A 55,094-nucleotide genomic window follows, 5' to 3' on the forward strand; every position below is an offset into this window, starting at 1 on the left:
TTCCTTCCACAACCCTGGTTGAGAAAAGGTTGATTTGAGTGACATTTTTTATAAAAAATTTTTTTATCAAAGAAACTTTTAAACAGAAGTGTTTAGAAAGCCACATCTGCAAAAGCCAGAGGGGACTTTATTTTGTATTCATTATTTATTAAGCGCGGAGCCAGGTCTAATAAACACCGAGATGTTATTCAGACGCCTCAAAATTAATAGACGTTGTGAACTTTATAACTCTCCACTGTCGTGTTGTTGTGTAAGTCAGAGTAGATGTTCAGTGCGGAATAAGAATCATATGCATTTATGCAAGTGAACAAACATGAGGCTGGAAGTGTGTTTTGTGAATTTGTTTAAAGGCCAATATTAGCATATAGCCACAGAGCCCTGACTTCAATTCAAAATCCCCAGTCCGCGCCGGGCTCTCCGGTGCCAGTCAATCACCCCGCACCTCTGAAATGAACCAAGGCAGACATGAAGCGGACCTTTCCAACCTGGGTGAAAGGTTACAACCTTTCAGATACAAGTTCTTCCTGTATTGTGGCAGTGGAGCTTTGTGAGCAAAAAACAAAACAAAAAAAGGCAAATAAGAAGATAAAAAAAAAGTTAAAGAGTTTATATTCAGAGCAAGTTTTCCTGTCTCTATACGCCTAACCTTTAAGCCGAGTGCCCCCCCCCCCCCCCCCCCCCACCCGACTCCTGGATTCCTGATTAGTTTACAGTATACTCCCAAATCAGCATAATAAAGCGTGTGTGATGAGGCTGATGAGATCTAACAGCCTGCTCTTGTTTACCCCGCCGCGGCACCAGCTCCTTCTCCGCACGTGTGTGTGTGTGTGTGTGTGTGTGTGTGTGTGTGTGTGTGTGTGTGTGTGTGTGTGTGTGTGTGTGTGTGTGTGTGTGTGTGTGTGTGTGTGTGTGTGTGTGTGTGACCCCGAGGCACCGAGTCACTTGATGCGTCTTGCATCTCTCTAACAAACATTTACGCGCACGCGCACGTGCACATTCACACGCCCACGCCCACACCCACAGCCCCCCTCCCCTCTCCTCCTCCTCCTTCCCCCCCCCCCCCCACTGGTAGAAATCCTAGTAGTGCTGCTGTATCTCAGTGGAGGCCGGGAATCCACATCCCCTTTAGGCTAGTCCTGGGGTGCATTTACTGCACACACACACACACACACACACATACGCGCAGAAACAAACACAAGCCCATAAATACATGCATGTGCACACACACACACACACACACACACACACACACACACACACACACACACACACACACACATGCAGTATCTTAATGAGAGAAGGAGATGGTACTATGAAGGCGACAGCAGAATGAAACCTACTCACCAAGGACTGACCTGCGGTTCAGGGGCGGCAGCAGCTCGGTGGGGAGCTCCTCTCCCAGCACTGATCAGAGGGCTGCACCGCCGAGGCTGCTCGCGCTGACGGCGCTAGAAAAACCAACTGATTAAACGCCACCGTCGCCTCAGCTCAGCTGCTATATGGAAAGAAAGCTTCCTCGCTTTTATTTTTTTTATTTTTTTTTCACTCGCTGTTTGTTTGTCAGTCTCCTTTGTTTTCTTTGTCCTCTGTGAGACAGCGGTGCCGGTGGATTGGAGCTGTGAGCGTGAGGGATTTGTGCGTAATTAGCTGAAACGCTCACCCAAGCAAGCACAAAAAGTTTAAATTTTAAACTTTTTGAACTGTACTCCTTTTTAACGGTATTTCACTGACACTCTGCTTCACTTCCAAGATCAAAACCTTGCTTCGTGGTAGAAATATATTTCATATGAGTCTTTGGAGTATGTGGACAGCAAAACAGCGCTGCCAACTTGCAAGTCCTATTAACAACTTGTGCAAAGTTGAAATTGTGCCATGTGTGTGTGTGTGTGTGCGCATGAAAAAAAGTAATGACTGTGAGAATACATGAATATGTTGATGAAATGTTAACAGAGTGACAGACAGAGTAATTGGATCCACTGACCACTGTTTTAAAATCATGTAATCCCTCCCTGCCCATTATTTACTGCCTCAGAAGCTATTTTGACTCAACCATAACAATATGTTCAAATGAGCTGTATTTGTGAAGAGCTGGGGACACATGAAGGCTTTCGGGGTATTGTGTCACTTAGCTAAGCGTCAAAAGTAAATTTGCGAAGCAATAATTTGTTTAAAAAAAAAGAAGGAAAAAAAAAGAAAAGAAAAGAAATGTTAAGACAGAAATTTAACCAATAAAATAGAACTAGTTTATGATTAAAACTCAAATTAAAAGCGAGGGATGAGAGTTCATCCACAGCAGACACAGAAGATAATGGAGCTCTGGGTCAGAGGTTGAGGGCGGCCTGGGTCCGGCCTGTCCGCCACAACCCTCCGTCAGCAGCCAATTCATGGTTTTCTGGACCACAGAGTAGTGATTCTCTGTCCGTGTCTGACCTTATAAGGTGTGGATGTGACATTGTTGAATGTGGAGACATTCTGGCACAAACAAAGGGTTAGAAGACTCTGCCCATTATCTGTGCCCTCTGGCCTTGTTGGGCAAGTCATCCAAGGATGGGCAGGGACTCTGCCAGCCCGGGGCCAGACTTCACTGACTGCCAGCCCCCTCGTGCCACATGGTTTCAGCAAGCCATTGTTGGTTGGTCTCAACAAAGCTGTGCGACAGAGCGCAATACAGTTGAGCTTTTTTTTTTTTTCTTGTTGCGATAGACGCATCGAATTACATTATTATTAATTCATTTGAAGAAAAGTTTTAAAACTGTGGAATATGGTGCTAATAATTGTGTAAAACTGTGTGCTGAGGCCAGTGTTCACTCGGATGCCCTCCACCTAACAGTACTGTACCTCTCGCCCTTGACTGCCACAGTTTGGCCGGGGGCGTCTCTGGCCAGAGTTGACAGATCATGGAAGGGCTGGAAGAAAGACAGGACGGGGGCAAACAAAGGAGGAAGCTCACTGCCATGCCCTTGAATCTATGAAAGCGAACAGACAATAGCCACCTTGCACATGCAGCCAAGTCAACTTTTCATTTATCTCCCCCAGTTTTGTCCATTTTTTTTTTTTTTCTATAATTTGAAAGTTAGCCCTTCTCATTTCACAGTCACCGTCCACCCTTTGCCCCCACGGTGACAGCCAGGAGAGAAGTGCATAACTCTAGGCAGGAAAGAAACAGAGACAGAGCATTGTCTCATCTCTGCCCACCAGCAGCACAAGGAAGGAAAGGAAGAATAAGGAAGGAAAAGGCAAGGTAAAAAAAAAAAAAAAGAAAGAAAAGGGGGCGACCGAGCAGGGGCAGCTTCAGCAGCGTAGAGAAGGAATGGCTGGCAGCACAAAGGATGGTTGTCCTTCTGTTTTTCAGCTCCATTAATATCTGAGCTCCAGCCTGCATATATCCTCATTCATTATTCATGAACCGACCAGGAAAGAACGCAAGCGGGGAGGAAGGTGGGAAAGCAAAGGCCAGAGATAGTTCCAATCAGTCCTGGTTTAAATGACACTGACTGACAGAGCCCGGGGTTTTATGGCTCGCTGTTCAAATGAGACACTGTACCGTGGCAAAAGAGCCCACCGTTAATGACCAGCAGGACGTATTAGAGGCTGCACCACTCGTAAAAGCGAGCTACCACACAGAGAGGCAAATTTGCACAAACTAACTTATCATGGCTCTACGCAGGAACACTGTGTGAACACTACCGCACACTGTACTAACCTGCGCCTGACCTGAGCTAAAGAGCAACTGGATACATACCGAAGGCTTGCAAACACCCCGAGAGCCCCAAATTCATGTTGAAGTTCTTCACTTGGCAGACCATTATGGTGATCAGAAAATGTGTTTGCATGCATTTTTGCCAAGTCTAACCATACATTACTGTCATTGAAGCTTTAGAGTGAAATAAGCCATGTCAGGAACCAGGATGCACAAAAGCAGGGCCTCCCCTAAGTGAGCTTTCCCTACTGCTACTATCTATCTATCTATCTATCTATCTATCTATCTATCTATCTATCTATCTATCTATCTATCTATCTGTCTGTCTGTCTGTCTGTCTGTCTGTCTGTCTGTCTGTCTGTCTGTCTGTCCATCCATCCACTTATGTAAATAAAAATATACAAATATGTTTACACATATATATATATATATATATATATATATATATACATACACACACCTTCAATTATAGATATAATCTACATAAACTAATTTGCAAAATTATGCACCTGCTGCTGAATGATGTACAGCATGTGTGGTGTATTTGTTGATATGTCTGTCTGCCTATCACGTTTGTTTTGTGGCTATTCCTACAGATAAATCAGGCTGTGAGTTTATGCAATGTTTTGTTAAAACTACAGTGGAGAGCTGTTTGGGAAAATTCTTTAGCCTCCAAAAAATATGTGTATATTTTTGTGTATATATTGGATTGTATATTCATGGGATTTGTTGACAAGTAGAAATATATAGAACATCTTTTAAACACTAACAGGCTCATCAGTAAAACACTGCTACCAGAACACACGCCACAACATTCATGCAGCTCTGTAGATGCCCCACCTATCATAATTATATCAATAGGACAACCTGTAAATGATACAGAATGTATTATTTTTACTCTAATGAAGCAAAACACACCACCAGTATTCTATAATAAACCTTAAACCTCTTTAATGATTATGTATATCCTGCAGATAATATTAATGCAATTCCCTTTTGTATCTGTGTGCTTAAACATTCCTAAGTCGAACAGGATTTGGTGCTTAGTCAGATCACTGATACCCCCGTCCCTCAGGCACTGATGTCACTTTAAAAATGCCACACGCCTACCAGGATCATTGTTCAGAGATTAGTGAACAAAAATGAAAACAAGCCTTCAATGAATGTGTTACAGTAAAGGGAATTTTTAAACAGAATGTACAGTAAGCATTTTGCAAAAGACTCAAAAATATTTTATCATCTCATGGGGCATCTGGTGAGTATGCCTTCACGGTCTGTATGTGTGTGTCTTTGTCTCTGTGTGTGTGTGTGTGTGTGTGTGTGTGTGTGTGTGTGTGTGTGTGTGTGTGTGTGTGTGTGTGTGTGTGTGTGTGTGTGTGTGTGTGTGTGTGTTTTCCTGAAGTCTCAGAAATGGTAATGCCCTTAACCCCAATGCAGGGGAGACTTAACAGTTGGTATTGACTTTGTGAACATTTACCATTGAGGATTCAGACTATTCAATTCTATTTCAACTGAGGGCTGCAGACGGAGAGGGAGGAAGTCCCTAGGCTCCATGTTGCTCACACACAAGCACACAGGCACAGACACACACACACACACACACACAGTAACACACACACACACAGTAACACGCACACACTCTTGAATGTGTTATTCTCCGGTGATATCGACTCAATCGGATTTTAACCCCTCTCTGCCGTACAGAGACAAACGCTCTCAACATAACAAAGGCTCTGTGTGTGTGTGTGTGTGTGTGTGTGTGTGTGTGTGTGTGTGTGTGTGTGTGTGTGTGTGTGTGCGTGTGCGCGCGTGCGTGTGCACGTGCGTGTGCATGCGTGCGTGTTTTTGCATGCATGTGTGTACTTTTTGGATTGTTTTTTCAGATGCGTAGCCCTTTGAGTAGTCGCCACACAGGGGAGTACAAATGCCACTTCCATCAATGCAAATCAAAATAAAACTGATTTATGTTTATACACATTTTTTTTAAGTCATTTTTTTCCACCTTGAAATCAACTCTTAATGGAACAAATATACACTTTGGGAAATATGATTTCTGGTAGAAAACATGAGAAGCATGAGCTTCTGTATCCAGTTAGCTCCGTGTTGCTTTTTGCGCATTCGTAGCTGGGAATTTGGAAAATTTCCCATTTGGGAACGTCCCGCTTCCCATTTGAGAGCATTCACATGAAGACAACAGACATGCAGGATGGCAGCCCTCAGAAAATGTGCACTATTTCTTCTGTCAGAATACAGAAAAGTGACAAACAGCCTCATCATCACCCACATAAGCCGACACAGGGATGAAATGGAACTCAGGAGGTCAATGTTATGTTTACGCTACATTTCTACGCGCTTTGAAGCCGTTTTTTTTTTTTTTTAAACTCTTAATACTGTTACTAAACTACGTAGGCTAACCAAGTCTGGCTATTTCAACGGTTTTCTACTTTTTCGGGGTAAGTGCATTTCTTCTTTTCACCACAAACGCTTCTATGTCAAGTGAAGTCAAAGCTGCTTCTCGGTTGTGTCAAAAGCCTCCCACTTTCCCGGTGGGATATTCCCAGTTCGACAGGCATTCAGGTGTTTTCTCCCACTCAGAGGTCAGAACTTTCCCATTTCCCAGTTGCTCATTAATGCACCACTATCACAAAGACTGAAACAGAAACAGACTGAAAACAGATAGCGTGACTGGTTCCAACAGCTACAACATTTGTCTGCCAGTACTTCTAAAGCCCACTGATTACCATGATGTGTCATTATTTTTTACTTTAAATTGCAAAAAAAAAAAAACAAAGTGCAAAACCACTAGTTGAAGGATCATTGGGAACTGAAAAAAAGTCCAGCGGAGAATCTAATAAAACAAAATAAAGCTGTTGTTTTTAGCATGGATTAAATAAATTGTTGGGAGGATTTGTTGCCACTGGACAAACCTGTAGGCCAGCTGTTTAGCCCTGCTGTCACTCCGTGCCAAGCCGAGCTAAGCTAACCACCTGTAGCCTTACTTTTAACAGACAGATATCTCATCGAGCTTAACTCTCACCAGAAAATGAATTCGGTTATTTCCCAAAATGTTCAACTGTGTTCCTTTAATGTCTGACTAACTCCACTGTGCAAGTATCAGATTTTTTTTTTTTTTTTTTACTCTTACACTGCTTTGTTGGCCATTCTTTGTTTATTTTATGCTCATCTCTCTTCTCTCAGTGGATTTTGTGGTTTTCTGTCTAAACCCATTTGTCAGTTTCTCGCCTGATCCCGAACGCCACCCAAGCTCTCTGAGGACTGTGTCCACAGAGCTGCACGCCCTACACCCCCGTCAACGACCCACCCACCCACATCATTTATACATGTGAGCATTAGGACTTGTCACAGCCTCTCAGTCAGGCCCTTTATCAGTCCGGGCCATAGATTCTCATTAAACGGGTGAATCTCCACTCCCTGACACTTGGGCCATCACATGTCCACTCTGCCATTTCTCCACCACTGACCATTTGTCCAATCCAACTGGACGGATAGTAGCGGCAAGACCGTGCTATTGTTTGCCTCCCCCTGTACTTGTGTGGCATTTCTGCACTGCTATCATATAATTCTGGCAACCACACACCTCTAAGCTTCTGAAAAAGATACCTCGCGTTACGCAATTAGTAAAAATAAAACGTCCCATACGGAGCCAAAAATGTGCGTTGCATGCTCATCATTGTATCTCTGCTGACTGTAACTTGACTGGACGACAGCCTAATCAGTTTAACAAGTGGTCAAACATGCTCAGGCGATAGCCAGCTCTGTGTGGTCACTAGATAAGAGGCGCTACTCCTCAAAGGGCCGGGCTAGCTGCCTTGTTAGTGCTGGGTCAGTGAACTGCCGTCCAGATTTCGAAATGGCCACTCAAAGCCCAGAACTGGATCTGAGTGAGTGTGTGTGTGTGTGTGTGTGTGTGTGTGTGTGTGTGTGTGTGTGTGTGTGTGTGTGTGTGTGTGTGTGTGTGTGTGTGTGTGTGAGACCGGTGCTCCTGCTGTCTCTCTGGACGTCCTCACCGAGGGGCGCTCTGTTTACTGCAGTTAACCACGTCCCTTCAGCATGCCTTCACAGGGGAGAAATGTTTAATAGGGATGTTTGTGTACCTGTGCAGCTGCTGACTTGCGATTAGAGTCCAACTGTGGAGTTTTTTTTTGTTTTTTTTCTCCTTCTGCTGGGGATGCACTCACAACATCCTCAGGTGCTTTGTTGCAATATTGAAGCAGGTAAATATCAGCAACATATAGTATTTAATGGGCCGGAATAGAGGAGTCCTCACACTCCCCAAGACCCCTTGACCCTTTGTCTCTCTCTCCCTGAACACGCACGCATTCACACAAACGCACACATCTCCAGCTCCTGACCCCCACAACAGAGAGGCAGTGAGGTCTGTACTGAGCTGCTGCTGCTGGATTGACTGGCAGTTCACATGTCCACAGAGAGACGCAGCCTGCGTGCGTGTGTGTGTGTGTGTGTGTGTGTGTGTGTGTGTGTGTGTGTGTGTGTGTGTGTGTGTGTGTCCGTGTCCGTGTCTGTGTGCACGCTCTATACAGGCCCAGTCTGGCAGCAGAAATCAGGATCTCCTGGGAGGGCCGGATGTTGGGTCAGGAAGAGAGGAAAACAAGAGCGGAGGAAGAGAAGAGGGGTAGCAGAGAGATATACATGGAAGACATGAATCTGTTCGTGTGTGTGTGTGTGTGTGTGTGTGTGCACGTGTGTGTGTGTATATGTGAAATGTAAAAAATTGGATACATCCTCCACCTCCCGCTGCATGAGGTGTTTGTTTGGCATATGGGAATCTCTGTCTCTCTCACCTCTACATACAAACATATAGCACATGTATGTAGGTGGGGTGAATCTGCAGTAAATTTGGATTCAAGCACTCATCTTCACGCAGTGTATACTATATATATATATATATTTTTGATATTATATATCAACATTTAATGGCGGCAGGAGGGCGGGAGCCTGCACATTTTTTCACCTCCTTTTGAATGAACCAGATCTGTCACTGCACGGGGGGTAGAGAGAATGTCATGGAGGAGGTATGTCTTTCTTCATCGTATCCATCCACATAGTATTTTAATTGGGTTTTCTCTCCTCCACAGAAAAAAAAAAAAAAACAGAGGTAAAGGAGGTGAGAGGAGGGATGAATCATGAAGAGGTGGGGGGGAAGGGGGCTGCTCTGGGTTTCAGTCTTCACCTCCCCAGCTATGCCGTCTCATCACTGTGGCCCTCACTGTTAACCACACACCAACACACACATTCATGCACATGCACTCCAGCTTGCTCTTAGCGGTATTGTGTGGTCCTGTAAGGTGTATTGAACCTTTTTGAACAATGGGGCAGCTGACATTCCTTCTGTGTTGGATAAGGCTGCTTCATAGAAACATGATAATGCCGCTAAACCTGAACGTATCCCAGTGACAGTCAACCCTTCCCCCAGCAATGGACACACTGATTGAGCCTAAGAAACGGCACAGAAAATGTCTGCAGAGAAAGAGAGTGAATCTGTGTGTGTGTGTGTGTGTGTGTGTGTGTGTGTGTGTGTGTGTGTGTGTGTGTGTGTGTGTGTGTGTGTGTGTGTGTGTGTGTGTGTGTGTGTGTGTGTGTGTGTGTGGATGATATGTTGTGTATTTTTATGGGAGTGACCGTGCATGTGCGTGAGTGCGTGTGCGTGCGTTGTATGTTGATGGTTGATGTACAGGCCTGGAGGGCAAACGCTCTAGGCTGCTCTCGTTAAGAACCTGTCAGTCATCGGCAGAGAGGAACCAAAAGCAGTCCAAATCGCAACATTGAGCGGGTGTGTATGTGTGTGTACACGTGTGTGTGTGTGTGTGTATAAAATGCATTCAGCCACTTGGCTATCCCCCCCCCCCAAAAAAAAAAAACAAGTGAGGAGAGAGATGTGCTGTGAGAAGGGAAACGGCCGTGGTGCAACGTGAAGCCACACTGCCCTCCAGTGGTTTTCAGTTGCTTCACCACCACAGACGAGATACGTTGTGAAACTCTGGAGGTGGAAGCTGACTTTGTTGATTAAGTAACTCAAACCGAGGCCCACTAGTTCACTGTGGGGGATTTGATACGTGGAAGTACTGTAAAATATTCTTCTTAAAACTGAAAGGTGTGGCCTCATGTGAATGATATACTCAGGGCAGAGGATGCAACAAAAACAATTTGTGCAATACTCGACGGTGCCACAGTGTGCAAAGACACTGGGCGCTGAAGAGCTCAGACAGGAAGGAAAAAGGGGAAGTGCAAGAGAGGTTGCTCTGACAATAATCTCAAACACTTCACGCCATCTTTCTGAAGTAGTTTGTCTCTCCATTTTATTTAACTCCCCAAGAGGTAAAAGATGTGGAGAGAAGCAGAATCTGGATGTTAATGTATTTTTCTGGATATGAACGATTTTGATGACCATATGAGGTTTACTTATAGTTTAAATTGACAACACAAGTCATTCTCTAAATTATTATTGTTGGAGCATGACTGGTAGTTTTTTAGATTGCACTTTTATGGTGCGTCTTGTTAATTGCAAGGGGTGTTTATTACTTTCCTTGAAGTCAGAAAGAGAGCAGGATATTCAGTGCTTCTGCTTGTAGTAACCGCCTACATCATGTGCACCATGTAAGATGTCACTGAGAGCCGACCAGCTTTCAACTTCTGCGGTGAAATTGGTCTCAAACGCACACACTTTGATGCAATCGAGCCCAGCTTTTATGATTTGCATCATCTTTGCCCCATCTTTATTATCAAGTGCTGAGCTCTCCCTAACTGTATCTAGGAGGAAGCTTCGTCCTGTCTGTGTGTGCTCAAGACTCGAGGCTACAACTCTTTATTTAATCTCTCTTTTTCAAGTTTAATCAAAACTTGTTTTCTTTAAAAGAAAAAGAGAAAAGAAACGGGTAGATTGCCATGAAATATTTTTGTTAATAAATTATTTTGCATTGTGGCTGCCATCTTTATAACGACCGTGAAATCATCTTTAAATCATATGGTTAAAAACAACGTGCAGGTGTTGGAAAGTGTGAATTGTAGAATGACAATGTCTGAAACTTTTAGCCCACACAAAGTGTAGGTGCAGCTTGCAAAGAGTGGAAGAAAAGTGGCATGCATGCGGATGTAGTGCACGCACAGGCAAAAACATGCGTCGCTTAAAATCCCTTTTTATCTCACCTCCGTGTGGTCACAGCTGTGACTGCACAGAGGAAGTTAGAGCGCACGTTTCAAAAGATAATCTGCGGCCTCCCTTCTGAGGAAAGGACAGGACAGGACAGGACAGGACAGGACAGGACAGGACAGGACAGGACAGGACAGGACAGGACAGGACAGGACAGAGGAGAAGACAGGAGAGTAAGCTGGATAAAACAAAATTGAGCAGCAACCAAAGATTGAAGAAATTGAAGAAAAAAAAGAAATTGGGGAAGCTGTGACAGAGTTTCTCATTCAAACCACACCCCCTTCCTCAAACACTACATATATATGCAGGGCTTAAAATAGAGGCCAGAGACACTTTTACTGTTAACATCATCAATTATGTTAATGCTTATTTCACTGTAGTTGGAAATCACTAAAGCATCTCTACCCTCACTCAGTATTTTGTGACATTTACATTAGTTACCTGACGACAGAAAAATGTCTGTTACACTGTCAGACTGATACTTATATTTTACATGCTTGTAATAGCTTGAGGGTTATCCCTAATCTAAAGTCTGATCAGTGTTTCCCTCTGACATTTTACCAAACAAAGGAAGTTCTGTGGGAGGAAAAACATTGTCTAGTTTCCCTTCACCTTGCTACCTCGCAGGTTTCTGTATGATGGATGTGAGACAGGGAGCAACTAAAAGGGGTTTTACTGAGTGAACAGGAGTTAGTTGGGGTTAAAGAAAAATTTAAATTTGAATACAATAATAGAGTGACATGGTTTAATTTAAAAGCAACATTCTCGGTGTGCCATGGTTTGAGCTTTTGAACATATTGAATTACCATAACTACGTGGGATTTAATGAACAGTTTTTGAAGGTCCTAATTAGGTTTTACATTCTCACAAACATTCTTATGCATGTACAAACGATACACAAACACATTACACACACCTTCCTATAAATCCCATGTGACATAAGCATTTTTAACATTTTGACGAAAGTAAATGTTAAATTGTTTGATGGTATTTTTAAACACTTTTTTATGATTTGTGATAAAAAAAAAACAAAAAAAAACAGATAAAACATGTTCGTCACTGAGTTTTAAAGGTGCTAGTAGGCAAATGTTTCACCTGTGAGGAGCCGAGTTTCCAGTCTTTACGCCAGAGAGCTCTTACCTGCAACTTCATTTCTAACATTCAGACGCCTCGTCTCAGGCAAAAGATTTATGTTGACTGCAAGACAGAATGTGGACTCCCTCGTCAGTAGGGATGCATTCATATCCATCAATATCTATCACACAAACAGTGAAGTCGTATATATATATATATATATCAAACACATTTTGTTTGAAATCTATAATGGGGAAGGAGTGGCTGTTATTCACAAAAGAACATTTCATATGTCTTAAAAGATGTCATGAACTTTGAGGTAAATTAGTTGTAACAGACTCAACTTGTCACTACAGCTGGGCTGTGTGAGAGTCAGCAACTAAAAAAAAAGGCAACTAAAACCACTTAAAGTTAAGAAAAGTTCACTTGGAAACCTCGACGTCTCCGTGATCACAGAAGACTGGTCAGCGTTGAATAATAGAAACGTCAAATGTGACTAATAGTATGAAACAGAATGCAAAGCGAAGGCCACAAGTCAAATGCTTAGACTTCAATGCAGAACACCAAACTCAACATCCTTATATAAACATTAAATAGCATTGGCACTGCAGGTTTTTTTTTTATAGGGTAAATCGCTCATACATGATATCTGCATACATATGAACAACTAGTAAATGGTGGAAGGAAATGTTTAAAAAATGATGGTACTGATAAAAATGTGTTTACGTGATGCTAAGAGACCACAGAGTTCTTGATTACTGGTGTCGTGTTGAGGTTCAGGCTTTTCAAAAGTAAACCTGAGTCCTGAACAACGAGCTAATTGAGGCACGTAATAGGTTGCGTCACTTTTTTGTGTGTGGGTGTGTTGATCTTCTTTTGTAATTTTGTCCAGCTTCATACAGTTCAGCCACAGTTCCAACTAGTTCTCAAGAAAAAATAATCCCAGTTTTCCTTTAAGGTCAAACCAAACAGTCTGACAGACCCACAGAGGGAAATGGTTTGCTGCCTCTGTCCAGGGACTGAGTCATTTGTCAGGCCATGTGACTTCTGTTTTCAATTTGTGGTTGGTTTGTAAAACTGCAGTGAGAAACCCCAATGGACAGCAAAACAGTGTGTCATTTCATGGTGTGATTCAGACCAAAGAAAATGTTTCATTCAGTATGACAGTGTGTGTTTGAGATAATAAGGACTAATATGCTTTAAAGTCTTGTTTTCACAACATTTCATTAATTTTTTTAAATTTTTTGTTTTGGCCTTAATAAAGCTTATAAAGCCTACTTCAGGGAATTAATCTAACAGCCAACAAAAACATTCAGTATTCAGTGAGTGTGTAAAAGGGTCATGACCACTTTCTGTTTGTCAGTGACACAATTTTGTCCAGCTGACACAGAATCACGGCGCGTTTTATTACTTTGCAAAAAAAAAAATAATTAAATTCCGATGAAACCTGGGCAGTTAAAGTCTTTTAGGTTGAATGCTTATTTGTTATGGAATAACCTGTTCCACTAAATAAAGGGGTAGCTGTATTTTGCCCCTTTATTTATAATGCTGATACAGACCATATGACCTCGACCTTAAATTAACTACACCTACACTCCTCTCACTCACACACTCACCGGCACACATTATCAGACATCGTATTGTCCCGTGACTTCGTAATAGGAACAAACTGTTGAGAATTAATGGTGTTTTTTTGGTGGTGGTCTTGCGACTGCAGTTTCTCGACAGTTGTGATGACGTAAGAAAATGTGTGACTGGTAAACAATTACTTTGGGGGAAACCCATGTTTAGTACAGTGGCACCTATCAGTGGAGGACGGGCACTCGTAGTTTAGATAACAGTAAATGTACTAGTAGGTGGCTGTAGTTTGACTCTGTTTTTTTTTTAATGTTGTTCCCTTAAAAAAACTGAAGTAATCGAGAACACTGCAAGAGAATATTAACAAATACTGTAAGCAGATGTTCACTATCTCAGTTTAGCTGGTTTGGCATGATGCTAGCATTTATTGGCACAAAACAAAAAGCACAGCCGAAGCTGATGGGAATCTCTTCAGTTTCACAGATGTTTAATATGTCGTTGGACCTAATCGGGATGCTTTTCTTTTTTCTGTACAAACTTTCATAGCAATTCATCCGACAGCTAGGCAGTGATGGACCAAAATGACAGACCAACACTGCCATCTCTAGCACCACGCCGCTGGCTTAAGGCATCCTGTGGACCCAGAAGTCACTCTTTCACAAAAAGCACTAACCTTTCCACATTTCTTTAAAGACTACAATTATGAATCCTATCTCATGGCTCGGTGGCTGTCACGGAAATGGAGAGGGGTTCATCCTCGAGGCTGCACGAATTTGGCTTTTCAAATTTTCCAATAATCTTCAGATTTTTTTTATGTTTGTTTCATGCAAATGGTACTTTTGCTCTTTTCGTGGTTAAGAAGTGAATTTTGAATTTCATCAAAATCCTCACAAAAGGTCGTAGAGCTGTCCTAAATTCATTGGTAATGTGGCTAGAAAACCCTGTTTCCATGTTGGCATGGTTAACCCGGTGTACAGATGGTCACTGACTTCTTCTTTCGCTTTGAGTGAACGACTTTCTTTTGGCAAAACATGCCAACCCCATTGTTTGAGCACAGGTTCTGTAAACATAAAAGGAACTACAAATGTTTTCAGCCTCCTATTAAGATTTTAAAAAAAAACGTTAAAATACACAAATTATATAAGATCCTTTGCAAACTTCATTTTGTTTTGACTACATATGTATTATAATTCCAACTTGCTTTGACAGAAAATGACACGGGTCTTAAGGCGGTTGTGCCAATAGCATTTTACAGCCTCAAAATACATGTAAAACTGGGCTGACTACCTTTTGAATAATCTTTTTGATTTGCATCATGCCACAATGAAACACTTTCATGTTTGTGTTCTTTATTTGGAGAGTCAAACAAAGGCATTAGCCAAAGGTGCAATCATGCTGCAATATGTGTCCCGCTTCTAAATATATACTATCCGTCTTTACAGTAAGCAGCAAGCAGGTCGGCTCGGTGGGTTCACCTGCATTAAAGAGAACACTTGGTGCTCCACTGTTGGTTGAGTGTCTGAGCAGCTAAGGAGAGTAAGACTGTAAAACTGATATGTTTGTAGCATTTAAAGACAAAGCCTGTCGTGTGACTCACGTTAACACATGAAACAAATAACAAAATGTGACTCCAGCTTCATTTTGGTTGCATGTGCATGTTTGCTTAAGAGCCACTTCCTGATTACAAGAACCTATACTGTTACAAGTGGAAATAGCCAAACACTCATGTGTTTCATTGGTCGAGGAGAAAATCCATATTTAGATTTTCAAACTAAAAATGTGATGTCTTTGTCGGAAACATGCGCTGTTCCTGTTGGGTTTAAGTTAAAAAAAAAAATAAAAAAAAGTTTCACAGAATAGATAGAAGCAATTTTCTCTTCTTCAAAATGAATCAAAACATTTTTAAAGGTGTAACATAATCTGTGTGTTCTGGGCTTTGTTTTCTAGACCACATATGTAACAGTGATTCACATCATTCTACCACACACTGCAGAGTCTTCTGTATAACACTGTAGGAATAAGTAAAAAAGCCTCTGAGCTTAGTACCAGCTGTCTAAAAAATGGGTCCACTTAGTTCCATGTAAATCACATGAAATAGCTGGCTATTTTGTATCCAGATTCACATCAGCTTACACCACCCGGTGTGTGAGCCTCACTCCTCGAAGAGGTTTTTTTTTTTTTTTTTTTTTTTTTTAACTCCTCTTCTTACTCTTTTATCCCCTATTTTCTTGTGTATGTAAACAGAAGTAAAGCTTTTTGGGCTCCGAGGCAAAGCATGATGATCAAACACCGTGCACGATCAATGACTTTGAGGAGATCTAACATCGCTTATAAATGTATTTCACTCAGAATGAGCAGCAGAAATGAAGAAATTCCCTTCTGGAGCCAATAGCCACATGTTCTCTCTTTAGAATGAAAGCGGAAATAGAAAATAAAACAAATGCAGAGAAGAAAGTTTTAGAAAGAAAGATCATCTCTTTTCTTGCACATTGCAGTGTTTGCTTCCTGTCATAGGCCTATAAGCTTATGACAGGGAGGAGTCAGCGAGGAAGAAGAGGCGCTCTACGAAGCTTCACTGCTGTATGATCTAAAATTTCTCACGAGGAGTCTGATTTTAATTTTTAAAAAATCTAACAGAAATTAGGCACAAGGCTTTAACTTGGAGGCCTCAGTGTTTGTTAACGGCACTATTTTCTTCCATTTCTCTGCCTAATGTTACAGAGTTACAGTGAATTTAAGAGTAGTCATGTATTGAGTATTTTCAAAAGCCTAATATGTCAAATACAACAATTAATTTGAAAAACTTCAAACTCTTTTCTTCATAAGTCAGAAGGTTTTCACACTTGGGCAAAACCAAGTGAAGATTAAGCGAGAGAGGGCTTCCTGTTCTTGGTTGCGTAGCTGAAATGAAGCTTCCTGTCAGCCAACATTAAGGTGCAGGCAGGCTCTCTGGGTGTGACATCACTCCAACTTGCTTGACTTGAAACCGGAGGCAAGGTTTAGGGTTTGGGGAACAAGTCCAGGAAGCTGTGTCAACCGATAACACGTATGTAGCTCAAAATAAGGCAACATTTTGACTTACTTCACTCTTAAGAATTTACGGAAAAATTGGAAATACAGCTTCAATTTGCCGTGTGAATATCTTCCTGTTGGTCCTCTCTAGGACTGTGCTGGACGGTGTGTAGCCGTACACACCCTCACTCCTGGATATGGCGGGTCTCTGTGGTCTTAAGATCCTGCTGCTCTGGGCTGGGATCATCGATCTGGCCAACTGTAAGTAACCGTCTGCGATGTTACTGGTTTCGTTTTGAAGAGATTGTGGAGAGAAAGTCGTGTTTTATGGAGTTGTTCCCCGACATCTGAAAAGAAGTCCAAAAAAGTTTGTAAATGCTGCAAAACGTGTAGACGATGAGGTCTAACGCCCTAACTCGACTGGTTTTGAAGCTGTAGCAGTTGGTTGTTGACCGTGTTTATTCGAGATGGTGAATTATTTTTCATACGTGAGATAGAGACGTATATCTGTCAGCGGAAAAGCTTGACAATTTTCTTTTTCTATGAAAACTGGAAAACATCGCTGCACAAAATGTAATCATTTAAAGTAAAAAGTGAGGGCAGAAGTGACAAGCTACAGTATGCCATGCCTTTGAGTTGCATCTGCGTTTGTGCTACTTCACGTTTCTTAAACTTTCCAAAAACCAAGAGCGGCAAACAGTACAGTGATGTACTGTGATGTGTGATGTGTGAAGCAGAAAAGTGACAGGTTTGTGAGCCCCTTTGGCAAAAGAATAAACACTTATGTTCAATCAAAGACGGCTGTTAATAAGAAGACGCTCTTTAAAACATGTTCTTTCATTTGGTACAAAGCTGTGGGAATTTTTGCAATCATGTTTCTGTTCTGCTTTGACATCGTGTGTGTGTGTGTGTGTGTGTGTGTGTGTGTGTGTGTGTGTGTGTGTGTGTGTGTGTGTGTGTGTGTGTGTGTGTGTGTGAGTGCTGTACATGTGTAAGTGTGAGTGTGTGCATGTGGGAGGGGGGGGGGTTATGTCTGTCAGAGATGAGAGAATATTTCGGGTGTGTCCCTGCAAGCTCTACACTCAACCCTAGTGGCTGTGGGTGTCGTATGATAAACATCTGTGTGTGTGCGTGTGCGTGTGCGCGGGTGTGCCTGCTAAGTCAGGCTCACCTTACTGCCTCTAGCATCACTCAGAGTTCTGCTACTGCTCAACATATCAAACATATTTTTTTATGTTTCTCTCTATTTTCAGCCAGACGTCTGCACACACGAGCAGAAATAAATCCATCACTCTATTTATTTCACTGTCATCTTTATCCTCAGTCAGGGTCAGCATTTGACATTTGATTCTAACATACAGTATTTCTCAGATAGTGTGTGAGGTGACTCATCATGGTTCACTGCATCAACAGTTTATTATTTTATATACATCTTGACTTTTCCATTGATCAACCATTATTTTACATATTAAAAGATTGACTAGTTACACAATAATCTAACACATTTCGTAAGTTAATTTACCAAAGTACTGTACTTAATTTTTATTGTACTATATACTTGCCATTCATTATATTACAGGTTGAAATACTGTTCTTTTTACTCTTCTACATTTTATGAGACGCAGTTAAAACTACAACGAGCCTACAAACACACACACATACAAACATGATGTTATGAATCAAATCTACCCAACAAATTATTTTTAATACTTAAATACTAGTGTACTTTAACTTAGATACACTTTTTGAGTATTTTTACATAGGGTTATTGCTACTCCCAGCGGAAGGATCTGAATATCTGACATATTAACATATAATAAAGGGCAGCTATGGCTATAATTAATGTTTATTGAATCTGTAAATATAAATCAAGTGTATATATGAATACCAATTCAGTTTCATTTGATTTTCTTTTATAATTTAACCAGGTAAACGTCTCTTTGAGTTTAAAACCTCTTTTTAAAGACAAAAATAAAGGACACTATTAAAATAGATATCAGACCCATTTTTGTCAAATGTTTTATGTTTCTGTATCTGTGGATAGACATATTAGATAGTTTGAAATTGATATTAAAATATGTCAAAAAAAACTTTCTCCCAACACACAAATGAGTCAGTCAGTGTTCAGTCCAAGTTCAAAACTCTGCATGTTCTTCTTTGCTTTTTTCCTCATTTTTGCAAAAGACTTAGAACAAACCGAAGGCCATTTCAGATGTAAAGGCCAAAGATTGCATACTGCCGTTTAACATGCCGCTTGCTCTGGCTGCAGCAGGACTGCAGTAGCTGTGTGATCAAAAAAGTTTGACCACTTCCGTGTTCCATTCTGAGTTGCCTTCATTTCCTGGCAGAGCGGAGCGGTGATGGTTGAGAAGGCTGAGACAGAGCACAAGTAAATGACTTGAGAATTTGTGAAAAAAAAAAAATGAAAAAAAAAGAGGAAGCTCAATGTGTAAAATGAAGAAGTGAGGTCAGAAATGTTAAGCATGCTGCATGATTAAAGTAGTTTCAGGGAGGAGGGGGTGATCTTGTCACAAAGCAGTGAACGCTGCTCACTCTGTGATGAATGCAAAACATGAAAGGAAAGAATAAGACAGATAAAAAAAAAAACGTGATAGAGAGCAAAAGCTATGATCTATGTATTAGTATATATAAGTGTCATTATGATACAACCTTCAAATAAATAGTTGTCATATCTGAAATATTCACGGTGTGCAAATGCACTAATTCAAACCAGTCACTACAAAACTAGCAACTGACACAATGAGTTTGTATATTGCAGTAAAATGTCACTGCAAAGAGCAAGCATGTCTGCTCAATACAGTGAAACTAGAATGCACCAAACCACATCCTGAGACTGAATGTTCACCTCATCATTCATCGCTCAGAGCTGTGATTATAAGGGATAATGCCATGATGTGTTTGGATGTAATGACAAAGTCAAAAGTTAAATTTCAGTCTTTAATTCTGTTTTACTTACTTTGTAAATTAATACAATGTCAAATACAGACTTTGAAAAGCCCCCCAAAATTTTTTTATATTACTGAAAAACTTCATACAACATAAAACATTATTTTAAACAATATTTGCTGTCACTTTGTGTTTTGTTTTGTTCAGAGTATGTTTGTCTATTTATGTCCAAACTTGTACGTTAGGGCTGGTTCGAGGTTTGAGTGCGAGGCAGGAAATAGCGGTTTACTCTCTGAAATAACAAGTGTGGCTCTTTGCCCCATTGTCATGGTAACCAGGTTGTGCAGCACTGCCTCATCCAGACACCGTCATCTGAAAACCGTCACTTTCCTCCTTTAACCAAATTATCCTTTGACGATGTTGTATTGATTAAACAGATGTCAATGGTTAAAGAAAATAATATTAAGAACACTTTAAATAAAATCACATGTTATTAATGTTTTGTTTCTTTTTTTCAGATTATATGCTTTATTCACTTTCATAAAAAAAAAAAAAATAAAAAAAAAAAGACTTGAAATTATTTACGCTTTTTTTCCCCATTTGTAATTTCAGGTCAGGATGGCACAACAGGTCAGTGACAATCTTTATGTAACTCAATATATAATGTTTAATTCCTATTGTATAGTAATATAAATTGTATTAATTATGCTTCCAGCTCTGCTTATATTGTGCCATAACTTCATAGCTTCAGCCTCACACTCTTTATACTGTCTCATCTCCTCATGACCACAGCAGCAACAAAGCAGCACCTTCTCCAAACTTTAATGAAATGAGAACAGTTGTCAAATGGAAACTGGTTCAATGCACGAAGAGACACAGAAATGTAATTTCTCACTCTTATTAAACAGTTTGATTGACAGCGGCTTCCATTTTAGTAATCTGTCTCAACCAAGGTTTTAATTGTAAACAACAAAAACAAAGTAAGAAAGTACAAAGTAAACTGCCTGTGGAAGTCTAACACGTATCTACATGATAAACAGGAGAATGACGTTCACATATTGCAACGTTCCCTAACACGTGGCTACACAGTTGTCCCTGTCCGCACACATTTATGTACAATTATCAATTTCATTACAGTTTGTTTTCATTTCATAAAAGGTTTCTGTGCCAAAGCAGTATGAAATACTTGTGCTCATATAGTGTGCAATTAATTTTTATTGCCGATTTTCACTCGCGTTCAAGTCCAGTGCAGGAAGTTGTCTCAAATTCACAGACTGCACGAGGAGGAAAAGCCTCTTTTTCCATTCATCTCTTCACTGACTTGCTTTTAAGCTGAGCTACGCAAACTAGCAATAACTTTCTGCACAACTCCAGCTACATGATTTCAGGGTTCAAGAATGTATTCATGTTTTTTCTTCCTGTCTAATTTGTCTTAAGTGCGGGTAAAGTAAGTCTGAGTTAAGGACAAAGCCACATGTCTTCTGTTGTAATGCTATTTAGATGTATTTGATCACATGTAGGGAAACCTCCACCTCAGACACAGGTAGTCCGGAGAAGTTATAGCATAACAGTAAAGTCCAGTACACATTTATTTGTATAGCAAAAGTTGAACAAAGTTCTGCAAAAAATCAAACGGCATTAAAACAATCAAATAGACTTGAATCCTTTTAAGGCACAAGAGACAAAACAAGCATTTAAAACTAAATGAAGGAAATTGGGGGGGGGGGGGAGATGAAGCAAAAACAGACATAGAAAGATGTAAGAGGAGTAAATAATCAAGAACAATAACAATAGTGATAAATTAGTTCAAAATAAAAATAGACTTAATCTGGAAAAGCCAAAGTAAATAAATATGTTTTAAATTGGAGCCACTGAAAGCTGCTGGTCCAATGACCTGAGCAGGCGATGAGTATTACGGTAGCCGCTCTGCGGACTGTCATTCAAATTTTTAATAAGATTCAAGTAAGTCATTGGTTATCCAGCCAGTGAAACATAAATCCCACTGTCATATCTCCTTGTAGTGCACTGCAGTCATCAGTGATTCAAAAAGAATCCATTTGAACGTGGTATTTTCTGGGAAACATGTCTCGGTAAATTTATTGCCATTTTATCCACTGACTGAATGAACTGTTAATTTTTTTTCTCATGTTTAATTTGAGGAGGTTTTAGAGACGAGTTTAAGATTGTCATCACAGTTTAAGTCAAACGTGCTTTTCAGTGTTCAAGCTTCCATTTCCTCAGCTCTGATTTGATATGAATTGTTTGACTATACAACGTTTTTAACTAAGCAAAACTATGCCAGGATACGTATTGCCTCAACATTATGCTAACAATATTAAGGCAACCCTCAGGCAATGTACAAAGAACAGGAAGTATTTTGATTATCAACTTAACCTGATTCTTTCTCCAGTACTGAACACATCCAGCTGAAGACTGTTTTAGCTCCTCCGAATTAAAAATGTGCTCTTCGCAGGTTGCACTACAGTTTTTTTTTTTTTTTAAAAGAGGGGAATAACGGATAAGTAGCAGCATCGTCTCATCTTTGAAATAAGAGGGAACAGGATTTATGCAGTCATCCTCGAGGAAAAATGCTACACGTGGCACCTTTTCATGTTGTTGGAGCATTGTGATATTGTGTTGTTGTTGTTGTGTTTTTATTTTTCTTGGATATACTGATGTTTCAGTCTCCTTACATCCACACATCAACTCAAATTTCACTTTATCTCCAGTAACCAGCCGGTCTGCCACCTCACCTCCACACATCTCAACCAACACAACCGCCCCCTCTCCTCCACGCACCTCAACCAACACAGCCGCCCCCTCTCCTCCACGCACCTCAACCAACACAGCCGCCCCCTCTCCTCCACGCACCTCAACCAACACAGCCGCCCCCTCTCCTCCACGCACCTCAACCAACACAGCCGCCCCCTCTCCTCCACTCACCTTGCAATCTACAACCTCAAACTCTCAGACAACCATACAAACCAACAGCTCTGGTAACGTATTCAGCCTCAGTTTACAGTGTTATGATCGGCATTAGTGGAACATTTAGCACAATGATGAAATCCTGAAATGTTAGTTAAGACGCATATCAGGTAAGACTGTTGACGTCCAGCATGCTCTCCAACCTGCAGCCTCAAACGAGTCCTCACCCACACCCACTTCCACTCCATTCAACCAGACCTTACTTCCAGTCATTCCTTCCAACACCACAGTGACATCTGCCAGCACAGGTTGGAATTACTCTCATTTATCTATGACATTATGATAAAGATTGTGTTATTTATGAGTCTAGAAAATGGACACTAGCACTGCTGAGATACAATCACAGGTACTGTGTCTTTAAGGTGCTTTGAAATAATATTGACTCGTGTTGCATATCATATATTAATGTTTTGTTATTTTCTCATCTCTCTTAAATGTGTCCTCCAGCCCTCCAACCAACCTCCGCACCTCCGTGTGAGTATCAGATTAAAAGAAACGTGTTGTGGCTGAAAACACTTGTTGCGTGAAAGTATCTTTTTACCACGAGTGTACAAAATGTTTCTTCATCAACATGAACAAAATGTTTGAGATTAAAAAAATGTCATCAGGTGGTTTACATGAACTACAAGATTTAATAATTATGTTGATTTTGTGTGCAGGTTCCTACGATGTTAAAAACATCAAGTTTGGCTTCTCGATTACGATGACGATCCTCAACAATGATACCTACACCATAAATGTTAAGGAACGCAAACAAACAAACTCGGGAAAGACATCTCCAACGTTCTCCAATGGCACAACACATGACATCAAACATCTGAAGCCCTGCACTGATTATGAGCTTGCATTTATTAACAGTGCTGGTCAAGAAATAGTCTGTACCGGCAATAGAACGACATTTACCACAGATCAAATACGTGAGTAAAACTAATTAATGCTGTTGTGTTTTGCATATTACTGTCTTTTAATTTAAGAAATGACACTGTAAAGAAATCAGAGAGACATTTCTGCATCACTTGTGTATTTCAGAGGAAGGGGACATTAAAAATGTCAGCTACAGCCATGGACAGGTTTGCTACCACAGTGACTGGAACACCAACTCTTTACTACATAATGCTACAGCTAAGCCAAAAGACCATGGTGAAGAACTCTGTGTCAAATATGATACCAAGGACATTTGCTCTAATTTTACATTTTTCAGTTCAAAAATATGTATGAACAGTTCCTTCCACCGCAACATAAGCATCCCTCTTGGTATGTACAGAAGGGTCTACTTTTATTTTGAAATTAATCTGCTTTAGCCATAATTTAATTTCTAGGTTTAATGTTTTCCACATATTTCTTAGATTCACATGACATCAAACAGAGACTGAGTTCTGACCGACTTCCTACACAAATCAACGCAACGTTCCCTCCAAATTGTAAACATCACACCGCTGAGAACTACACCTGTTCAGGTGAGTGGAAAGAATAAAAGTAGAGAGACTTTGACTTTGACTCTAATAGGAAGGTTTACATGCAAATGAGTTCAGATGCTCACATGGCAGTAAAACAGTGAACAATGATGAAAATCAATTTGTCATAAAACTGAAGCATGTACTGTCTTTGGGTAAAAAGGAGTGAGGTATCACTTTGTGTTCTCTGTGAATCTCCTCTGAATATTTTGTTTTCTCTGAATGTGTCCAAATATGAACCTAAACCGAAAATATATACAGTATGTTCATAAGCACTGAAGTACAAATAACAGACGATATTATAATTTCGTTATGTCTCCTCAGAAATTGGCAAAGGCAGTGTCTCCAGACTGTCTGTACATAAGCTGAAGCCCTTCACAGACTACAGCTGCACTAGTCTGATCAAGGAAAACAACGTCTCCACTAATCAGACGACTCCAGCCATCGAAGTCAGGATTGATTGTGGTAGGTTGATATTTACATCAGTAGAATTAAATCTTTTATCATCACTTGAAACATATTAACAGGTACTGGATTCATTGTTACTGATGTCTCTTTTGTACCTACAGATTTTAATATAACCAACATAAAGAATACCACAACCAATACTTCCATTTCTCTTAAATGGGAAACAACCAGTGAGAAGTGTGGAGGCGTCCCGGCCAATCTCGATGAGCTCTCTTATGAGTGCAGTTGTACGGGTGACAAACACGTTCTGAAAACAGGTGAAAGTTCTTTACATTCATTGTACTTGTGGGCACCTTTTACAGCCTTTTGTAAGGCTATTTGGATAATAACAATGGTGTTTGAATTTTCAGCGAGCCTACCTGTTACGAATCTGTTACAACCTACTGAGGGAACGTGTAACATTACTGGACTGACGCCATTCACTAGCTACAAATGTGAAATCAATCCCACCTACAAGAACGTGACTGTGGCTGTGGCTGTTAAACACACAAATAACATAACAACGAAAACCGATGTAGGAAGTAAGTGACAAAACCAAATGTCTTTTGTGGAAAAATTACAGCACCCATCTTCATAATGACAAATATCAGTTAGTTAAAATAACTTTATCGACGTCAACGTGAACATTATTAGAAAACACTGAAGACCAAACATATGTGGAGAGAACTGATACTTTTTTTAATCTTGTCTTTTTTTTTAACAAACTAATATAAATTCGGATGATCAGAGAGCACACAATTCCCCTATACATATACATTACAGGGAACATTTAAACATTTCTCTAATCAGTAGTAAATCACAGTAATCATAAACTTTATATCCTAACATCAAGGTGCTCATTGTCAGTGTTATTCTGTGTGACTGAGCAGAAGTTTACCAGCCTCAGTCAGCTCTGATATTATTAGTCCGAGGCACCAGTATTAACCTTTTGGTGTATACAGTATAAAAAGCAACAAGCTGATTAATTAGATGAGCACTTTTCTCAGACACTGTTTAAAGAGGGAATTCATAAATTCAAGAAATATAGATCAGAAAATTAAATGGTTCTCCTTATCATACTGAACCTCAAAAGTTTCTTGCTTTTAAACTCACAATTTCCCGTTTTGTGATGGCTGTTTATTATGAATATGTTTAAATAAAGTCCAAACTTCAGAGCAGCACCATAAAGACAAATTAACAATTAAAAGCGTTATCAGTAATCTCATAGACACGTGAATAATTTCATTTTCTTGTCTTTTTAATACGATTTTAGGCTTATTTTGAATTGTTTTCAAATTGCCAATATAATTATCTTTTTTTATTTGTATCAATATTGATTCACATGACAACCAATACAGCAAGTATTGAAGCTGCTGTTTTTATCAAACTAAAATACCTCTATAACTGCATGTGTTAAAAAATGATGGCATCTTTTAATTTCCATTCTCTTACAGCTCCAACCGGAAGTCCCGCTGTGACAGTGACTGTTACACAGAATAATGTGATTGCGGTAACCTGTCAATATCCATCTGATAAATTTCATGGACATGACAATAAATACAAAGCACGTCTTAATAGTGGTAAAGAACGTACAAAGGATAAGTGCGATTTTGAATTCAAAGACCTGAGCTACTTAACGACCTACACAGTGGAGGTTTGTATAATCATTCTTTTTAGTTTCACAAGAATATCATTATTTTATTCCTCAAATTTCTGTGTTCTGAGTGCTTTGATTCCTGATTTGTCTTTACAGGTGGCTGCTTTCAATGGAAAATTCTCGAGCGGAACCACAACAAAAAAAGTTTCCACTCTCTGTAGGCCTCTTTGATGATTTATTGATCAAACAAATTGCTCAAATTTATTTCACAAATACTTTACACACAAATTTCTTTTCATATTTTATCTACTTTTTCATCATTTTACAGACAATGACAAAGCTGTCGTTGGATTTCTGGTCTTCCTCATCATCCTCACCTCTGTAGCTCTGCTTTGGGTCGGCTATAAGATCTACATTTTGAAACGCAGAAATTCCCAGTAAGGATCCTTCTGTTATCTCCTGCAGTAGTTTGAACTGACATACTGCTTCTGTTTTTTTCTTTATTTTGTATATCACATTGCAGACATTCCTGTTGCATTTAAATTACATTTTAAACATCATTACTGTTATTAAACTCTTCGTGCAGACCCTCTCACTCCTTCCTGTATTCTAAATGTAGTATCTATGTAACACACTAGATTTCCTGTGTTAAGTTCAGGACTGTCTTTAGGTCGCTCTGGGAGTGAATGAAACATGGCAAATGTTTGCAGTTTAAAACAAGGAACTGAACTGCAATTTATTATAGTTATTAACACACACAGAAAATCAAGGGAACAACATAAAAGAAAAATAACAAATTCAAATAATAACCCCAATACCGGTATTTCTCTCAGTCAGTCAGTTTCAGTCTCTTGTCTTTCAGTCTACTACCCCGGTAGTGTACGTCTGGAGGCTCTCAGACTAACTCTTACCTGAATCTTCTTGCTCGTCGGTGCTCCGGCAGGAGAATCCAAGAAGACCAAATGCAGCTTCACCCACGGTGAAGATGATCAGGGGTCGCAGGGTCACTCAGCTCCAGTGCTCTGTGGAGGTTTCTGGGGATCGCTGTCTCCATCACAGATCCATACAAAAAAAAAAAAAAAAATCTGCATGCAGCAGAATTGAATACGATGTCAGTACTATAATTTCTAAACTCTATTGTTGGTGTAACAGTAAATGACCAGTAAAATAGTATTACACACACACACACATATATATATAATATTCACTATGGTCAATATTAACATACCAACATATTTCACACACACATGTACTCATGTCTCAGTGACATATATCACTTATACCTAACAGGCATTATTTAAACGTCCAACGTTACTAAGCAACACAGTCAACAGCTGTTCTCAATCTGACCGTTTACTTTTGGCGCCAAAACAAGAACATGACGTCATCGTTCCCGCTCGGTTCAACAGGTCCCGACGCATTAACCCCCAGCGCTTAACTAGCCCCGTCGGTCACATGTAGCTCCACAATCACAGATATCAACCACGTAAAATAATATTCATCAACAATTTAATATTTATCTCCGACTGGTTTTTTTCTGTTCTCTCCTGATCGGTATCTTTAGCCCAACTAAACAACTGTCCTCCTTTGTAGCTCTACAGCAACGGCTAACTCTTAGCAACGCATTCGTCACTCACCGGAGATTCTTCTCAGACTTAAAGAAACTTTTTCCTTCGGAGTCGGTCTGGTTAACGATCAAATAAATAAAGATCCTCAAAAGCAGAGAGCAAAAATCAACCAAATGAGATTCTTCATGGTGTCGCTCATGACGCTGCTGTTTCCTTGGAGACATAAAGGGTCGTCTCCCGGGAGAAGGCTTTGATCTCCCGACGTGCACCACAGCGCCCCTCTGGCGAACGTCGGTATTGCATGTTTGAGTAATTATTTGTTTTTCTTTGCAGTGACCTGAGTGAAAACATAATGCTTATTTCAAATGCAAGTGAGTAGATGTTAACAGTACACTTTACCTTTTACTGATTCTTCCTTTCTTGGTTATTATATTTTTTTTATGATGGATATTTGCATTGCTTTTACTTCATCCTTCACATTCTTTGTGTATTGCGGCTTTGAGGTAGTGCAGTATTATTACTTACATATGAGTGAGTCCTCTATTCTCCAATCCTTTCCCACCCTGTTAACACAATCTCACACTCTAAACTTCAGTTTTAACTTCTCGGTATTGCTGTATGTCTCGAGTGTATCCAAAAGTCACTGTGATTATTGAATGATTGAAGTTTAATTAAATAGAAATGATTGTGTCATGCTGTCATTTGGATTGATGGCTATAATTAATTTCCATTATATAGTATTACATTGTTTACTGGGTATAACATACTGTTAGATGTAAGTTGCAGAGTTTTCTGTTTATGTTTTAAATGTTTCTCATATGTTGACTGACTGTTGTAGATGATGAAGAAAACCTGATGCCTGTTGAGCCCATCGCAGCGGATGCCTTGCTGGAATCCTACAAGAGGAAGCTCGCTGATGAGGCAAGACTCTTCCTGGCTGAGTTTCAGGTAAATTCACTCCTGTTATTGTAATCATTATTAATTTTTATCATCATCATTATTATTATTTGTATTCATTTGTTTTATAATGTTCACAACAGACAGATGACATATAACAAAAGGCTAGACTTGTACACACAAGGTTTGATGTGTGTTGAAGGGCCTTGGTCAGTTACACGGTAGAAAGTGTGTAAATATTTGTTGACACAAATGACACAGATTGTTTTCGCTTCTAGAGCATTCCCAGAATTTTCTCACGACACTCTGTGAAAGAGGCCAAAAAATCCTGCAATGTTCCCAAGAACCGCTACGTGGACATCCTGCCCTGTGAGTAGGCGTCTGTTCAACAACACGTGAACCCTTTTACACACTATGAAAAAGATAAAAGCACTGAGCAGACGTGTGTTATCATTAAAATCAACCATTACATCCTATTATAAGTCAATTTACCTTGTATATGAGGTTAGGTAGTTACAGTATAAACTGAAATATAGGTGTTATTAAACAGCTTCTTAATTAGGTTTCCAGAAAATGTACGCACACTTGATTTGTAAGGATGTTTACGGTTTTTAAGATGTCCTCTGGGATTTATTTTTCTTTCTCTGTCTCAAACTAGACGATTATAACCGTGTCCAGCTGACCACAGGAAATGGAGAGGCTGGATGTGACTATATCAACGCCAGCTTCATTGATGTACGTAAAACACCCAAATTACGCTGTTTTTACAAATACGAATATTATTATTAACCTTCATACAAATATTAAAACAAATGCAAGGACAATCGTGTTAGTGACATATCTTCGACCTCATTTAACGTCAAAGCTTTTTAAGGACACAATGATCATGACTTCTCTATGACAAAACACATTCAATTCATCATCACTTCTTTACCACCTGCAGGGGTTCAAGGAATCCAAAAAGTACATTGCAGCTCAAGGTAAAGTCATGCTCTCATACTCTGTACACACCGTTTGTATTACAGGACAGACTGTTTACGATGTGTGTGTGCGTGTGCGTGTGTGTGCGTGTGTGTGTGCGTTTTGTAGGGCCGAAGGATGAAACTGTAAGTGATTTCTGGAGGATGGTCTGGGAGCAGCAGTCCTCCATAATCGTCATGGTAACACGCTGTGAAGAGGGAAACAGGGTGAGAACACCCCGTTTGTTGTCAGTGGTGATACACCGTTGTTACAGAGTAAATGAAAATGATTATCTGTGTGACAGCATAGAGAGATAATTTTTTTTACCATAAATGACTGCCAGTCACATCATACCTGCAAATACAGACACATGTACACACTGTGATCTAATGTTCTTGGAGAATGTCATCTCCTTTTCTTTTTTTTTTTTATCTGCACTGTGTTCTGTTAAACTGCATCAGCTGCATATTTGATTCCTTTGGTTAAAGTGCTCAATCTTAATTTTTAATGTGTTACTGATTTGCGAAACCTGGTTGTCACTCCTGCTGTCTCCTCTCACCTGTTGTTTCGCAGGTCAAGTGTGCACAGTACTGGCCATCTCTAGACCGAGAGACGGAGATCTTTGAGGAATTTATAGTGAAGCTGAACTCAGAGGAAGACTGTCCGGATTACACCATCCGCCGTCTCAGCCTAACTAATGTGAGTCTCTTCTAAAACTTAATAATGAAAAGGTAAATTTTGACATCAGGCCACACTCACAGTTTTGGTTTTAACTTCACTATCTGTATGCATGTGTGTCTGCGTAAAAGGTGAGGCCAGCATGTCTGTCAGTCTTCCTCTCAACTAATAGACTTAATGGATAGTGTTTTTACAGTCTTTGTGTTTGTATAACCGTCTGCAGAAGAGGGAGAAGAACTCTGAGAGAGAGGTGACACACATCCAGTTCATGAGTTGGCCAGACCATGGCGTCCCAGGAGACCCAAACCTCCTCCTGAAACTGAGGCAGCGTGTCAACAGTTTCAAGAATTTATTCAGCGGCCCCATCGTTGTTCACTGCAGGTATGTCAAAGGTCAAACTCTGGGGTCAGTTAACCTACATTTCAGGGAGTTCAAAATATAATTTGGAAGATATCTTGTAGTTTCCCACTGTGTCCACTCCACTTCCATTCTTCAAGGCATCTCGTTCTTATGATCAAAACCTCTTTGGTTGAGTGTTCATTCTGTATATTTGTTTATCTTTATATGTCTATCTATACAGTATGGATTTTTGCTGCTATTTCTACAATCTAGTTGCTTAACTTCATGTTAATGCTGTACTTATACATACTGTGTAGCAGAAATTGGCAAATATTTGATAAGTTAACTTTTTTTCTGCTAATGACCAGCATCTTGTGACCATTTCGGGCCCACAGTAGGCCTTTTCATGTCTTTTTTTTAGGCACAACTGCTTTCCCTGACAAGCTCCTTAAGGTTTCCACAGTTGCTTTATTGTGATAAAAACAGATTTAAAACTGTCATTGGGGAAGTTGGAGACTCGTCAGGCCACTTCTCTTCTCTGTCTGCTTCTGTATTAATTCTCCAGTGCAACTTTATATGTGACCGGATACGTGACAGATAAATGACAGAAAGATACAAAAACACAATCTATCATTCTCCCTTGTGTAGCGCGGGTGTCGGCAGGACGGGCACCTACATCGGCATCGATGCCATGATGGAGGGTCTGGAGGCAGAGGGCAGAATGGACATCTATGGTTACGTAGTCAAACTCCGCAGGCAGAGATGTCTCATGGTTCAAGTGGAGGTAAAATATCAACTGAGATCATGTTTCAGATACCGTGTATGTACGTGCCTGTGTGGGTGTCTGATCAGAATCAGAGTTGAGTTTATTGAATATTATGATCAATACCAGGAATTTAACCCCAGTTCTCATCTGTTTTTATTGTGATTACGCACAAGGCAAAGAAGAAACAGGATGCAAATGAACATAAACAGTAAAACAAAAATAATAAACCTAACCAACAGAATAAACAGCTATTCTGTGATACAAATTGGTAGAAAAAAAATAATTAAATTGACAACACCTAAACAAGTATACATGTACATGGTGAATACAGGACTGATAACTAAACTGTACACGTAGAGCAGAGGAATATGTCTGGGCAGTATATATACATATGTTAAAATATGTGCAACTATTACACAAAACATTCAGATTGTGTTACACCATAGTATCATATGTACTTTGTAATATTTAAGCTCTCTCGCATCTACCAGAAGGAGGAACCCAAAGCATTATATTCATGCTTATTTAATATCTTCATTGATTCAGATGTTTGTATTTTGATTGCACAACATATTAACAAAGCTAACTTTTTTTGTGTCTAAAGAGGTTAATATAACACATAGACAGTAGTTGCTGCATTTACACTGAGGCAATCACAAAGTAGAAGGAAGGGCCAAGTACTTAGATAAGTTAAAGGGAGAAAACTGAGAAGTGCACGGTGCAGTTTGTCTTTTGTGTCAATGCTTATCCTTTGTGTATTAAGATAAGGTCATGTGTCCTCCTTTAGGCCCAGTACATCCTGATCCACCAGGCCCTGCTGGAGCACAACCAGTTTGGAGAGACAGAGACCACTCTGTCGGAGCTCCACAGCACACTGAACACGCTCAAACAGAGAAGCTCAAGCAATGAACCCACCTTAATGGAGGATGAGTTTGAGGTATTATTTATTATATTATTTGTTAAATATTTAGTCATATAGAAAGCAATGTGGGGAGCTGAAGGAATTTTCTGGCACAGTAATGTAAATCACCTAAAAACATCTCTCCTAAATAATCACCATCATTAAAAAGTTATCATTGGCTTTTCTACCTCCCTTTTCCTTCCTCTACTTCATATGGAAGAAATTCCAGACCTTAATTTATCGTGGTCAATTTTTTAATCGTGAAAAATTATTGTCAATTCAGAGACTGCCCACCTTTAAAAACTGGAGGACGTTCAACACCGGGATCACAGAGGAAAACAAGAAGAAGAACCGCTCTTCATCTGTCATCCCATGTCAGTATCCGCAACAACATGTGTGCGTGTGTGTGTGTGTGTGTGTGTGTGTGTGTGTGTGTGTGTGTGTGTGTGTGTGTGTGTGTGTGTGTGTGTGTGTGTGTGTGTGTGTGTGTGTGTGTGTGTGTGTGCACTATTATACACTTCACTCATGTTTATATGAGATTAAATGTGTTCCTGCCACCCTAAGATGACTACAACCGAGTGTTGCTGAAGATGGATGAAGGACGCAGTCAAGACAGCGACAACAATGAAGATGATGAGGAGGAGTCATCAGATGAAGAGGATGAAGATTCCACTAAATACATCAATGCCTCCCACATTGATGTGTGTTATCTATTGACACGTATTTTTATTCATTTACAAACCTGTTTCTGGATAAAACTGACAAAAACAAGTGTTTTTTTATTTATTTATTCACAACAAACTGTGTTCCTGTTACCATTGTTGCTATGGTAGCAGGTGTTAATTCAGAAACTCTAAATTAATCCTCATATATTATGCAGCAAGTTGAATTTCAAAACAAATATGAATTAAATGCAACTCATCCTATTTGTTTGGGTTGTGTACAACAATAGATGTATGTGTTTTCTTGCCCACGCAGGGGTACTGGGGCCCTCGCGCCTTCATCGCAGCACAAACTCCTCTGCCAGACACAGTGGCTGACTTCTGGTTGATGGTTTACCAGAAGAAAGCATCTGCTATCGTCATGCTCTCAGACTGCAGTGAGGGAGATAAGGTACACAAAGCACAATGCACTTACACTACAATAATATATACTTACATGTGGCACACTCTGTGTATGTGTATGGTAAACTTTCTCCTTGTGATTTTTCTCACTGACAGGAGCCTGACTCGGTGTACTGGGGTAAAGACAAGAAAACGTTCGGGGACATTGAGGTGGAGGTGGCGAGCACAGACACCTCCCCAACTTTCATTAGCCGCAACATGCTGATCCGTCATGTCAAGGTAAAACACCCATTTAGCCACTGTAACACTGTAAGTCTGTTTCATTTCTGTATTCACTCTGTGAAGTGAATGATCTGTTCAACATCATGAGCTGTTTTAAATCATCTCAACTTCTGTCAACAGAGGAAAGAGAGTCGGCCGGTGAAACACTTCCAGTTCCTGAAGTGGGAGAGCGGAGAGCTGCCGGAGAATTCTCAAGATCTCACAGATACGATCAAGGACATTAAGCACAGATGTACCAGCAGCAAATCACAGAAGGGCATACCCGTTGTGGTCCACTGCAAGTAAGACAACCTCACAGAAAACGACCTGATCTTAGAGAGACGGTGTGTAACACAACAACATTTTTTTTTTTTAATAAGGATGACTCTTTTCTCAGAGCGTTCACAGCTTAGTTCCAAGCTTGTATTATCTTTTAAAACAAACTACCTCCACGCCTCTTTGAGTTTCAGGGCAGATTCAAGTAATGATGATGTCAGATTAAACTGGTCTGATATCTCTCAAACTTACACTTAAGGATGCTCTCAAGAGCCAATTTAGGATTGAAAATGTATTTGCTGAAAGTATGAGGTAACACACCTTTCCAGCTACTACTTCCTTCTTACAGAAAAAGGAACATTAAAGAGCAGCTCTCAGCTGATCGCATGATTAATCAAATAGGAACAGCGAATCAATGAAATGGATCTAACCCCAATGTTTATTCTTTGAGGAAAGTATGACTAAAATTTTTTGTTCATTTTATTTCTATGAAGTCCCTAAATATATTCTTCAGATATTTGAGAACAGCAGATAAATATTTATTTACATTATATAATTATGTATGAAATAAGTAACCTGGCTGAAATGGAAACAAAAGGAAATTCGATAAGGACAGAAATTCTACCGTTTGTATTTATCAAGTTAAAAGTCAAGTGAAAATGATTCTCTGAGCAGGTTATACAGACCTTGTATGCTGCAGCCTTCGATGACCTGGAAAAGACACAGCTACAAGAATGGATGGAGAGAATGACTACGTCCGTATCATAACCTTTTATGTGTGTGCTCCACCTCCTCAGCGATGGCTCGTCCCGTTCAGGGATTTTCTTCGCGCTGTGGAAGCTGCTGGACAGCGCTCAGACAGAGAAGCTGCTGGACGTTTTCCAGGTGGTCAAAACTCTGCGCAAGGAGAGACAGGGCATGATCTCCAGCCTGGTGAGAGAGCACTTACAGTTTCACTGCTTCAACATTTCCAACAGCGTTTAAAGAATGAAAAATACCACAGGACTTGACTGGTCTGGCGATTTTCAGCAAAGATTGCCATAGAGAGATTATGCTTCTAGCACTTCTTTAGTATTTAGGTTTATTGTGGTAGTTTGTACTAAGAGATTAAGATTTTACATCAACAGCACCTTACTCTAGCTCACTTTAATTGATTAAATTAATTTTTTCTTATAATGCTCTTTTAAAAGAGTTAAAAGGAAAGGCAGATTATACTCTGTGTTTCTGTTAATGCCATAAAATCCTTCCAAAAAATGTCCTCTCACAGTACTTTCTTACCCTTTCTACTGCTCCCTTACCAAAGCTCATTAGTTCCTACTGAAGATTCAAAAGCAGCTTAATAATGTAAAAAAAAAAAAAAATGAGGAAGAGTTGAAATAGTTTTTGGACAACAGTCCAGGTCTATGGCACATGAATCACCTTGTATAACAACATCTGGCTACACATGCATTAATATAGGATTATTTCAGCGTATGTGCAGTGTTTTCAGTTCAGAAAGAGAAATGCAGATGTCACTGGATTCATGGTTTAAAGCTTGTGCTATCATTTTTGTTGACTTAAGAGAATGTGCAAGAGTGACTACAATCACAGGTTTCCTCTTAGAGCCTCAAGTATAGCAATAGCTATATATTTTCTGTCCTCTTGAATCTGTCTTTGTTTCATACAGGAGCACTACCAGTTCTTATACAACGCTCTGGAGGGCGTTTTTCCCGCACAGAACGGGGAAGTGAAACCGGTTGAGGCCTCTGCAGCCGACTCAGTCCAGATAGTGAATGAAACCAAAGCAGCAGAGCAGCCAGCAGAGAAGGCTGAGCAGCCAGCCAGCACTACCAGTAATGACCAGCAGGGGGCAGCAGATAGCGCTCCTCTGGTGGCTGATGGAGGGAAGGAAGACAAAGTAGAGGCGCCTGTAAAAGGGCCCGGTGTCCCCCCTGAGACAACGCCACTGGAGGACACCACTGTCACTGTGGAGGTTTGAGCAGGTTCATGGCTGTGCCTTTTATCTCTGGGAATAAACGCTTCAGTTGAATGCTTTTTGAAATTACTTCATGAATGTATAACATTGTAAAGCTGTTGTTGTCTTTAACTTTTGTAAAGAAATTGATCAAATATTTTGTGAAAAGTTACAAAAATATGATTAAGTTCAAATATTTTCATAGGAAATATGTAAGAATGCTAATAATAATTTCTTTGAGAAAAGTTTCCTGCTGTCATCAAACTAGAGGCCTTGGATTTACTGTATACTGAGACATCTAAGAACTCAATTTTAATTATAAGTGGATAAGTTGCTGGTTTATAGCCTGCTCTATGTTTGTGTTCAGTTGAATTTTGTTAATGTATTGTTTCATTGCTAAATAAACAGATGCTTTGGTATACATTTATATACATCTGGTATATATATCGGAATAATTTAGTTGTTAAGTTCTAAATTTGTTACGTGGCACTGTGCCTTTTCATTAAAAGAGACTTACTATAGGATTTTCATTTATTTAGAGTTCTTCCTTATTGTCATCAGCTTTAATAGGCTGGATTTATCCATTACATATTTTAGGACCAAAGAGGACTAAATAAATTAGGACTAAATAAACTACTATTTATTAGGAGCAAATGGGTTGCCACGTTAACGCATTTATTTTTTTCCATTTTTTTGTTTTGAGTATTTCACTTGAGCGATTTCTGTGCTCATTTTGGACGGCATGGTGCGCTCAGCTCCCGGCCATCACAGGTCCTTTCTTGGAGTTTGTACGTTTTTCTGTGCAAAAGTACTGCAGTTGGTCGCCGGGCGCTGCAATGTGGAGCCACCCACTGATTTTTGTGGGGGGGTACATGGGACCGGTCAGAATGCAGAGGATCAGTTTCCTCGATAGAGTATGATCTATAAAGTCCTTCAAATAATAAATATAGTATTTCCTCGCCAATGAGAATGAAGCAATATTTGAAGTAGAGGGGCACTCTATGACATATATGTCTGGATATGTTTACAACTATGGAGACTTTACAATCGTCCTCGATCAAACTACTGTCCTTCATCATCGTAATAAGTTGAACAAGTACATGTGTATCCCAGAGGATTACTGGTACTCATCAATGTGGACTGTCATAATGGAGTTATTTGTATTTCTAGAAGTGACTATGTATTGGCACTATTGAACTTTACTGCCATCTACTGGATCTTAAGATGAGTGGCATTTAATATGCCTAAGGCCCAATCTCACAATAATAATGAAAGTAAAAAATAATTCAAGGATCCGCCCCGTGGTTGGAATCAGCTCCAAAATTTAACGGTTTCTTTCACCAAGTTTCATGAAAATTGGGTCTGTAGTTTTACTATAATCCTGCTGACAAACAAACAATCAAGCCATAGAAAACACTTGGTGACGGTAATCAAATATCTGATGAGATTTTGATTGTTTGTCAAATTTCATAAAGCCACATCTGCACCATCCTGATGAAGCTGATTAGATGAAGACAGGGTATTTTTCTCAACGATACATTTAACTGATGCCTTTTTATTTATAAATATTTACTGCAAAAGAAAGAAAGCTGAAACCAAGGTCAAGTTAAAAGGACGTTTAAATCTATGTGTGTATTTGTTATTTGTATCATTTTTATGGCAGAATAGGTCCAAATAATCAGCCAGATCTTATCAGACAGTAGTACTCATTAAAAATAATTGGAAAGACCTGGTGGGATGTGTTGTAAATACGGTATACTGTGGTTCAACTGGGCTGCTCCCAGGCAGGTTTATGTGTCTAACTGTATAAATGGTTGTTTGTGAAAAGAAAATTCACATTCAGCAAAACCTTGGCTCAATACAAATTAAAAGCACAAATAAAAAAAATAAAAACAGACAAACAATGTGTTGCAAATTCACAACATATAATAATTTACTCTGATAAATTGAACATTTTTAAATCAGCAGTTTTCATTGTCAAAGGCAAACAGTTACAAAATGTAAGACACACAAGATACAAAATGGGCAGTTTCCCTCAGTTCAGGACAGTCATAAGCAAAGTATCAGCTGCATTTCACTGATCAAAACTGCATCTTCAATTGATTCAGCAAAGTCCCTGCTACGGTTTCTTTTAAGTCTCTAAATATTCATCATAAATCAAGATAAAATGTATAAAAGGTACATTCTATGTATAAAAAACATTAAATACCATTAAACAAAGAGGAAACAGTGAAATCTCTGCTCATCCACACCTTCTACTGTTCAAATCGAACTTATCAGTTTTCTGTGTCAGAGGCTCCGCGAAGGTTTTTGTGAACGTTACACATACTTGAACTACTGCAGCGTGAACAGCAACAATGTAAAGACACAGTACACACACTACTTCAGTGGTTAAAGAGGAGACACGGAGCTGGCTGGCTGTGCTGTGGAGTTAAATAGATACAGAGAGCTATGGTTCATTGCACTGCACAAGAATACTTTATCAAAGCTAAACTCGACCTCCTGTGTGCATACAGCAGACTCAGATATGTCAAAATACAATTTTCATATTAATGTAATACTAACAGAGCTAGGAAGTATACAAACAATTAAAATAAGAGCTTGGAAAATAGGAACTGGAACTTTTAGGATTTTAGTTATCGAAAACGCTAGAGTACCATCGCATGGCTGAATTATAAAAATAATGTTTTTAAATGCTTTGTACTGAAGTGTCAGCTTGGGTTGCAATTACATTCAACACCACGTTTGTATTTCCGTGATGCATCTCGATACCCGCTTTCTCTTCATTGCTTCATTTGACTTTTTGCTGTTCATATAGGTTTATGATTCATTGCTGAGCCTCAACTATTGCTAAATTTAGCGACTGAGCAACATTTCCCTGAATTCTTAGAAGCAGCAAATTTACTTTCACTTCTGTCCTTATCAGCACTTTGTCATTTTTAAGTTTGACCAGTCACAACACAGTCACCCATTTAACACCCTTTTATGCATTTCTGTTAAATCCCAGAGGCAGCTACTTGAACCTCTGAAGTACAATGGAGGTAAAGCTTCTCCTTATTTCATAAATCTCTCATGCACAGTGCAAAAATAACTTCTCAGAGGCCCATAAGAACAAACAAAAAAATGGCCAATGAACTAATATCCATTTTTAATCAATGAACTTCTTCCCATTAGTCGTCAGTGCAAGTAGTGCATGGCATTGTGTGCAATTTTAAAGGTTTGGTGTGTTGGATTAAGAGGGCTCTTTTGGACAGTATAAAATTCAAAACTTATAATTCCGCAAGCAAAGAATCCTTGTGTTTTTGTTACCTTATAACAAGCCCTTTATATATACAGAGGTGTGGGTCCCCTTCCAGAGTCCACTATGTTTCTACAGTAAGAACAAAAAAACAAAAAAAAACACACTCTGGGGAGGGCCTTTCACATTTTATTTTGCGGTGTCTGTGTTTTCTGCTCTATTAAACTCTCACCTTTACAACAGGTGAGGTTTGCAATAGCCGTGAACAGTGACAAAACACACCCTAAATACATACAGTAACCCAGAACCTATAACACAAGTGTGTCACAATTTAATATGAAACCCCAAGAGTGCTAATACAGAAGGTTATGTTATCATTCTGATAGTTTCCATAAGTCTCCACTGTTGGTTTACATAGAGCAGTCAAACAGGAGAATGTTTCATACCAACCAGTTGTTTGGTTTTGCTTTTCCACCATCCAGGAAAATTAAAATCCTATTTGTCGACAGAAGTCAAAGTTTTATCACTTTTGCCACTCGGCACCTGTTCCTTTTCACCGTGGCCTGATGGCTGCTGGTTTACTGTTTCCATGTTTTACTCCACTTTCCCTTTTACCATCATCAAAGCACACCACTTCAAGGCACAACCACGTCTTCCCTGTTGTGTGAGGAGGACTGGGAGCTGTGAGTTGAAGAGTGGACCATCTTTGTCTTCTTACATTATTGGAGTTTATTTTTCCTTTTCCTCTGCAGCTGACAGTAGCTGGAATCAAACTTAAACTCCGGGCAGTGTCCCACCTGCACAAGTCCAACCTTCAGCCGTACCACTTCAGATAAAATGGCTACTTTGGCTCATCAGCGGGTTCAACAGCCCAAACCAGCTCGGGGTGCCTAGAATCCATAGCCAGCTGTGATTTACTGCAACAGCCACGGTTTCATCTTTCATCTGAATCAGCTTTAATCTGCAGTTATTTTTTTGGCCTTGCTGTCTGGCTCCATCCCTGCGCCGCCGTTTGATGATGTCTGCCTAGCAGTCACAGGCCGGACCTTGGCGGGCTCACATATAGCCCTGGTGTTGTCAGTTAGAGCTTTGGCAGTCTCTGGACGAGCTTTGGACGGCGGAAGGGTGACTGGTTCCCAGAGGAAGAACTCATACAGGAGTGTGTTGACAGGCTCGGGACACTCCATCATGACCATGTGACTGCCGTCCTCCAAGACCTTCAGGAACGCCATTAGGAGGATCTGACAGAAAAAAAAAAAAAAAAAAAAGTTTCATGTTTTTTGTGTTATCAACAAAACATTGGTACTTTATATTATGTGCCATGATGCTAGCCCGGTTCCACACCTCAAATTGCTATCCAAATGTCAAATGTTTCAACAATTCACACAAAACGCGAGTTGGTCTGATTATTCGGATGCCAAGGCACTAATATAGACTACGAAAGAGGAGTTTGTGGTTCGTGAGCCTTTTTGATTCTGTGTTAAAATGCCCTCTTGTGGCATTTCGTAAACTCCTAAAACTCATGTCTGTTCATCAAAATTACATATCTACATTTATCTATTTTCTTTTTAGGAGTTCAGGGGATTGGTTCCTAAGATATGTGGCCAGAAAACTCTGTCTGAATCCCTCATTGCAGTTCAAAAGCAGAAATGCTAAGTTTGATCATTGATTGCTCATTTCCCTCATGATGTGTCTTGATGAACAATAAAAAAAAAAAGATCATCACATGGACATGCTAACAAAGTTACAGTCTTTAAGTGGATATAGCCAGTTGCTTATTTACACATTCAGGAAATATGGCAGTTTATTGATTCATATTCAGCATTTATCTGGCATCATGTGTCTGGACACCCAACTAATGCAGCTCTTAACACTCCCCTTCAAGCTCTGTTTTGGTCTCTAACACATCCGCTTTTAAATTTGTTACGCTCGTGCTCTCCTGAACAGAAGCCATTTCTACAAGTTGATTAAAGAGTAGTGTTTTAATTATTCTGAAATTTTATTTTAGATTTAGTTATTTTATTAAGTTTATGTTAATTTTCTTGAAAATATATTACATTTTAATGAAATGTAAATTCACATGACATAAACATTTATTTTTGGCTCAAAGCCCTCCATCCAGATACATGTTTGGTCCTTCATAGGAATGAATCTGGGCACCTCTGGTATATAAAAAAAAAACTCCTATGGAAATAATCTGGCTCTTAAATTGTTACTTTCTTCATTGTGTTACTAAATTGCTTCCTGCTGCTGTTTTCAGATGATCCTAAACAAACTGTAGAACCAATCAAATTTGCTAAAACATGCTAAAATGCTGTAAAGTAAGGTAATCATTTTTACTATGGATTCCCTGTTTCACATTACACCTATTTATGGGATTATGTGAAGTGTAATTTTTTTACAATATAAATATAAATTACGGCTTGTTTACGATTCTTAAATGGGTTTTTTTTGCTACCAGAAAACCCTTTTTTTTTTTCATTTCATTATGCTGTGAAATTGAGTGGTTTTGGAGGAAAACATTTTTTTTCTCCAAATACAGCTGATTAAGTATGGTTCATTAAGGCCATCGTCTGTTCCTTCTAATGAGAACTGCAAGAGCTTCGATGAACTCGTACTCTCACTTCACTCTAACTAATCATTTGGCTCACACTATGACAATATTTAATACAGACAGTTTCCTCTCACCTCCGCCATGCGCTGGTCCTCTTCAACAGGGACAAACTTGTCGTGCATCCCATGAACCAGCAGGATGGGCACCGTGAGCTCTGCATGGTAAACCTCATCTCCCTCGGGCCAGTACTGCCCGCTCATCATGGCGCGCAACACAAAGGACGACACATTGAAGGCATTGTTCTCTCTCAGCAACTGCTTCTCTTTGGCACCCTGACGAGCAAAGCCAGCCCTGTAGAAGGCCGAGCAGAGGAGATTAATCTGAGTTACAAATGGCTTTAAAAAAAATTCAGCACTCTGATGAAATTAAACATTACTTTAACAGATAAATTAAGCACTTGCAATGCCGCGTGAAGGTATAAATTTGCATTTACTGTTCTTTACACTGGATTCTAGCCAGCTGCTTGGACATTTTAATACATCACTTGGAGCAGTTTGCTTTCTTTTCATTAAAGCTTTTAAGTTCAATGGGCCCAAATCATAACCTCAACATCCCTTTGGATGGGCTTCCAGATATTTTACCTTGACAGAACTCAGCTCCCACAGGCCTCGATTGTGTCAATCCTCCTAAACTTTTGCGGTCACTTACTTCAGAAAACTCCAGGCGAGCAGTGGGGAGAGGCAGTTTAGCACACAGGTGGGCAGGTTGAAGATGGAGCAGATGCTGGGCTCCAGAGCAGTGGGACCACCGCCGTTGATCATCACCATCTTGTGAATCTGTTCTGGATACTCGTGGGCCAGGAACGTGCAGAACGACACACTGGGCGGGGAGAACAATTTAATTAGAACGTTTTGATGTACAAAGTTCGGTGGGACTGAAAGTTATGGCATTTTAGCATGATATTTGTAGAAGATACTATAGAGCATATCTATTCTTCAAAAAATATCACTGTATCATTATTATATCCTTTGTTTAACCAGGTAAAACTCTCCATGAGATTAAAATCTATTTTTTAAGTGTGACCTGGCCAAGAGAGCAACATTAAAAACAGCATTGCAAGAAGCGCAAACAGATGCAGCAGTAAAAACAATGAGTTATCTTCAATATTGTTTAATCTGTTTGAATAATTATGAGATTAATTATTCTATGTAATGTGAATTAAAACGATGACAAATTTTAGCCATAGTCTGCAGAGCCCAAGATTACTTCTCCAGATTTTTCATTTCATCTGACCAACTGAACAAAATGTGAAGATGTTGAATTTTGAATCCTTTAAAAGGTAAAAAGCAATCAATTCAAACATTTGAGAAGCTTAAGTCAGAAAATGTTTGAATGTTTGCCCAAACAAATATCCAAAATAAACACTAAGCACTTTAAAATTGTTGAGTGTTTTTCTGTTGGTCAACTAATTGATTAAACACTTAATGGTTTCAGTGCCTTAACAGATCATATCAACATTAAGTTAATGTATGGGCCTACTTCATGTCATTACAAAATATGTAAATAGGAAAACCTGGCATGCTCACATTGCACTGCAGGGTGTAGAGTACTACCATAAGTACTTTGTACAATAGAAAATGTCATCAGATGGACAAATCTGTAATTTAAGATTTTAAAATACAAGAGACACAGATTTGTATTTTTTTTATTTTAAATTTCCTGACTTCTCCCGGGTGATCTCTTTTAGTTCCACTGTGTTTTATGTGGATGTTGTGATGTTGAATTTACCCATAAGAATGTCCTATGAGAATATTCCTCTTCCGTGCGTATCTCTTGAAGATCAGCCTCATGTCCTCAGCCAGGGCGTAGAACGTGTACGCTGCAGCTATCTGCGGTGCTGAGCTGGCTCCGTGACCTGCCAAGTCCGGGGCGATCACTTCGTAGCCCAGGCGGGAAAAGAAATCCAGCTGGCTTCCCCAGATATCCAGCGAACCTCCCACTCCATGGATGAAGAACAGAGCCACGTCTGAATGTGTCCCTTTACAGGCCAAAATCTTCCTCTCACAGTCGATCACCACAGTGCGCTTTGGCTTCCGCCTGCGCTTCCTGGGCTGCTGGGACGTGTCAGTCTGTCCAGCAGCAGGTGCCTCTCCTGCTGCTCTCGTTTCAGATACCCCGATGTTTCCAGATGTGAGAGAGTCCGACCTGGCCTGACCAGGAATGCTGACGGACGCTGAAGAGTTACCACAGTCTGTCAGTTCAACCTCTACAGTGCTGTTGGGCTCTGTATCGCCATTGTGGCCGTTTTTCAGCTCTGCACTCGCCCTGTCACCCAAGTTCTCAATGAACAGCTGTCCATTACGGTAAACCGTGATCTTTCGTTTGCAGCTCACGCTCCCACCCTGCCCAAGAGGTTCCTCCACCACCGGCCGGTCGGAGATGATGTGTCGAACCCGCAGGACGCGGCCTGGCTTCACCTCCACAAACTCGTAACCATCGGCAGGTTCTGAGGTTTCTACAGGAACAACAACGTTGGCCGACTTTGAGGTGAGGCAGCAGAGCAGACCTTCCATGAAGCTGGTCAGCATGGCTGCCAGTCTGGAGGAAATACAGCCACATAATATATCAGCACACGATGAAATGCATCGCACATTTAGACAAACACACAATCAGTACTGTAAGTCAAAGCAACAGGAATCTCAAGAGCATTTTGTACAAGCAAGCTTCCAACTTAAAATCTATATAGACTAAAACATCCTAGAGAAAATAAAAAACAAATAATCCAGTTGAATGACATTATTTTTTATGCTCATGATTAACTCTCATTCAGGTTTTAAATAAATCAACGTAAACATCCTTCAGTGGTGAACTACTTCTCATCTACTGGACCGTCACTGACAGACATAACTGAGGATCAGCGTTATTGGACGAGGCTTGGTTTATCACAAATATTTAAAATACTCAAAATGTACCCTGAAGTCATTTATATGTACAATATAACTTACAAGAGTTAAAGCAAATTTAGATTTAAGAACAAGATGACAACCTGAAGAAATACACCAACAAATTGAGAGAAAATTGTTTTTTAATTTAAAAAAAAAAATTGGCTTGAACTGTTATATATGTTGTTTAATGTGCAAAAAATGAATAAAGTCCACCAAGAATAATTTAAGACAAAATCATACATGTCTTTGTGACAGTTTTTTGATAACACAATTGGTGAGCTTTTTAATGTGAATCTCTACGTAATATATATTAAAAAAAAGTGTTTATACTAAAGACACCTATTCTAAAAAGGATCGTCGTTTTATTATTATCATGTTCTGTGTAATAATCTGCCCCAAAGTCCCTCAATTATCACTTTCATTTAACCTGTGGTTATTCATGTTGATCTTCAGAAGAACTTTAAATCTCTGCACCAAATGTATATCGTTTACCTTAAATGTACCATTCAGAGAGTTAAACAGGTTCTTGTGCCTTCACATTCAGCCATCCAATTACAACTTAAACCCTTAAACACTTTCTGTCAGAGGTAACTGAGCAGCATCTTTCCTCAGCGTGGCCTTTGGGGGTATTAATAGACATGGACGGTAATAGCTCTCTGAGTTAAAGCTGTCCACCATGTGATCACTCTGTAGCAGTCCTCCATACAGTCTATGGTGGCAGCAGACACTGCGGTGCTGCTCGTCAAAACCATAGGCTGACCAACCGGTAATTAATGGTACTTTTGAAAAATATGTCTCAGCAAATGTGCTTCTTGAATGATTTGAAAGGTCAAAGGAGTATTACTTAGGTATATATTAAACTCATATGGAGAAAACACACATATGAGCACACTTGCACACAGATTAAAATTATAATTGTGCAGAAATTATAAATGTGCTTATAGGTGGGGATTTAATAATAATACTATCACAACCATCTGTCTTCAACCAACACATTGGCTTCATCATGAACTCCAAACTGCTTCTTTGACAATTCTTTAACAACACGGAGTCAAATAGATAGATGAGTCTGAACAATGCATGCCTCATACACAATGCAGGTACATTATACAGTATCAGTTGTCACTTGATTATCCACCATGGCAACAGCACAGCAGTCGAGCAGGGTCTGCAAGTCTCTCTGCTGGTGGCATTATCCTACCTTCCTGTTTCTCCCCTCCCTGCTGGAGGGGATTATACTCCCTGTCTCACTGTCTAAGTCCACAACACACAATCTGTCCATCTCCCATCTTGACGAAAACAGTGACACTGAACGGCAACAGTTTTATCCTCTGTGTTATTTGTTGCATCTTTCTCTAAACTTGCTTTTCATCCACCACTTCTTTCACATGAGGATTACAGACACAATGTAATACAGCATTCCTGCTTTGCTGGCTATTTTCATGCCCTTTTCTGCTTATACTCGCACATCCTCTGTCCAAACGCCAGTGCATTGAAGTGCATCGTATGCGGACTGGAGGATATCAGTGAGGGTGACATGTTAATTTCTCACAAGAATTACACATATTAAAAGACAACCTTTTAACAAGACTCAAGGTGTGAACTGTTTTTTCTCTTCTTTAACCTCTTTTGTTGACAGTATGTCCTACCACCATGGACTAAACCAATCCAAAACCCTTCTGTACCCTTATAGATAAAAAATAAAAACTTCCCATACATCCACCATGTCCTCTTTTTAATTACCCAGGTTCCCCTCATCCACCTCAGATATTACAATCAACTTTAAAATATAACTTTGATATGTGACAGGGGTGAAATACAAAGTTTCAAATGAAGAAAACACACTATCGTAACAAGTGCTTAAGAGAAAACATCAATGGCTGACAAAAGGATTGAGCCAATCATGGTCTGTCTAGCCCGTCTTTAATGCTCATAACAGGCTGCTTCAAGCATGAATTGCATGTTGATGTTGTATTGCATACAATAAATAATGTAGTTGGAGTGAGCACAATCATTGCTTTTAAAGATATTTGTGATGTAGTGATGAGGCCCCACTGCTACAAAGCAGACAAAGAGACCATCTCTGTGCACTTTGCAAAGTTAAACATAATTACATATATTACACACATACCTGCCCTCTGCTACCACTGTTTTTCCTTGTTTGCCTCTGAAGCAAATGTTACCTTCCTTATTTAAGGCCATACTTCACTTGAGGGTGAAGAGGGAGAGACTGGTCTGTGAAATTAAGCAATAAACTCCTGATCAAAAGCCCAACCTAACATTTCAATGTATAAAATGTAAAAAACAACAACATATTTTTCCTCTTCCAACAATATCCCAGAGATGAGTTTCATAAACGTTGGGGGTGTATCTCCTCCGCCATGATGTTTCCCATATTAGCATCATGCGATAAAACACTGCTGTCAGCCCTTTTTGTGAGTTTGTTTCTTGTTGCAGTTGACTGGAGCCAAGAAAAAACTTAGACGTAGACGTAGGTGTAGACGTAGAAAAGAAGATGTAATCAGAATTAAAAACAGCTATAGTAATTCACTGGTTAGAGAGCCAGGCTTACTAAATTAAGTGCCTTGTGTGTATTAGGTGACTATTAAAGTTCCTTAAATATTACATTTACTCCCAGCGTCATTTTAAATACATGTTATATCAATGAGTACGGAATATTGCACACCTGAAGTCAAATAGGGCTATCATTGGTATAAAATGTATGAAAAAAACATTACAGCTTTGAATTAAATGAGTTGAGCTACCATAATCTTTTAGAATATAGTCACAGTTTGATGAAAGTATGTTTTGTTTTGAGGGATATTAGAGCAGGTTTTACGCAATTTATTCAACCATAAACACATTTTGCGTTATTTGTGACATTTTGTGACAATTGATGTGTTGCTGAATTTGGTACAATAAAACGTCTTTTACCTGCTGCTGGCCTCATCTATTCACTCTTGACAATAAGAGCGAGTTGAATAGTCTGCTCACTGGCATCTGATACAGCGAGTGAGGCAAGTGCCAGAACGTTTTGCGCTTTTAGTTTAGACTTTAAAGTCAAACCGAATTTAAATGCTTTTTACATTTTTACACTACACACTAAACAACCCGTTTGTCTTCAATAGCTGCTGCTCAGTTTGATGTGTTCCTCCTCGTGTCTCTTGCCCCCCCCCCCCCCAAAAAAGGTCATACTAGGCTATACTATGATCAAAACAATCCCATCAAACAATCCAACCCAAGAAAAGAAAAAAAAGAAATCAAGACAGTAAAGCTAAATGCTTACCTTTGCCTGTATTTCCTCAAATCCCGTGTATATGATCAGATTGATGGAGTTTTCTTATGAAGCATCGAGGAACTAGGAGAGCTATAATCTCTTCCAGTCAATCCAATAATCTAATTTATCTGGATTTTGTTGTCCTGTACGTGGCCTCCACATGGAAGCTAGTATGGGCCTACTGACGGCATATCTTTCTATAGTGGAGAAGTAGATCCAAATTTCTGTATGCTCCAGCTCCCAACTTCCATGCAGGAACATCGGCGCTCGGAGACGCTCCGGAGCTCTCCGGTTGTCAGGGTGTTATTAATCCATCAACTGTCGGTGCGACTGAACCACTGCAGCCTCCTGTGGGTATGTGGGTGTGAGAGCTGCCCCCTGCTGCTATGTAACTTGAGACTAGATACATAAATGCAAAGAAACTTTTGTGCTTTGCGAAAAAAAGAAAGAAAAAGTCGCCCATAATTGTCAGTAAAATAAGCGGATTCAAAAGAATATATTTTGGAAGTGAGATTTAAAAAATAAGTACAACATAAATTTAGATGCAACTAATCTAAACTAATTCTGTCATTACTTTGACTGTTTTATCTAAGGTTTTATCACCTTAGTTTTCTACCTCCGTTTTGAGATAAATTATACTGCTACACTATACAGCTGTATCTTTTAGAGTTGGAATGGATTTGGGAAATAGAATTGAGAAAAAAATGTAACAATCCTTCACTTTTCGTTGGCATTTATTGTATAAAGATAAAGATACATGTGGGTAGCAGATACATGGAGCCTACCAAAATCCTTTACCAACTGTTGGATCAGTCGCTTGTGTTGTTTTTCATAAAACAGCTCATCATTTGGGTGAGTGTAGATCAGACCGGCACATCCGGGAATTTGGGCTTCCAGAAACGTTCCCGCCCCCTTTGAGGGGAAAACACACGACTTTCTCCATAGACTTGTATGTTAGAAAACCAATCCGGTGTAAACCACCGGATCAAATTACTGTAAAAAAAAAAAACATGTCCAAAATGGCAAAATGGCCAGCGGTCATATTTGCCTCTGCCTGCCATAAAACACGCTGGATAGATTTAAAAAAAAAAAAAAAAAAAAAAAAAAAGTTTAATTTGATCCCTCCTTAGTCAAGTCACTCCTTCCCTCCTATAGGCTGGTGCCACTGAGCCCTTTTTTCAGAATTTTGTTTAGGATATAACAGGGAAACAAATCGGAGATAAGAGTTTTTCCACATCATTATTGGTGCACGTAACTACACAGCAAACTCTTTGGCATAGCGTTATTATTTATAAATCAGCAGTTTGGAGAAAAGTCTCAACTTCCTCCGATTCTCCGTTGCTGTCAATGCAACGCAATGTCAACCTGACTTCAACTGCGTCTGACTTCGTCTGACTTGATGGTCGGCGAGAGCTGCCGTTGGCTGCAGGGAAGGAGTATAAAAAAAAAGGCTGCCGTCAAGTCCCTTGATGATATTAAAATATGTCAAACTTTTTTTGTAATATTTCGGACGAAATGCTATAGTATGAATTTGTTGTCATAATTCCAACGACATGCTATAGTATGACTCTTCACATTTCATTTCAAAATTTCCAAAAAAGGGACAATTTCCCTTTCAAAAGAGAAATTTTCAATTTCTATAGTATGACTTTTTTTTTTTTTTAACTAACAAGCATGTGTCCAGTGGGAATTAAAACAACGACCTTCTCAATGAAAGGCACGAGCAATAACCACCACACCATTGTAACTGTGACACTGTGACTTTTTTGTCATAATTTGGATGAACCTGTGCCGCACCCCCGCCGCTTCCCCGCAGCACCCCTGCCGCCCGCGTCATATTTCGGACGACATGGTATATTATGACTATTTTTTTCATGTTTCCGACGACATGCTAAAGTATGACTTTCTTTGCATATTTTGGACCATATATGGTGTGTATATATATATATATGACTATTTTCATATTTTAGACCACATGCTATAGTATGACTTTTTTTGCCATATTTCGGACGACATGGTATATAGTATAACTTTTTTTCATTTTTCAGAGGACATGCTATAGTATGACTTTTTTTCATATTTTGGACCATATACTAATTATCATTTTGTACTCACCACACACACACACACAAGTACTTCTGCATGATACCATATGTTTACTTCCTGTTTACTACAGTGCAGACACACTGACTTTTTTTCATATTTCGGAGGACATGCCGAAACGCTATAGTATGACTTTTTGTTCAAGTTTCTGACGACATGCTATATTATGAATATTTTTTTCATATTTCTGATGACGTTATAGTGTGACTTTTCTTTGCATATTTCCGACCACATACTAAAAATAAGTCATGTCGTCCAAAATATGAACAAACATGACTTTTATATAGGTAAATTTTCCCTTTCAAATTTTTTTAAAAAAAGGGAACATTTCCCTTTCAAAATTTCCAAAAAAGGGAAAATTTCCCTTTCAAAATTTCCAAAAAAGGGACATTTTCCCTTTCAAAAAGGGAAATTTTCCCCTTTCAAAGGGAAAATTTCCAAAAAAGGAAAATTTCCCTTTCAAAGTTTCGAAAAAAGGAAAATTTCCCTTTCAAAATTTCCGAAAAAGGGAAAATTTCCCTTTCAAAGTTTCCAAAAAAAGGGAAAATTTCCCTTTCAAAAAAAAGGGAAAATTTCAATTTCAAAGTTTCCAAAAAAGGGAAAATTTCCCTTTCAAAATTTCCAAAAAAGGGAAAATTTCCCTTTCAAAGTTTCCGAAAAAGGGAAAATTTCCCTTTCAAAGTTTCCGAAAAAGGGAAAATTTCCCTTTCAAAGTTTCTGAAAAAGGGAAAATTTCCCTTTCAAAGTTTCCGAAAAAGGGAAAATTTCCCTTTCAAAATTTCCGAAAAAGGGAAAATTTCCCTTTCAAAGTTTCCGAAAAAGGGAAAATTTCCCTTTCAAAGTTTCCGAAAAAGGGAAAATTTCCCTTTCAAAAAGGGAAAATTTCCCTTTCAAAATTACCGAAAAAGGGAAAATTTCCCTTTCAAAATTTCCAAAAAAAGGAAAATTTCCCTTTCAAAGTTTCCGAAAAAGGGAAAATTTCCCTGTCAAAGTTTCCGAAAAAGGGAAAATGTCCCTTTCAAAAAGGGAAAATTTCCCTTTCAAAATTACCGAAAAAGGGAAAATTTCCCTTTCAAAATTACCGAAAAAGGGAAAATTTCCCTTTCAAAGTTTCCGAAAAAGGGAAAATTTCCCTTTCAAAGTTTCCGAAAAAGGAAAATTTCCCTTTCAAAGTTTCCCTTTCAAAAAAGGGAAAATTTCCCTGTCCAAAAAAGGGAAAATTTCCCTTTCAAAGTTACCGAAAAAGGGAAAATTTCCCTTTCAAAATTTCCGAAAAAAGGGAAATTTTCACTTTCAAAAAAAAGGGAAAATTTCCCTTTCAAAGTTTCCGAAAAAGGGAAAATTTCCCTTTCAAAATTACCAAAAAAGGGAAAATTTCCCTTTCAAAATTTCCGAAAAAGGGAAAATTTCCCTTTCAAAGTTTCCGAAAAAGGGAAAATTTCCCTTTCAAAATTACCAAAAAAGGGAAAATTTCCCTTTCAAAGTTTCCAAAAAAGGGAAAATTTCCCTTTCAAAGTTTCCGAAAAAGGGAAAATTTCCCTTTCAAAATTACCAAAAAAGGGAAAATTTCCCTTTCAAAGTTTCCGAAAAAGGGAAAATTTCCCTTTCAAAATTACCGAAAAAGGGAAAATTTCCCTTTCAAAGTTTCCGAAAAAGGGAAAATTTCCCTTTCAAAATTTCCGAAAAAGGGAAAATTTCCCTTTCAAAAAGGGAAAATTTCCCTTTCAAAGTTTCCGAAAAAGGGAAAATTTCCCTTTCAAAGTTTGAAAAAGGAAAATTTCCCTTTCAAAATTACCGAAAAAGGGAAAATTTCCCTTTCAAAAAATTTCTTTCAAAAAGAAAAGGGAAAATTTCCCTTTCAAAATTACCGAAAAAGGGAAAATTTCCCTTTCAAAGTTTCCGAAAAAGGGAAAATTTCCCTTTCAAAATTTCCAAAAAAGGGAAAATTTCCCTTTCAAAATTTCCGAAAAAGGGAAAATTTCCCTTTCAAAATTTCCAAAAAAGGGAAAATTTCCCTTTCAAAGTTTCCGAAAAAGGGAAAATTTCCCTTTCAAAGTTTCCAAAAAAAGGGAAAATTTCCAAAATTTTCAAAAAGGGAAAATTTCCCTTTCAAAATTACCGAAAAAGGGAAAATTTCCCTTTCAAAATTACCAAAAAAGGGAAAATTTCCCTTTCAAAATTACCAAAAAAAGGGAAAATTTCCCTTTCAAAGTTTCCGAAAAAGGGAAAATTTCCCTTTCAAAGTTTCCCAAAAAAGGGAAAATTTCCCTGTCAAAGTTTCGAAAAAGGGAAAATTTCCCTTTCAAAATTACCAAAAAAAGGGAAAATTTCCCTTTCAAAGTTTCCGAAAAAGGGAAAATTTCCCTTTCAAAGTTTCCGAAAAAGGGAAAATTTCCCTTTCAAAATTTCCGAAAAAGGGAAAATTTCCCTTTCAAAGTTTCCGAAAAAGGAAAATTTCCCTGTCAAGGAAAATTTCCCTTTCAAAATTACCAAAAAAGGGAAAATTTCTTTCAAAGTTTCCGAAAAAGGGAAAATTTCCCTGTCAAAGTTTCCGAAAAAGGGAAAATTTCCCTTTCAATATTTCCAGAAAAGGGAAAATTTCCCTTTCAAAATTACCAAAAAAGGGAAAATTTCCCTTTCAAAGTTTCCGAAAAAGGGAAAATTTCCCTTTCAAAGTTTCCAAAAAAGGGAAAATTTCCCTTTCAAAATTACCGAAAAAGGGAAAATTTCCTTTCAAAGTTTCGAAAAAAGGGAAAATTTCCCTTTCAAAATTTTGAAAAGGAAAATTTCCTTTTTCAAAGTTTGAAAGGGAAATTTTCCTTTTTCGGAAATTTTGAAAGGGAAATTTTCCCTTTTTTGGAAACTTTGAAAGGGAAATTTTCCTTTTTCGGAAACTTTGAAAGGGAAATTTTCCTTTTTTTGGAAAATTTTGAAAGGGAAATTTTCCTTTTTCGGAAATTTTGAAAGGGAAATTTTCCTTTTTTGGAAACTTTGAAAGGGAAATTTTCCTTTTTTCGGAAACTTTGAAAGGGAAATTTTCCCTTTTTTGGAAACTTTGAAAGGGAAATTTTCCTTTTTCGGAAACTTTGAAAGGGAAATTTTCCTTTTTCGGAAATTTTGAAAGGGAAATTTTCCTTTTTCGGTAATTTTGAAAGGGAAATTTTCCTTTTTCGGAAATTTTGAAAGGGAAATTTTCCCTTTTTTGGAAACTTTGAAAGGGAAATTTTTCCTTTTTCGGAAACTTTGACAGGGAAATTTTCCCGGAAACTTTGAAGGAAACTTTCCTTTTTGACTTTGAAAGGGAAATTTTCCTTTTTGGAAACTTTGAAAGGGAAATTTTCCCTTTTTTTTTGAAAGGGAAATTTTCCCTTTTTTGGAAACTTTGAAAGGGAAATTTTCCCTTTTTCGGAAATTTTGAAAGGGAAATTTTCCCTTTTTTGGAAACTTTGAAAGGGAAATTTTCCCTTTTTGAAAGGGAAATTTTCCCTTTTTCGGAAACTTTGACAGGGAAATTTTCCCTTTTTGGAAATTTTGAAAGGGAAATTTTCCCTTTTTTTTTTCGGAAATTTTCCTTTGACAGGGAAATTTTCCCTTTTTCGGAAACTTTGAAGGGAAATTTTCCCTTTTTCGGAAACTTTGAAAGGGAAATTTTCCCTTTTTCGGAAACTTTGAAGGGAAATTTTCCTTTTTTGGTAATTTTGAAAGGGAAATTTTCCCTTTTTCGGTAATTTTGAAAGGGAAATTTTCCCTTTTTTGGAAACTTTGAAAGGGAAATTTTCCCTTTTTCGGAAACTTTGAAAGGGAAATTTTCCCTTTTTCGGTAATTTTGAAAGGGAAATTTTCCCTTTTTTGGAAACTTTGAAAGGGAAATTTTCCCTTTTTCGGAAACTTTGAAAGGGAAATTTTCCCTTTTTGAAAGGGAAATTTTCCCTTTTTCGGAAATTTTGAAAGGGAAATTTTCCCTTTTTCGGAAATTTTGAAAGGGAAATTTTCCCTTTTTCGGAAACTTTGAAAGGGAAATTTTCCCTTTTTTGGTAATTTTGAAAGGGAAATTTTCCCTTTTTGACAGGGAAATTTTCCCTTTTTCGGAAACTTTGAAAGGGAAATTTTCCCTTTTTCGGAAACTTTGAAAGGGAAATTTTCCCTTTTTTGGAAATATTGAAAGGGAAATTTTCCCTTTTTCGGAAACTTTGACAGGGAAATTTTCCCTTTTTTGGGAAACTTTGACAGGGAAATTTTCCCTTTTTTGGGAAACTTTGACAGGGAAATTTTCCCTTTTTTGGGAAACTTTGACAGGGAAATTTTCCCTTTTTTGGTAATTTTGAAAGGGAAATTTTCCCTTTTTGAAAGGGAAATTTTCCCTTTTTCGGAAACTTTGAAAGGGAAATTTTCCCTTTTTCGGAAACTTTGAAAGGGAAATTTTCCCTTTTTTGGAAATATTGAAAGGGAAATTTTCCCTTTTTCGGAAACTTTGACAGGGAAATTTTCCCTTTTTTGGGAAACTTTGACAGGGAAATTTTCCCTTTTTTGGTAATTTTGAAAGGGAAATTTTCCCTTTTTCGGAAACTTTGACAGGGAAATTTTCCCTTTTTCGGAAACTTTGAAAGGGAAATTTTCCCTTTTTCGGAAACTTTGAAAGGGAAATTGTCCCTTTTTCGGAAATTTTCCATTTTTTGGATAAAATATATATATATACACCATATATGGTCCAAAATATGCAAAGGAAGTCATCATGTCGTCGGAAAAATGAAAAAAATAGTCATAATATACCATGTCCTCCGAAATATGACGCGGGCGGCAGGAGTGCTGCGGGGAAGTAGCGGGGGTGCGGCGCGAGTTCATCCAAATTACGACAAAAAAGTCACAGCGTCGCAGTTACAATGGTGTGGTGGTTATTGCTCGTGCCTTTCATTGAGAAGGTCGTTGTTTCAATTCCAACTGGACATATTCTTGTTAGTTAAAAAAAAAAAGTCATACTATAGAAAGGGAATTTTTCCTATTTTGAAAGTGAAAATTTCTCTTGAAAATTTTGAAGGGGAAATTTTCCCTTTTTTGAAAAATTTGAAAGTGAAAACTTCTCAGAAATTTTGAAAGTGACATTTTCCCTTTTTTGGAAATTTTGAAATGAAATGTGAAGAGTCGTACAATAGTATCTCCCCAAAATCACAAAAGAAATTCATAGTATCCCAGGCACAATGGTGCAGTGGCTGGTGCCTTTAAGTATGACTTATTTTTAGCATGTGGTCGGAAATATGACAAAAAAGTCATACTATAGTATTATGAAAAAAATATTCATAATATAGCATGTCGTCAGAAACTTGAACAAACAGTCATACTATAGCGTTTCGGCATGTCCTCCGAAATATGAAA

General features: G+C 38.9%; 2 protein-coding genes across 2 annotated transcripts; one reads left to right on the plus strand and one right to left on the minus strand.

Moving 5' to 3' along the window:
* Window positions 1–18,799: 18,799 nt before the first annotated feature.
* On the plus strand, window positions 18,800–36,030 carry ptprc (protein tyrosine phosphatase receptor type C). The gene is made up of 29 exons (XM_069724622.1): window positions 18,800–22,456; window positions 22,595–22,693; window positions 22,893–22,919; window positions 23,105–23,362; window positions 23,475–23,699; window positions 23,792–23,902; window positions 24,224–24,364; window positions 24,469–24,624; window positions 24,718–24,888; window positions 25,801–26,000; window positions 26,100–26,160; window positions 26,272–26,380; window positions 27,845–27,882; window positions 28,350–28,459; window positions 28,687–28,777; window positions 29,067–29,143; window positions 29,352–29,388; window positions 29,498–29,595; window positions 29,942–30,067; window positions 30,270–30,427; window positions 31,034–31,169; window positions 31,939–32,088; window positions 32,336–32,426; window positions 32,617–32,753; window positions 33,031–33,165; window positions 33,273–33,395; window positions 33,519–33,679; window positions 34,451–34,586; window positions 35,320–36,030. The coding sequence occupies exons 1-29, from the start codon at window positions 22,027–22,029 to the stop codon at window positions 35,629–35,631; spliced, it is 4,104 nt and encodes a 1,367-aa protein (XP_069580723.1). The 5' UTR covers window positions 18,800–22,026; the 3' UTR covers window positions 35,632–36,030.
* A 3,771-nt stretch (window positions 36,031–39,801) lies between these two features.
* On the minus strand, window positions 39,802–43,987 carry LOC138636565 (protein ABHD8-like). The gene is made up of 4 exons (XM_069724617.1): window positions 43,188–43,987; window positions 42,108–42,278; window positions 41,534–41,750; window positions 39,802–40,086 (listed from the first exon to the last, which is right to left on the minus strand). The coding sequence occupies exons 1-4, from the start codon at window positions 43,985–43,987 to the stop codon at window positions 39,802–39,804; spliced, it is 1,473 nt and encodes a 490-aa protein (XP_069580718.1).
* Between the last annotated feature and the right edge of the window lie 11,107 nt (window positions 43,988–55,094).

Source organism: Brachyistius frenatus, unplaced genomic scaffold (assembly GCF_029030835.1).
Source record: "Brachyistius frenatus isolate BFR_SWC_R1_liver_20210118 unplaced genomic scaffold, ASM2903083v1 Contig_385, whole genome shotgun sequence".
NCBI classification, from domain to species: Eukaryota; Metazoa; Chordata; class Actinopteri; family Embiotocidae; genus Brachyistius; species Brachyistius frenatus.

What these genes read in the sequence shown, in the direction of transcription:
- ptprc (XM_069724622.1), top strand. Translation starts at nt 22,027, where the DNA reads ATGCAGTCATCCTCGAGGAAAAATGCTACACGTGGCACCTTTTCATGT. An exon ending in ACCAACCTCCGCACCTCCGT is followed by an intron (nt 22,920 to 23,104) that starts GTGAGTATCAGA and finishes TTTTGTGTGCAG; the next exon opens with GTTCCTACGATGTTAAAAAC. An exon ending in CTACGTGGACATCCTGCCCT is followed by an intron (nt 28,778 to 29,066) that starts GTGAGTAGGCGT and finishes GTCTCAAACTAG; the next exon opens with ACGATTATAACCGTGTCCAG.
- LOC138636565 (XM_069724617.1), bottom strand. Translation starts at nt 43,987, where the DNA reads ATGCTGACCAGCTTCATGGAAGGTCTGCTCTGCTGCCTCACCTCAAAG. An exon ending in CTCGCCTGGAGTTTTCTGAA is followed by an intron (nt 41,751 to 42,107) that starts GTAAGTGACCGC and finishes GGCCTTCTACAG; the next exon opens with GGCTGGCTTTGCTCGTCAGG. An exon ending in AGGACCAGCGCATGGCGGAG is followed by an intron (nt 40,087 to 41,533) that starts GTGAGAGGAAAC and finishes TTTTTCTGTCAG; the next exon opens with ATCCTCCTAATGGCGTTCCT.